General features: G+C 37.9%; 1 protein-coding gene across 1 annotated transcript; it reads right to left on the bottom strand.

Moving 5' to 3' along the window:
- Positions 1-42,801: 42,801 nt before the first annotated feature.
- Positions 42,802-71,668, bottom strand: LOC140152320 (E3 ubiquitin-protein ligase TRIM9-like). The gene is made up of 2 exons (XM_072174622.1): positions 70,883-71,668; positions 42,802-42,978 (listed from the first exon to the last, which is right to left on the bottom strand). Exons 1-2 carry the CDS (start codon positions 71,666-71,668, stop codon positions 42,802-42,804), a joined length of 963 nt encoding a protein of 320 aa, XP_072030723.1.
- Positions 71,669-72,089: the final 421 nt, after the last annotated feature.

Here is a 72,089-nt window from a genome sequence, read left to right as displayed (position 1 = left end):
TCTTCCCCAGGCCTAAAATATCATCAATTTGATTAAACTGGAGTTGATCAATATTAGTGGAGATAGTGAATACGTACTTCACATTCATGAGGGTATGTTTTTGTATGATTTCCCAAATGTCCTGAATAAATATGTAGAAATAAATAAACTGTGGCTTGTTGAACACAATCACATAACATATGTAAAAATAGTACATATACATTTCATATTTTATAATTTTAAAATTGTTTATTTCATGATTTGTCACTTTCATGATTAAATTAATGCAACAATCAAAAAGAATAAATCTCTTACAAGCCAAAATATATATTTTTAAATCGATTATAATAAACAAGTAATCATTAGAAAAAAAAAACATGCTTCTATAATAAAAGACATACGCAAGTCATGTTATATTGTCAAGCAGTTCACTCATTGACAACATATTATGAAATCGGCAAAAATACCCCATATAGAGATGCAATATTCCAATTTGAAGCTAATAGTCTGTAAAATCTATTTTTTCCTAAATCAATGTGGAGAATTCAAACCGGAATTCAACTACTCTATACTTACGATCCGTTGGCCCCAAAACCTACATAACAGCACATCGCCAGAAACCACTTTCATACTTTCAAACATTAATTTTTACCTAATTCTGCCCTAAATGGCAACACGAATCCTGAACATTTTTTTACTTCTTATAAGGGCATTGTACTATTTGCCTGTGGTTACGGAATAGAAACACTAAAATGTAATTAGTGAAAATTTAATATTTCAAACTGTTCCATATTGTTCAACATTTTTTTAGTGTAATTGCTTTGATCAATGAAATCATGAAACTACTTCCTGAATCAAAGTAAGTGAAAATTGTGTTAGAACATTAATTTATACGGGCATTATAAACACAATTGGAAGGCTATTCAACATTAAATTTAGTTAAAATATAGACTTGGTTGACTAAAAATAGAGTGCAAAAAATGGCTGTCTGAATAATGCTGCCCATCGTGAAAATTAGTATGACACAGATGGTCATGCCACAACATTTTATTTCAAATATGAAAGTAATAAATCTGGAGTTAGAAATGTAAAGAGTTAAGATACAACTATATATAGGGCCTCCATGTCAATTTGTGCCATATTGCCCACGGTTATATGTGCGTACATATTAAGATGGATTCTGTCGTGTATCAAAAGTAACGCTTTGTAAATGTTTAAAATAGCAGTTGGTTATTTTGCAGGTCATTCCGTAACCTTTCTCTGCCAATGTGTGCTCCTGTTAAAGCTGCAATTGTTTTTGAATACCTTTATGATACCAGAGGCCTACCGAGTATCAGTACTGTGTGTTTAGTTAGCTATAGCCGTGTAGTTTATGCTAGATGTTTAAAAAATTCAAATTTATTTTGAAGAAAAAAATTAAAGGTTAGCTGTCAACTTACCTAGTCTTGATAAATAAAAGTCTGATTAACTGATGAGTGATTAGTTTGTAATATCAGTGAAAAGATGTGTCAAAAGATATCAGAACAGGCCTCATTGCTTCCACTGGCCTATTCCAGTTGAAATCCATACACCCCCTATGGAAGACAAGACCTTAATCTCCTACACAGGGATTGTAAATGTCAAATGGAAACACCCATTCAGGTAACCCTATTTGAAATACACAAGGTCATGACTTCCATAGGGGTGTATAGATTTCATCTGAAAGAGCCCATTGGAATGGTGCTCTTATGTTGTTGATCAAAAAAATTCTGTCACAGGTATTTTGGTCACTTTGAATTTGGACTGCACAGTGCAAGAAATGGGTATTGCAATAGCAACCCACTTCTGGCACTTGGTTTCCTTCACCATGTTCACTAGGATCAAACATGCTCATCCGTCAGGCCACAGTTCCTTAACCCCAATATGTTTGTACATACTAGTATGTAGGATGACCTTTGTATGTATCAGGTACTGAACCTCATACTCACACAACTTGAAATCAAATTTTTGAGCTTATTGAAGTATGCCATTGGAGAAGAGGAAGTCACATGAGATGAAAAGATTTTTTTCACTTTGTACAAATGCTAGTCACACAAAAAAAATTCCATAAAAACTCAAGTATCCACACATTTTTTAATTAACGCTACCTTGAGCATCTAGATCAGTCTTCATTTTACCTTGAAAAATGTTTGTTTTTCTATCATTCCTAAACTATAATGATGAATTTCACCTACATATATACAGACAGGCAACTCCAAAATTGAAATTTTGCAGGTATATTATGACAACAAACCATCTGAAGAGTCTGTATAAAGTTTATGGCATAGAAATAACCAGCTCTTTTAGCGGTGGAAAAATACGACTTATTGTCATATGAAATAGCCCCAAGGTGAGAAAAAAAGGGGGGTTTTGCACAAGGGAGAGAGCGAAACTCTCTGGAGTGAAACAGAATTGATGCTTTTGAGAAATGAGGTCCCTTCTGGGCACATACATTTGTAGTAATGTTATGATGGGAGTAGATGGGTGTTTCTAGACTCTGAATGACTTATATTGCATATACCACTAGGATCCACAACATGCTCATCTATCAGGGGCACAGTTCTTTAACCCCAATACATTTGCACATTCATTGGATGACCTTTGAAAATGTGGGTATAAAAACTCATACTCTGCAACTTTAGGTCAAATTTTGCACTATGATTGTATAATATAGGTTATTGAACTACGCCATTGGGATGAGGCCACTGTGGTCCATAGTGTACTGGTATATACTTAGTGACATGATTGAAATAAAGAGCAATGTAATAAAAACCTGTTGTTAAAAAGAGCGTTTTTTTAAAAATCAGAAGCTTCTTTTATGTCTCGTAATGAAAACGGGTAGTTCAATCTTCTAATGCTTTAAAACTGTACGATCTATATGACTGTTTGCAATAATTTGTTTCCTTAAAATATCAAAGGCAATTTTGAGGGGACCTTACGATTATCAATATTTGAGAAATTGTGCATTCTTCATACTTCAATGTATTTTTTGAAGTGATTTCTGACAGCTATCGCAACTTTTTGAAAGAAATTAGCACTTGGCATCTGCAATTGACATTTTCAGCTGAAAAGTGCAAATGATGCGGTTGAATAAAACATCACTTGTGATGCATTTCACTTGAAATCATTGATTGACTTTTGAGATATAATTTGCAATAAAAGATGGTTCAATGCACTGAATCTGATATGTTATTTATCGCGATGGGCTATTCCATTTAATATCCACACTACCTCTGTGGAAGATTTTGGAAATATCTGCCACAGGGGGAGTATGAATTTCAAATGGAATGAGCACATTAGGTAGCTCCATTTGAATTCCATACACCCTCTGATAAAGATTCAACCTGAATCTTCCACTGAGGGAGGGTGAGTTTTAAATGGAGCTGCTAATGTGTTAATTCCATTTGAAATTCATACTCCCCCTGTGGAAGATATTTCCAATATCTTTCACAGGGTTAGTGTGGATTTTAAATGGAATAGCCCAATGCTTATAGAATCCCATAAGTAGGCCATGAAGCATTCATGAGGCATTCAACATAAATTCTCTCTTTCTCTCCACCAAATACCGATCAATACCTTGAACATCAGCAAGCAAATTGTTAAAACCATGTTTATGCTTTGTTAAGTGCACCGTACACTGGGAACATGTAATGAGCGCTGAGACTTCCATCTCGTTTTCGTAAGCAGTGAAAAGAAAAAGAGGCTGGCTGGCTTCTTCCTGGACACATTATGGTTGTAAAAATAGGCTGCTTTGATGTAGTGCATGTGATGAGGCCCTGGTTTTTAAACCTTCAAGGTATAATAATTGATCAAATTAAGCTTTCCTTTCTTTAAAGAAAAGTTAATCAAATGCTATGAAAATACTACTGGTTGTATGTATGTTGGGTGTTAAATTAGTAATTGTGAGCAAATTCTTTATCACAGTTACACTCATTTTAAGTTGAAAGGCACTGATTGCCTAATCTACAAATAAATTTAAAGGGCAGATTTTCATCATTAATGGGCACCCAAGCATTTGCAGAGATTTGGTACATTTTGCTATGTCTTACTCTTGCTCTTCATCCATGATGGATGAGCCTAAAGTACCCCTGCTATCTTCAAAGGTACTCCTCTACAACCCGCCCATATCCTATATACAAGCAAAACCCAACAATTACACCTCAAAATTAACATGATTGTTTCAACAGCTGTCAAATTATGGGTGCTAAAAATAAAATTAATTTCTTGTGAAAAGATTCACCCTGTGTTTGCTGCCAATTGGGTAGCTAAAGATATGATTAGAACAAGGCAAACTAAGGGAGCTTGTGTTTTTGTTTGAAAATTGTCCTTATTTGAGGACACCGCCAGCCAATTATCCATTAGGGGTTGCTGATAGGGAGACCAGATGTGTTGGAATGAAAACTTAACTCTGCAGGCTGTCATCAGACTCATAGTACATGTAACAGTTCATGTACTCCTATCCAGGTGTATGTACAACATGTTGGACAGGGCATCCTGGAGATACAATATCAACCCCATTGACAAGAGGTAGTGTTAACCCCCACATTAGAGTATGGTACTTGTGGGACTATGTCTGCAGAGTTGAGGTGATGATGACTGTGATGACAGGCTTCCCATATGGAGGATCAGGCACACTTCTACACAGCAGGTTTCACCACATAAAAGGGGAGATGCCTACATGATGCCTACTAGGTTTCCCAGCTGGAATCACTGGGTTTTAAATGACCAGGGTGGGTTAAAAATTATCTTCACTTATCATGCACAAAGAACAACTTAGTATTAAATCAAACCAGATTTCAATTTTTAAAAATATATTTCAATGGGAAACATGGAAATATCTTTAACAATGGTCAGAATTGGAAAGATGGTATTTTGAAAAAATATTGTTATCATCATTGTAAGCTATTATATGAATGAAAGAATTAACGAAACACCACTTTTCTAACAGTGCAAAATAGAATGAAGTCTAGTGTGCTAAAACAAGAAAAATTGATATACAAAATAAAATAGAAAACATTTAGAACAAAGGTTAATCTGCACAAACATGATAAAATACACAAGTATAGGGACCTCGTGCATCCATATCTTGCACAGCCATATGCTTTCTACCCACCCTGTACTAGAAACCCAAAGGTTTTAATTCATCATTGAATCCCCAACAACCCAATAGGACTCAACAATATAATACCACATCAAGAAAGTTAGCCCAGACTGGCGCTGGGAACAGATTACATTTTCATTGCTCTGAAATCCATCCCGATTCCAATCACCCCTATATGATACCTTGTTAATCTGCTTGTACCAGAAGACAATGAGGGTCATGACTGGTAGGTCACGCTTGATTTTCATACATAAACCCTGGTTAACATGGCTAATTTGTAGGCTGTCTACCAGTCATGAATCATACCAACTCGGACCTATTTTGGTTTACTATTGATGGGATGATTTATGGGTTTTCGTTGATTATTGATGAGCTGAGAGTTGCCTAACGAAGCTTTTTAGACAAGTCGGCATGATTCACACAACATCACGCTGGATGTGCACGTACATTTTTAATTGTGCTAATCTATCATTTTTTTGACTATTATCATGATGATGTATCATCGTATTCAGGTCAACTCTTTCATCTGCCCGACCATGTGATGGAATGAACCATTTAAAGCCTTTATTCACCTAAATCTAAATTGATTTTACTTTTTTTTTGTGCATCTGTAAAGTGACTGATACGTTATTGTCAAAAATGCTATTCTAAATGATATTTCTCATATATTTTCTAATGTTAATGCTTCAGTTTTATAAGCCTTGCATGGATATTCTATTTTGTGTCAAAAGTGGGAATTTTTGTGTGATTAATTTTTTGCATTTGACCAATTTTGAACTACTTCCCTTGTTTTTAAATTTTTGATTTTAAGTTTCCTTACATTGGCCTACACAAAAGGAATATATTTGCGCATTGTTATTTTCGTGGTAGCAGCTGGGAAGGCGAAACGCGCACAAATAAATGTACTTTTACAGCAGTTGATGCTATTCCAGTTGAAATCCACCCCCCTATGGAAGACATGACCTTAATCTCCCACACATGGAGTGAAGATTTCAAATGAAGTAACCCATTCAGGTAACCCCATTTGAAATTTACACTCCCTGTGTCGGAGATTAGGGTCACATTTTCCATAGGGGTGTGTGGACTTCAACTGGAAGAGCCAAAAGGCTCCATTAAGTATGATTCTAAATAAGCTGATGGTAAGTCTGTTGGTAAGCCTATAGACCCTTATATCCAACATATCCTTAAACCAGTCATCTGTACTATTTAGACTTTATCCCTAGCTTTAAAGCTACGAATGATTCATCCAAAAAATCTATAAACCCTACCATCTGGCCAAACTACTATAATCTCTATCTATATCAAGATAAAACGATAATGATCCCCCTTTTCACAACAATACCGTCCGAAACAGGAGTGAGCAAGCGAGTGAGTGCAAATTCCACAGGTCATATTGAACGCTAACTCACCTGTGATGCCGCAATGGCACTATACGCTATCTTCAGTGGCAAGCACCGTAATTACAGTGCATGTTTTAAATGAAGTTAATCACACGTGAGTGCCTGCTAGGCTAGCTGGCCGGCTGCTAGTGCTTTATAGAAAGATAGATGGAGTATTTTGTGAATCATCTTCTTCTATCTATATAGACCATTATCTGATACATCAATTCCCCTTCCCTAATAGGAAGTATGGTTTTAGCAAGAGGATGCTATGTCTTCTTGATCTGAAAACCACTCTAAGTCATTGCAATGGGTTTATTGCACAACTTATCCAAGTAAAATCTGTGATTATTTTTGAGAATCCTATTTTCTGAGATGAGGTTATGTGCTATGTTGCGCTTCAGATGTGTGAAGTCTTGTAGGCATATTATTTAAAAAATGTACACTGGGTGCTTGACATTTACAATGCATGTTCTTGAGACAATGCAAACGCTAAAGCCTACATTAGAGTCCTCTAAAAGCTAGCAATTTCAAAATAATTAAAATTAGGTTGGTTCTTGAACTTTTAGTCTTTTACCTCTTTGTGAAAGCAATAGTTAAAGAAACAGTTGTTGCTGCTAATGACTTTTAATTAAAAGAATACTTGAGCCATGGCTTGGCACAACATTTAGAAGTACATCCCACAATTTGATCAACTTTCCAAGGCAATTTGGAGAAGAGAAAAATGGTGATGATTTTGTGAAATTTGAAGAAGCTATGATAATTGTTTTTTTCCACACTGATACAAAATTATCTCATTTCCATGAAGTCATACATATTGGGTATATAAAATTGTGTAATAAAATCACAGATATTCATTTTCTTTTGTCCTTGAGACAAATGATGAGAGAGAGTCACAATAATTATGTCGATATATATCTTTCACAGGTATCGTATGTCATTGCTGAAACCTCACAATAAGAACGTACATTTTTTTCCACTTGAATTTGGTACAAAATAGATCAATAAATATACCACTCACCTAGGATGACAAATACAGATAGATATCAAGTCAGTAAGGCGCCACATGAAAGATAAAAAAGAAAAGAAATGAATTATCATTAGTATCAAATGAACAAATAGGGTATCAAATGTACTACATGCACTTAGGATCCACAACATACTCATCTATCGGGGCACAGTTTTTTTCTTAACCCCAATACATTTGTACATTCATTGAATGACCTTTGAAAATTTGGGTACACAAACTCACACTGCAATTTGGGGTCACATTTTGCACTTTGATTGTATAATATAGGTTATTGAACTACGCCATTGGGATGAGGCCATTGTGGTCCATAGTGATGTTAAAATCTGTGACATGATCTGTTCCAATAAGACCAAAGTCGGCAATGATGAAATTGAAATACATGCAAAAATAAGGAGCAAAAACTATAAAAAACATAAGAAAACGGACATGTTAAAGGTTCATAACTTTGCAACCAAGTATCCCATGAACTTGGGGATTTCAATATCATTAAGATTAGGTTTGATGCAAGTTAGAAATTGTAATAATTAAATGTTCAAAATTTTGGACTTTGGGCTGAGTGGATCAGCCATTCAACTCCTGTGCACTTATTTTACAAGGTTAAATTAATTTTCCTCTTCCAAACTGGTGAAAACTAATATTTCATCACATTGTCAAGAAGAACATCAGAACATTTTACCCAAAACAAAGTCAATTTGTGCTTAAATGAGACATTGATCAAAGGGAAGGAAGGCTTTAAGGACACTCGCATCAAGAGCTGGTGTTAAAAGGGTCAATGCCCTCGGCTTCTTGTAGTTTGCCAAAACGATAAAGGAGGTCTCGCGATATTTCATGCCATGATATGAGGATCTAACTGCATCTTTGCTCTAACGCTAATTGCAATTTTACTGGCAAAAAATAATGTAATTTAGTATAAATTCAAGATGCGGCTTTCTTTTGATGGGTGGCATGGATGAATCGCTTCAAGGGTTCCATTAATGCAAGGGTGAACTTCTCATTGCTAGTGCTATGACATGTTGATGTACATGAATGGTAATCATCTATCATACCGAAATAAAGGTGATAATTCTTTTTCTTTATAGAATATCAATATACACATTCTAGGATTCCAACTAAAACATTTGATCATACCATAGCTGTATCTTTAAGGTGTACAGTTCAAAACATTTTCTTCATTTGATGTCGAATACTTTAAAAAACATTTCTTATTGAATGGGTTGTTAGTCTGTGTTCTGCAATTGCAAGTTTACATGTAGGTGTATTCCTTTTTGAAGAGGAGTACAGCATAGCATTTTGGGGGGTTGGGGATTTTAAAAAAAATCTAGGGTCGGGCCCAATTTTAGGGTAGGGCAGGTTATTTAAATACAACAATTTTTGCCCCAAGGTACAGCCATGGATTGCCCATATAGTGCATGTACACTGTACTCATAGTTTTAAAATATTAAAATTAAAAACCAATTATCATCAATCAAATTCAGTAAAAAATGCTATGTTCTTTATTAAATGTAGGTAAATAGTTTATGATTTGTACAACCTAAAGGTATTTTAACTTTAATTCTGTTTGTGCTGATAAAATATAAACCAATGCAAATGGTAACATTAACAACAAGACACACGTTCATACACATTACAGAAACGACCAAGCTTCTAGCAAGGATTACATATGTAAAACACAACACGCTCCATGTACATGAAGTAAACAACATTAAATTTGCAGAAGTTCATGATACATGATTCATTACTTCTCGGTTTTACCATCTGTTTTAAAAATGCAATCCCGATCTTTATAGAATCATTAGGCTATTCCAGTTGAAATTCTTAACCCCCCTATGGAAGACAACCTTAACAGAGGGAGTATGAATTTCAAATGGGGTTACCTGAATGGGTGAATCAATTTGAAATTTACATACACCCCCTGTGTGAGAGATTAAGGTTATGTCTTCCATAGAGGATGTATGGATTTCAACGGGAACATCCCATTTCTTATAAAACATCATGTTGCATCAGTTTGAAAAGAATTTGAAGCACCATCTTACGTCAGAGGGTGTCAGACAAGGACCAATGCTCAAAGAGCGTAATAAACATGTATACCACTGCTCTGTGGATCACTTTATTCCCTAGAAATCAATCTGAAATTTTGACAAGCTTCTGGTAAGCAATATCTGGCCTACAGGAACAACCATCCACTCCTATTATTCCTGTGAAGAAGACGGACGACAGCCAAAGGAAATTAATATATCTTGAGAATTTTTATTTGCAGACATGGAGAAAACAAGAGTTATCATCAGGTGGTTGAATAACCTATATGAACTTTTCACAAGTTAACTAGGGCAACCCGGTATATCATCATGCTAGGCTCTATAAGCTCAGACTGGGGTTGGGCTACGGACTAATCCCTAACACTCCAGTAAGCTTACGCTGTTGTAAGATTCAGAATAAGGTGTGTTGCAGTACAAAAGGTCAACCAACCTGGGCGCTGAAAATGAACCCTATCTCAGCCAAACATCAAGTGTTGAAATTTTACCTCTTTTGTATGAAAATGAAGCGCAAAAAAAGGGTTAGAGGGGACGAAAATGAAGATGTGCTGACTGATTAGTAACTTGATGAGAGCAAATTGGGGTTTGTCACTGCAGCGATGATGCAGTGAGCTGTTATCACAGCCCGATCAATGTGCCTCCAAGACATGTTCTGGCTCATCAGTATCACAAATGGTGTGTATCGTCCCTTGGAGGTGGACTGGTGTGGGACCGGAGGGTCCGCAAGGTGGATTTTCTTGTGTATATAGCCTTTAGACTGGAGGGGGCAATCAAAATCTGCAAACCAAGGTGTGTTGAGTCTAGTGGTTCAGACACACAGGTGCGATTAACGGGCGAATGCAAGAAAGTTGTAAGTGTTTTGTAATTACTATGCACTTACTATCTTTTTGCGTTCAAACCGACGCTTTGAAGGTGTAATGCCCTTAAGAGATCAATTATTCTGCTTTGAAATAATCCTTAATAAAGAGTAGCTAAGAACTATCCGTCTTATGGAAATATGATTCAAAATATTGCTGGTGCTTAAAACAGGAGTGTCATTGATCATGGGTGTTCTTTGTTGTTGAATTTGAGGATTTAGGTCACATTTGGTCAGGAAAAATTTATAAGGTAGTTTGGCCTAGCAATAATGATAACATGGTAGGAAAGATATTTGATCAAATTACTATGCAAATTCTGTAAAGTTTTTACAGAACTTGACTCATTTAGATGCAACATTTACGCATACATTATGCATCCCTTGCCTTTCAAGTAAGTTTAAGGTGATAATGTCTGGCGAGTCAAGTTTTGAAAAGGTTTCAATTTCAAATATTTTTTTCCTTCAACATTCACATTGTAAAAAGTACTGACATGTGGTCCTTCCTGCACATACATGTAATTTATCAACATGATGAAGAATAAAAACATTGTAAAGCACAAGTTATTTATGACAGGAATTTAATTTCACTAATTTTGCATGATGAAAGTCCAATTTGTGATTGCAATTATATTTATTTATGTTGATCTATGTTTATTTATACATACGCAATAGTGTGGATCAACAAAAGTGCAACAAATTATAGTTGTGGAATAGTGAACTTTAGCCAATATTCAGGAAAGTGTTCTTGTGAAAGTCACTTTTTTCTGTATTGCTCTTTCAGCTCAACACAGCTTTTTTCATAAAAATCATAACACTAACAGCCAAAAACACATTTTGCTAAGTTTTGGGCCTGAACTCAAGAACCAGAATTTATTTTGTGTAATCAACACAATTCCAAGTGCATTATTTGAATTTCATGACATATTCCTTGATTCTTAAGTGCACTGTTAGTCAATTTTATTAAAAAAAACTTAACTTTTCTTAAAAGTTTCAAAAAAAAATCTGTCAAGATGGATCATACCCTTAACGGGGTGACAGCCTGACCTAAAAATAACAGAATTCCTTCAGTCTATATAGGTATCCTTTCTTTCATGATTGCTTTTTCATGCACCTTACTGAAATATTAGAAGAATCTTCACTATCTATATACTCTTAAGGCAATCTTCTATTTTTATTTGACTTTCAAATTAGACTAGAATGCAAATACATAACATATGGGAATTTTCTTATTTTGCCTTGCATTGGTGCAGTTAATTTACTGAATTTGCTTTCGGGCTGTATAGGAAGGAAGATTCGTGAAATATTTATACCATAATAGGTTCCCTAGATTAATCCCTGGGGGTCACCTTGACGAAACAATCATTATGAAGAGGTCGTTCGTGATAACATTGTTCAATTTTCCCTTGTTTCAATCCGTGATTGAAGTACCCACTACCGAGCCCCCATGTGCGCACTTCAAATCTAAACAAAATTATTCATAAATTCGAAATCTGAGATTTGGTAAAGTGCGCAGGCTACGAATTAATCAATGGGTTGTACTGTACTACTTTATCTGTCGGTTTGAAAAACAGTGTCTCCAACAAGACCGCGGCTTTCATTCATTCATGGGCAACACACACGTGGGGGTTGAAAACCAAAATAACAAACGGTCAATAATACTTGGCACATTTATGGATTTAGTACCATCTGTACCGGAGACTAAAGCATTTAATCTCTATGGTCAGCTGTGTGTTTATATAGTCTTCGCGCAGGGGTGCATCAATTGAAGTCTGTTGGATTCCAACATTTAGAAGGTTGACAGAACTGTTTTAGCCCTCTGGATATTTTGCCAGCAGTCTGTACCACAGAAATCATCATGATCTGGAGCTCAAATATTAAGATGTCAATCTCACATCTTTCTAGTCCTTTTTGTTGTTTTTTTCTCTGGTCCATACTAAATTTTTCAAAACAATACTATTTTCACATAAAAGAAGTGTAAAGCAATTCTAAATGTTGTCAATAATTTACACAATTAATGAAAATTTTAATATCTAAAGACTGATTTCTGAAAAGTATGCAAATTTCACACATCACAACATCAAATCACAAAATTCCTTAAGGCACCAAAATCATGCCCACCACATATCCTAGCTCCCATTTATTTGTGTGTGTCGCCAAGCCTGGTCGCCAAGCTGCTTGCAAGGGAAATTCCTCTACTTGATGTTGATGGGTCCTTATGTGTGCTCCATTTAACTCAATTTACAGATTTAATTGCAATTAGGTTTTAATGTTTATTTGATGAAGGGCTACCAAACACTGTATTGTACAAAAACAGCACTTCAAAACTTGCTGACATGCTGTAATTCTGTAATTTGAACATTGAATTACCGGGAAACTCGATGGATGTAAGGAAATACCACATCTGTATCGAAAACGAAAGGACTTCATGTATCTAACGAGAGAATGCCAAGAATAAGAATTAGACACTTAATCTCAAATAGCAAAATGACTCACACACACAAGCAAAGTAACATCAGACACCATTCATCATGTTCATGAAACAGGTGAGAAATATTTAGCCTAAAAAATATAAATTGGGGAAATATTTCACCTAGCAAAGTCTAAATGAAAATGTAAAGTTTCATTCAATGAAACGTATCTGTATCTGTAACTTACGTCTACATCTTATAATGTCAAAAAGCACACAAAAATTAGCAAATCATTGTCTCAAAGATATGTTTACAAACGGTGTTCAAACTATACTAAAATATTACAACAGAAGCATGTACAAAACAGTATAAAATGAGGTACCATTTCATCCATTACACATCTACTGCAGTCTTAATACTTCTAAAAATTCATTCTTCTAAAAGCAATTAAACTAGACACTAGAAAATTAGGCCTAATCCATTCACTTTCCAAATTTCCACTTTTTGTCTTCTAAATTAAAAAAAGACGAAATTGGAATCTAGTACCACAAGAGGTTTTGTTAATGTCAAATCGTATGTCTCTTTCAAATCCCAATTAAATCTGAAAAGCTTACAAAAGTCAAAACATGGTAATGCCATGCAATATTAATTAATTCTTGTCACGGTTGACACGGTTTCATGATCACAGGGAATATTGGCAGTGACATCTTTCTTGTCTATTATGAGTAGACGTATTAAAACTTGCTATCAAAACATAATTGAATCAAACATACACTATGGACCACAATAGCCTCATCCTAATGGCATAGTTCAATAACCTCAATTAAATAATCATAGTGCAAAATTTGACCTCAAGTTGCAGAGTATGAGTTTTTGTACTCAAAATTTCAAAGGTCATGCAATGAATGTGCAAATGTATTGGGGTTAAAGAACTATGCCCCTGATAGATGAGCATGTTGTGGATCCTAGTGATGGCTCATGTTCTACATATATTTATGTCATGTATGAACTTTTTTTTGCTATAAAACCTCACGTGTGATGAATATGATTTGATTGTTTAAAAAAATCAGAAAAACCGGAGAGGGTTTATGTAAGCGTGGATGTGTTCGGCATACAGGGAATCTCGCATGACTTTTAAAACAATGCAAGAAGTAGAGAATATGTGCAGTAGTCATACGTCTGGGATTAGTACACTTTGGGTTTGAAATAATTTTTTGTCTTGTGTTGTAATCAATTTTGTACTGCAGCATCGGTTTCACTATATAAATGATTTCCTATAGCCAATACATATGCATTGATATTGCAATAACTTCACCAGCGGAATTCATTTCCATTCCAAAGATGATCATGTTCCACCTGACTCCAGACTTCATCAGTAAATGGAATATTTGATGAAACATCAAACGATTTCATGAATTTTATTCAATGGATAACAAATTCTAGCTCTGAAAGTAATGAAAGAGATAGAGGTGACTGACATGGTTGTCTCAATTTGCATATTCCCATATTTGAAATTCAAACTCATTCATCGACTCTGGCGTGAGAGTTATATATACTTCCTTTATTAGACAATACCACTTATCCTGCGTAACCATAGCGATAAGCAGCCATGTTCCGTAAGAGATGAAAGTCATGCATGTGATGACATAATATGACCGGTATGACCCATCATACCCGTCAGCTATTATCCCAACAGGGTTGGTAAATCTCCGGTGTCACCGACACGTGCCGCTATGACCCAGGGAGGTGTCTTTCTTGCGGGGATGGCGAGAAGGATAATGGCGTCAAGCTGGTCTTAGTAGGCAATTTTTGATCCGGGCTGGACATTCCTGATGCGTGATGATGTATTGTAATAATGAGACATTATGACGACGGGAGATTTGAGCAATTTGTCGTTGAGGGTCAATTAAAATGATCAGACAATGTAACTATGGATGTAGAAGGGGCTGAAAACAGTGACTACATTAGTGCGTATTTCAACTATCTTTTACATCACCCCAAATACCCCGTAGCTATATATACAATTCTGATATCTTAGGAAACTTGAAATGTATGGTTTGATACATGTCCAACTGACCACTACATTTAAATTGGTAATTTTTCAAAGCCAGATGAACAAGTGGCTATAAGCTAGTGGATCGGCGGCAATTCTAAGCATTTCACCGATATGCGAGTTTTAATTAATACACCACGATAGCGCCATTTAGACGATTATGGTTAGCATTGGCTTTTACGGGGTGGTAGGGGATGTGCGACTTAGGAACATAAATCTGAACGATGAATATAATGAATAACACAAATCAGCTGGCTGTATCTGTGCACAGCAGACAACTCAAGGTATAGATAATAATTTTGATCTGTTAATTGGGTGCAAAACCATGTTTTTTTTGTTTTAAACATCTGCTAAATATGGTCGTTTAGACAATAATAATCTTTCTAATCAAATGTAATCAAACTTTTGCTGTTCTTTTCTTGGGATCAAATTACAAATTGCAGATGTTAAGAAGTACATTTGTCTATATGACCAATATAGCTCTTATAGCTTGTCATTTCTGTTTACTAAGCCAACTAGATTAGTATTTCAAAAGTATATCTTCAAATTGCCAAGAGCACACAAATGAAGAACTTGGTAAATACTGAAAACAGATTTGAAATAACATTCACTGTGAAATCATTTACAACTACATGATGAGAGCGTTAGTTCTAGAAAATAGCTAAAAAGTATCAACTACTAATATAATCAAGTTGGCAATTCTCTGATTATAATTTACACTTACATGAGATTTCAAAACATGACTTGGTGACAACAAATCTTAATGCAGATGGATGCAATCTGACGAATAGGAAAAAATTAGTTATTCCAGTTGAAATATACACACCCTATGGAAGACATGACCTTAATCTCCCACATACATGTAGGCAGTGGCGGATCCAAGATTTTTGAAAAGGGGGGGCACAAACTTAGATTCAGCGGCGTACGTCGCGCTTGCGCGACGCAGGGGGGTGTCTGAGGGGGGATGTACCCCCCCCCAGAAGTGAGAAACTTTTTTTAAAATGAAGACCTAATTGAAGCTATTTGGTGGACCATAATGGCACTATAATTGTGTAAAATTTTAATTTGAAAAAGCCGAAAAATTGCGAAATGACGGTCCAGTTGAAGTCATTTGTCGACAAGCTTTCACTATTATTGGGTAAATTATTGCTTTAAACATAAAGTGTCGGGTGTCCAAAACAGAAGCGAAAAGGTTAACTTCTTTATGCATACACAGGGGGTGTCTGAGGGGATGTGCCCCCCTCAGAATTAAGAGACTTTTGCAAAATGAAGAGTTGAAGACATAATTTAAGCCATTTGGTGGACCATTTTGGCACAATTATTGTGTAAAATTTTAATTTGAAAAAGCCAAAAATTTGCGAAATGACGGTCCAATTGAAGTCATTTGTCGACAAGTTTTAAATTATTGCTTTAAACATAAAGGGTCGGGTGTCCAAAACAGAAGCGACAAAGGTTAACTTCTTTATACATATGCAGGGGGTGCCTGAGGGGGATGTGCCCCCTCAGAAGTGAGAAACTTTTGCAAAATGAAGAACTAATTGAAGCCATTTGGTGGACCATTTTGGCACTATTATTGTGTAAAGTTTTAATTTGAAAAGCCGAAAATTTGTGAAATGAAGGCCCAATTGAAGTCATTCGTCGACAATTTTTCACTATTAATGTTTGCTTTAAACATAGAGGGTCTGGTGTCCAAAGCAGAAGTGAAAATGGCAACTTCTTTATGCATACGCAGAGGGGGGATGTTCCATCCTGAGAAGTTGAAAATTTTGCAAAATAAAGGTCCAATTGAAACCATTTGGTGGAAACTTTTAATACTGTTATTTGAAGTCATTCGTCGACAAATTTTCACTATTGTGTCAATTATTGCTTGAAACATAAAGGGTCTGGTGTCTAAAGCAGAAGTGAAAATGGCAACTTCTTTATGCATACGCAGTGTACGCACAGGGGTGTTTGAGGAGGATGCCCCCCGTGAAGTTAGAACATGTGTGAAAATGAAGGCACAATTGAAGCCACTCCTAGTCCTAGACCATTATTCAATATTACTGTAGGCCAAATTATATTGCTTAAACATGTTAAAACATACAGTGTACGGATGTCCAAAACAGAAGTGAAAACCGTCACCTGTTTATCTCCTCTCAGAAGTTGGAAAATTGTGCAAAATGAACTGAGGTCCCATTTAAGTCATTTGGTGCATCATTTTTACACTTTTATCATTGCTTAAAACAAAAAAGGCCCCGTACTCAATTTGCAAAATTTTAAATATTACACTTGTCCCGGGACTGGTCCCGACTGACACTTTATTAGGCCTAGCATGCACGGATTGGTGTTGAAGTCAACATTGAGTCCGTCGTAATACTGATGTTGGTGATAAAATGTGACGGGCCCTGCGTATGGGCCCGCAGTAATTTCACAGGCTTTTGGGCAGAGGACTCGCCTTCAAGCAATGCCTAAAATAATCACAGACAAGTATAGGCTTGGGCCCACTCAATTACGTGCAAATATTTTCCCCCTTCTTCTCACCCGGTCTTCTCCATTTCCTCTTCTTTTTCTTTTTCTCATTTTCGCCCTTTCTCTTCTCCTCATTTCTTTAAGCGTGAAGGGGGCGGGCATGGGCACGGGCCAGTGTGCCGTTCCACCTGGATCCGCGCCTGGTCCAAAAAAAAGAAGCCCATTGACTTTTTTTATCCATACGCGGAGGGAGGGTGTCTGAGGAAGGATGCGCCCCTCATAATATCAAGTGGAAAAAATTAAAGATAAAGGCCGAATTAAAGCCAATTCATGGACCATGAAAGGGGTGCCGTCCGGGTGTGCCCCTGCATGGATCCGCCACTGGCAGGAGGCCGTTGATGGAAAAGTAAAACAAAGGGGTTTTATTTATTTTTTCCAACAAAATTGTAAAAAAAAAAAAAAATTAGGACTCTCGAAAAGGGGGGGCACGGGCCCGGTGTGCCCATGCCTGGATCCGCGCCTGTGTAGGGTGTGTAGATTTCAAATAGAATGACCCATCAGGTAGTCCCATTTGAAATTCCCACTCCCTGTGTTGGAGATTAAGGTCATGTCTTCTGTAGGGGGTGTACTATGTAAGAATTTTAACTTGCATAGCCCAATGCTCTTAATCCTAAAAGACAGTTATGAACACCCAACAATAAGCTCATTTAATGAATCATTTACTTAGTATGTGTGACCAAACATTTCAAATTACAACTAAATTGCCAGGCAAAATTGCAAGTCTTCTATTTTCTACCCTCTCAATGTACACACAAAAAGCTACATACATAATAGTCCCCACATACTCGCAGTACAGGATATTAAATCGCTTTGTTCCCTCGAATAATCGTACAGGAAACGTTTAATATTCTGAACACGATCAAAATTCAGCGCAGGTATGATAGCTAGAATTCCAACAAGCCGGTCATTGCCCCAACGGCCCACCTTGCTAATTTACCAATTAAATTTCAACTAATTATTGATGGGGAAGAAACCAGGCCCGGGTTCTCAGCTTCTTATTAAGTTACCCCTTTTGAAATTACACAAACTGGAGGAGCTTATATGCTGAGGCGAAGAAGGAAAAAAACTGTGTGAAAATCATGAGACTTGCATGTATAATAATGTGATTTCGTTTAACAAGACGATCCCGGGATTTGTATAATCCGTTAACTTAGCTTTTAAGTAATTATTCCCCTGGGGACATTTTGAGGAAGAAGAGAATAGATTATGCTTGTTTGATTGTTTTAAGTCTGCACCTGGTTTGTGGTAAATAATGAGAATGATGATAGGATTAAGTTAGCATATGCTTACATTTATGCTTAGAGCGAGAGATTTTCTTTAGAATTCAGAACCTTAAATAATATCGCACTCGAAAGTTCAGATCAAATATATCTTGCATAATGTACTTTTATGTTATTGGGATACTGTATTGTTGCTATTTGAATAATTCGTGTTAATGTGTTAAGGACTGGGATTTGAATTTATAAGGGTTAAGGAAGAGTAAGGGTTAATGTTTAGGGTAAGAATTAAGTAAGATTCTGAGCAAGAGTATAAAGAGTAAGAGTAAGGGTAAGGGTAAGGGTAAGGGTAAGGGTAAGGGTAAGGGTAAGGGTAAGGGTAAGGGTAAGGGTAAGGGCAAGAGCAAGAGTAAGAGTAAGAGTAAGAGTAAGAGTAAGAGTAAGAGTAAGAGTAGAGTAAGAGTAAAGGATAAATGTAAAAGCAATATAAAGTTAAAGTCAGGGTTAAGGTTAGGTTACGATTTATATACAACAGTTGTGTTAAGGGTTAAAGTAATTAAGGGTAAAAGTAAGGGGTAGGGTCATGGTAATTGCCTAAGGGTAAAATTAAATTTGGATGTTAGAGTATGATTAAGGTTAGAGTTATAAGATAGGAGTTATATTAGGTTTAGGGTTATTTTATGTACACTGAACTACTTGCGATGTCAATCTATAATACCAGTGATAACATTTGTTGTGTTGTTTCGCTGGCAATAGTTTGTATCAAAGGTATGCAACATAAATCTACAGCTATAGGTCAGAGAGCTCTTTCACTAAGCCTGTACAAAAATATTTACAAACTTTTGTATTTTACAGCATTCCACAGAATTGTCAAAAATTAACTTCTTGTTATTGACATAAACCTACAGCCTAAGGTAATATTTATCTGGGTTACCCATTCAGTGGATCCTCTGTTCTTCCATGAGGCCCAGAATCAACTGCATCCAGCAGTAAACAGAGCAAAACATCATTTATGGAAAAAGGATACTGCTTGATAATATCACAACAGGGCACATACGTCTTGTCTTGTCTTGTAAGAGAGTTCATGTTTACACATAATTATGTTCCAGGCATGACGAATTTTACGCGCTCATAAATAACGCCAGACGCTGAATCCTTGCGTCACAGATACGCTACTGAACCGTGGATTCATCATGGATTAACAACGGTTGGCTCCTGTACAAAGGTATAGGAAGAGTTGTTGAATACACCATCATTATGATATCATTTGACCAAGTGTGGTTAAGATGCAAAATTATTTCCAAAAACAAGAAAAGAGATCTTAGAATAGGCCCTACTAAATAAATAGATGTAACACTTCTGACAAGCAAATAAAACTCTGTTAAATTCAACAAAATACATAAGCACAACAGCACATTAATCCAAAAAGATGAAGATTAAGCCCAGTAAACCATTTCTTAAACATTTCACCTTTTAAAAGTAGCCCCAAGAACTTATCTCTTATAACCTCAATCATACAAGTAACAGAAGATCTAGCAACTTTTTATCACACTCTCTACAACCATCATTTTACTTGGATACCAAACCTAGGTTTTAAATCCTCATACATAAAAAGTATCTCACCAGAATCTGTACGTTTGTTTGTCTGTCTGTCCGCCTCTTTTCTCGGAGACCGGGGGTCGCACGTTCCTCAAACTTGGTGGGTGGGTGCAGCTTGGTATGAGGAAGAACGAGTTTATATTTTTTAAGGTCAAAGGTCAACGACCGGGTTAAGTCCAATTGAAGTCTAATTTCAAATTGCTCCTATGGAGCTCAAACTTGGTGGGTATGTTGACCTTGGACTAACAAATAAAAGTTTCCACGGTGACCTTTTCGTCAGGCCTACGGTTAAGAGGTCATAGGTTAAAAAAGGTAGACATTTAAAATTGCCCTTTGGAGCTCAAACTTGGTGGGTGGGTGGATCTTGGACTAACAAACAAAAGTTTCCACAGTGACCTTTTCGTCAGACCTACGGTTAAGAGGTCATAGGTCAAAAAGTTAGAAATTTCAAATTGCCTCTATGGAGCTCAAACTTGGTGGGTTGGATAAACAGGGTAAGTGGACATTGCACTAACAAACAAAAGTTTCCACGGTGACCTTTTCGTCAGATCTATGGTTAAGAGGTCATAGGTCAAAAAAGATAGAAATTTCAAATTGCCCCTATGGAGCTCAAACTTGGTGGGTGGGTGGATCTTGGACTAACAAACAAAAGTTTCCACGTTGACCTTTTTGTCAGACCTACGGTTAAGAGGTCAAAGGTCAAAAAAGGTAGAAATTTCAAATTGCCTCTATGGAGCTCAAACTTTGTGGGTGAGTGGACCTTGGATAAACAAACAAAAGTTTCCATGGTGACCTTTTAGTCAGACCTACGGTTAAGAGGTCATAGGTCAAAAAACGTAAAAATTTCAAATTGCTCATATAATGGAGCTCAAACTTTGTGGGTGGGTACCGATATATCTTTGGCCAAGAAAGCTCAGGTTTGCGTTGTTAGGTCATCCAGGTCAGAGGTCAGGTCAAATTTCAAATTGGGGGCGAAAGTCAGGTCAAATTGCACAAAGCTGCAATTGAGCTCAGCTGTTAGGACACACCCTCATTTTGAGATCTGCAAAAGCCAATAACCATGATAGCCGAAAACCGCGAAATACGGGTAACCGCCTAGTCTATATAATAATACTGGTAGTCTGTGACTCTGTCTGTGCCTCTGTGACTCTGTCTGTCTGTCCGCCTATTTTCTCGGAGACTAGGGGTCGCACGTTCCTCAAACTTGGTGGGTGGGTGCAGCTTGACCCCACACAGAACAAGTTTGTATTGGTTAGTGGGTCAAGGTCACCAGAGGTCATCCAGGGGTCAAATTAGTAAAAACTGTTTTTCTCAGAGACTGGGGGTCGCACGGTCCTCAAACTTGACGGGTGGGTGCGTCTTGACCCGGGACAGAACAAGTTTGTATTGGTTAGTGGGTCAAGGTCACCAGAGGTCATCTAGGGGTCAAATTTGTAAAAACTGTCATATGGGCATGCAACTTGGTGGGTAGGTGCATCTTGACCTAAGACGGAACAAGTTTGTATTGGTTAGTGGGTCAAGGTCAACCAGGGGTCATCTGAGGTCAAATTAGTAAAAACTGTTTTCCGCCTATTTTCTGGGAGACTAGGGGTCGCACGCTCCTCAAACTTGGTGGGTGGGTGCATCTGGACCTCAGACAGAACAAGTTTGTTTCGGTAAGGGCCAAGATCACCTGAGGTCATCCAGGGGTCATCTGAGGTCAAATTAGTAAAAATTGTCGTATGGGCGCGGGCTTGAAACTTGGTGGGTACAGTGAACTTTTAGAGTCAAATTTTTGGACGGTCATTTTGGGGTCATCCAAGGTCAAATTACTAAAAACTGTCGAAACGTGGTGGGTACAGTCAACATTTAGAGCCAAATTTTGGAAGGTCATTTCGAGGTCACAAGTGGTCATCTGAGGTCAAATTAGTAAAAACTGTCCTATGGGCATAAAACTTGGTGGGTACAGTCACCATCAGCCAGGTAATCGCGACAGCCGAGAACCGCCAAATACGGGTAACCGCCTAGTATAATCTTAATCCTGGTACAACGGTTCTTGAGACTCCATATAATTTCCCCAAGAATAACTTGAGTCTTACAATTATTTTGATATTAACTCTCTTTACGCGGGTGTCGACTGCAGACGACATGTTTAAAAAAAAAAAAATTTAATTCAAAAATTTAAGAAATGTAAATTTTCATGACCATATTTGGAATCAGCATTAAAAATGCATTAAAATGAGTACAAACAAGCCTAGTATTGGTTCAGTAGTTCTTAAGATAGCTCTTGATATTTTGAGAAAATATTTCAAAACTTGAACTTTTTTCCGTTGAAGCGCATGGCTAGCATGCAGAGCATTAAATCTAGCAGCCTCAAGCAGACCATGGATTAAAAGACATGTCCAGTCCATCCATGTATCAAATATCCCCTTCAGTTCAATTCATTAGAGTATAGGTTTGTCCATCTTATAGACGGTCTCAAAAGGTTGTGTATCGGTTTATTTGCACTCCGACTTCAACAAGAGGTTATTGTAGATTTAAGGACGCACTATAAGACATCTCCCCCGCTGAGATATTAATAGTTTACGCTCACGCTGCTGTTCCCTTATATTTGTACTTTCGCTTGAACAAGTCACATTGGATGGACAAAGCTGCTTGTCATCAACAAGGATATTTTTGTTCATGATCATGCTTGCCATTTAAAGGTAAAAACACAAGCTTATATAAAAAATATATGTCCAGGCCATAGCAATCGGGGTAGCCATAGCCTCCCCAATATTTGAGCAATTTCTTAGGTATTTCTTTACAACATCATATCAATTGGGACCCGAAAGCTAATTTTGGCTGCCACAACTTCGTGATGGTGGCTGCCTCAACTTCTTTATGACTGCCCCAATATTTTCCACCTAACTAAATATGTCTCTAAATTTCCTTCCCCAATTGAATCAACTTATTTTTAGCATAAAATTATCTCATAACTTTTATTGGAGTCTTATAATTTTTCTGACAAGCGTGAATGATTTCTGCCAATAGCTATATAAATATTTCCCCTTCTGACGCCCTAAGAGGTTTCCTGACAGGTATGATGGTGTCATTGCTATTATTGCCCCAATTTCAAATGTCGCATTTCATATTACGGTAAGATCTTATGCATAATTTAGTAATTCATACCCCTTCTCTTTTCGATATCAAGGCCGTCAACAACAAAAAACATGAAGGGGCCTTTTTATTCAAGGACACCTATTATAAAAGTACAACATATTTATGGTTAAATAAATTTCACAAATTATCAGGCTGGTAAAATTAAAATATTTTGGGTTGTTTTTACTAGCTTATAGTAAATTTGACCTACGTGGTGGAAAATGGCTTTTTTTATATTAGATATATTCTTAAGTTTACTTATTTAAATTTGTAGAAATAGTCATCGCGTGAAAATTATGTACTTTTTAGCCGACAGCTGTTGCTCGCCTTATTGATTCAGCCATTGAATGGTCTATGATTTTAGTACCATGGCACGAGAGCTGATGACTTGTTGTTCAAAAAAACTAATCAATATTATTGAAATTTGTTACTTTTGAATAATAGAAAAAATTGTGATCTAATCCGATATCGATATTTTCCATTTTGTGGTCGCTACGGTTTGGAGATTTAAATTTCTGAATCACAACAACGAGGGTGGCACAATTATGAATAAGTTGATTTGAGTATTAAGTGACATTTTGATATAAGTCCACTTTACAATATATAATACAAATCAAAGCATTTTCCCCACAAAATGAGGACTGTTATAGCATGTATACACTTCATGTACTACTATCTTCAGAAGACAATATAATTACACCTTGACACAAATATGTTAACAACTGATTGCAAATTAACTGGTTGACTAAATTTGGCTCATTTTTGGTAATATAACCTGAGCATAGTAACCGTATAGAATTTCCTATCTCATAAACAACTCCATTGTTCTAATACAGAAATTAAACATTTTGAACATGATGAAACTAATGTACTGAAAATATATGACAAAATGTACAGTTCAACTGAAATGTTGAAATAACTAGAACTATATGCCTAATAGTAAGTGTATAAATAATAACATTGAACCAAAAGTCATACTTTTGATGCACACTTAATAAATCTTGGGAAAGCAGTATAGATAATCAGTCTAATATGATACTATCTTCTGAAGATAGCTCAACTAATACATGTATTCAACACCCAATGTGAGAAGCACAGATATGTGACATCGAACCCCAAATGTAGCAAAACAACTTCAACTATGCATAATGTGATTAGCATGCAACATACAATGTTCTCCTCGCTACCTCAGGTAGACAGCACATACAAATGCTCGGTTCAATCTTGAGGCGAGTAGGGCGGCAGGAGCCATATTTTCCCAGTTTGTTTGCCATTTTAAACAAAAAATCTGCAGAATACTTTTTAATATATAATACATTGTGTACATTCATCTTATAGGATATGAATTATGGAACTTGAAGGAAGCCAATAATTGCATTTATATTTTCATATAGGTTTGTGGTTCTTGAGTTAAGGCTAATAATATGAAAATGTTGCATGTTTTTCACTCCCGGCAAGAAATATCATGCACATGGGATGGAAATGACACCCCGTACTGTATATATATAAATCATTGGGATCTCCTTTATAGAACCAATACTATTCCGCTGTGTGTCAGGTTTATTTACGCAATATTTGTGTATCAAACACCGCTAATCATGCTCCCCTCCTACCCGCCTTATTTCCATGTAATTTCAACAGCCAAGATTGAGTCGAGACCTGAGAATTTTATCTGAAAGGCTTATACAACTTGCTAATTCGTGGGTAAGCTAATACTGTAATACAGATAAAAGGTGCGATTCTCAAGTTACACCAAAATTAAACAAAGTCTTTGATGAATAGATGAAAATTACCTGAAATTGGAGTAATTTAGAGGAACGCATTAAATTTGCAAGTTTCACATTGCGGCAATGTTTTAGCTTTTTCCTGCATGCTCCAAGTCACTGCTCAAAAGAAGTGCTTTCAATTTTTTTTATATATATATACATTGCCTGCTTCATGCAATAGTCATTATCAATGACAAAAATACCAAACCAGGTGAGGTGAGCTTATTTTGTTTGTTATAAAACACATTGAAAACAAAATACATATAAATGTAGACAAAATCAACCATAAAATTGGTAATTATCGTGTAAATATCAGCAGACAATGAAACACATACAACGATATGGTACTGACTTTACGTGTTCCCCAACGGATAATGAATAACATAAAATATTAACCAAGACCTTCGTTGTTTTTTATATTGCACGTGGTGAAGCTTCTCTTACCTAGCTCTTTTAATATTTAAAAAATTCCAATTACTATCACACAGGTACACCTACAGTGATAATAGCATGCAACCGCTCTAGGAGGCTAATTTGGGGTCATGGCAAATTAAAACAATTCAATATAATAATTGTTTATTTTATCTACTGCAATCATATTGTATTTCATATGCGCGGGTCTGTTCTACTGACCCGACATAGAAATTTCTTTTTTGCGTTAACTTGACTGCTCAAAGGATTGCTTTAAAATTTCCATAATTGCAAATCCCCTTATCTTAAGCGCACATATATTGACATGAAACAAAAGATGAGGAAAGAGTGTCCAAAGGCCAATTAGACAATCCATCTGGAGAAATACTGACTCGGGAGATGTACTTCAGTGCATTTGAAATGGGTCAAAACATGTTGAGTGTTGAGTCTGTACATCATGAGATGGTTTTCGATAAACATGTTTATAGTCTTTAAACAGTCATAAAGGCAGTGCTCTAGGTTGTTCGGCTTATAATTGGCCAAAAAAGTGAGACTCATTTATGTATGATATAAAGTGATGTGCACACAGTTGAACTGAGCACTTAATGTAGCGTAATGTGTGACTAGCGCACACTTAATGTGAATTTACGCAGACTTATCTGTATACATGTGACTATTCATGCCATAAAAGAGCTGTATGTTTTTGTGTTTTAAAAGTACATATGATTATATCATTTATTATTACTTAAATATTATTCTCTCGGGCCGGTATCCCTGGCGTTACCGGCGGTATCATTAATTCAAGAATTATAGTTTGCTCGGATTATAATTGGTGAAAATTATGTGGTTTTTGTTGTACTGCACACATCAATAAAGTCTTTAAATTAACTTACACGTTCGCATAATTTCACATAAACCCAAACAACCTATAGAGCACTGCCTTTATGACTGTTTAAAGACTCTTTACATGTTTATTGAAAACCATCTCATGATGTACAGACTCAACACTCAACATGTTTTGACCCATTTCAAATACACTGAAGTGTCTAGTCTATGTTTCTCCACATGCAATTGTCTAATTGGCCTTTGGACAGTCCTTCATCTTTTGTTTCATGTAAATACATGTGTGATTGTAAGACTAAAGGGATTTGCAATTATTGCAATTTTAAAGCAATCCTTTCCCGATATGAAACATACTGTTCCATACCAAAAATAGCCTAAAATATAGATAAACGGGGTAAAGCTTTCAAAATATTTGAATCGGATTAAAATGTATACCATATCGATGAGTCCACTCAATTTTTAGCTGGGCTCGATTCTGGAAAATGGGTGTGCTGGAATGAGCTATACATTAATTTCACAAAGTTTAGACTTTCGGTCTTCTATGTCACATTAGAGCCTATTATTATACACATTGCTTGTTATTTCTGATTTCAATTTCATGATGTTTCTAAAAAATATTTACCTTTTCTTTTAACAAATTGTGGGATAGGCTTTTACGAAGGGAATTCATAACATTGAGTGGGTTTTTAGCGGGTTCGCCGTCGGACAAGTTTAGAACTGTCAAGCTTTCGTCAGGAGTAGCTCTGACTTCGTCAGGACAAAGTACCTAAGAATGAGACATGTAGACCGCCCCTTGCCTACTGATGGCTCTGAAAAGAGCCGTTCACGTGAAGACTGCCACTTGTCAACAGAGAACAAGCAGATCGCGACTATCTGCTAATATAAAAGGTTTTGGTGGCTCTGAAAAGAGCCGTTCAATGAAGACTGCCCCTTGTCTCCTGTCCTCTTATTTGTTTAAAAATCTGTTCAGTAATTTACTAAGCCTATCGTCAAGTGCTAATTTTCTAACTTACCTATCTTGTTCATCCTAATTGGCTACTTTTATTTCTACAGTCCATGCTTTAAACTAGTAATTAAGTTATGTTTTCCTAACCTGGCAAACCTAGATGTCTTGTCCATCTGTAATGTTGCTGCAGCTGGGACTATATCAAGGGAGTAAGTACTAAGAGGAGGTTCTTCTCATTTCATAATGAAAACAACAATGGGCTATTTAATTTAAAATCCACACTACCCCCTGTGGAAGATTTTGGAAATACCTTTCACAGGAGGAGTATGAATTTCAAATGGAATTATAGCAGCAACATTTGAAACTTGCCCTCCCTCAGTGGAAGATTCAGGTTGCATCTTTCTCAGAGGGTGTGTGCGAATTCAAATGGAGCTATCTAATGTGTCCATTCCATTTGAAATTCATACTCCCCCTGCGGAAGATATTTCCACAATCTTCCACAAAGTTGTTGTAGTGTTTTCATACAGAAACATTTTCAAATGTTTTCATGACTTATATGAAACCTGGCATTTAATGTTATTTAAAGTGTTTTAAAAATGTTTTGTGTTTGCAGAGCTCCTATAAATGTATTTTCCAAGCCTTTCACCACCAAATAAATTTATATTGATTTACACAAGTTGCACTGAACATTAACCTTTAATGAGAGAAACTAAACTGTCCTTTTCACATCCATTAGACCATAAACCATGTTTCGATGGTCTGTAATTAGACCGAAATTACATGTATGAACATACCTAAATTTGAAAGCAAACTAACATGAGAACCAACATTCCAATGTTATCAGAATCCACTCATATTGGCTAGTTACCTGACCATCCATGAGCTTAAGAAAGCAACTATTCGCTATAAATAGTTAAACATTCACTCCAATACCTTCTAAATTGGAAACCTAAATCCTCAAGCCACACTCCAAATACATCCAACCTAAACTAATTCCACTTCCAAGAATAAAAGAAGAAATAAGAAAAAGTAGACCCCTCAAAACTTGATTTTTTTTTTCCTGTCTCGCTCTCTCTTCAGACTGCTTAATAAACCTCTTTATGATGAAATTGAACAGGAATATAAGCTGCTTTGTCGGAATGCTAACAGTTATGGACCCGGGTTATGGACCACAATGGCCTCATCCCAATGGCGTAGTTCAGTAACCTATATTATACAATCATAGTGCAAAATTTGACCTCAAGTTGCAGAGTATATATGTACTCAAAATTTCAAAGGTCATTCAATGAATGTACAAATGTATTGGGGTTAAAAACTGTGCCCCTGATAGATGAGCATGTTGTGGATCCTAGTGTAAGCATCTCTTGTATCTTAACCTTTTGCATTTGGAAATCTATAGCAGATGATTTTCAAAATGTTATAAAAATTTACTAAAAACTTCAGAATCGGGATTTTTCACAACCATGCTAGGAATCTTGTTAAAAATGCATTGAAATGAGTACAAACATGCTTAGTAGTAGGCCAGCAGTTTGCAGTAGCCATGAAGATATATCAAGTGACATCAAGAGAAAACTAGCCTAGCGAGGCTACAGCTCGTCCGGGCCTTTCACACTTTTGTCACCGGGGTTTGAATGACATTGACGTGTTTTGTTACATTGTAATTTGCTTGTCTTGTCGGTCCATCCATTGCCTAAGATATAGGATTATATATATGAAGGAATCTAAGTTGCCCCAAGGTTTTCATCATCTTTCTCTGTTTTCTTCATTTGTACCTAGTTCCATTTCTTAACTCTATACAATGTCCGGGTCAAAATCAGCAAGTGTTGTTACATTTTTGTCATCTCAGCCATACTTTAACTAGCCTGTAGGATTTCATTATCTTGTTATATTATTCCCTTTGCGACATTTTACCTGCATCAGTCTATACTTTGTCCTGATCCAAATTGGCTAGAATTGTTACACTGTAGTTTACAGAGTACAGACATCTTATCAGATCTTCTTATATGCTACTATTTTATCAAGTAATGTTATTCCATCATATTTTTCACACTTTCTCCCTCAATATATTACACAATGGTTGTTCCAAATAAACATTAGGCCTAATTGGTTCACAAGAGAAAGTAACAAACTCCAAATCGGGCTCCAAATGTATATCTTTCAATGTATAAAATTGTGTACCTCACAAAGTATCATGTACAGTAGCACATATCACTTGAAGCAAAAGTCATCTTAGTACTGAACAAACTATAGATATTCTCTGGCTTCATTTTAATTAACTACAGGCACACATGTCGACTGCTCAGTGCCAGAAGTGGGTAAGTGCAATAGCTGCCCTGTGAACATTTGGAAATTTACACACAATATTATTGTACTCATCTACACATGGCAGCTATTGCTCTTACCCACTTCTGGCACCAAGCAGTTGATGTACGTACAATGCTATAAAATAGAGAGTTGTACCTTGCTTAGTATATTATCACCAACGCATCAGTCCTATTTCCAGTTACATCTCTACTATTTTGTTAACATTTCTTTGAGCTGTGAATAAGTCTACAAAGTGTTATTTGCACATCTGAAGAGTGATATTAGACAATATCGGCAGGATTCTGTGTCAATATGTTTAGTTGAAATGCTTCAAATGAGAAACAAACATAGCGGGCTGGCCATTTTGACATGGGCATCGCAATATAGAAGAGTTAACACTATGAGAACTACCTGCCTGTTGGTCAAAAAGGAGTTTTCATTGTCAATTGGACCAATCAGCAACATTGTTAGAATAATTTCACCATGCAAAAAATGGGGGTGAATTATTTGCTAAACTCCATTCTGATTGGTGATTAAAATGAAGATATCATGTAATTGACCATTCAGGTAGTGCTCAGGGGGTTAACACGCTATGTGCAATAACTGCAATTAATTTGAGAGTTTTATTCTACGGACAGATTGCAACATAAAATATTCAGAAATTGATTGATACAAAATTAAAATTACTGACTAAAACCAGAAGCAACATTGCAAATTTGTTTTAAATTTTGAGTTCAACTGATTTTATCACCATATTTCATTAACACATTACAAATTATAAAATAATAATACACATTACAGTTTACCTTTAAAACTAAATCCTCACAGTGCGATAAACCGATCTATTATTCATAAATACCATGCATGTACAAGAACACCGGCTTTAAATATTAACCGAGTTTAATAATTGTTTTACTACATTTTGACGCTTTCTAACACATAACCCTCTTTTCCGATTGTGCCTCGAGTAGATCAGACGCTGACAAAACATGAAAACAAACAAGTAATGCGAAGACGTAATTTACTGTCATATTGGGTTAATCTCAGTCGCTTTTTTATCCTGCGATACACTATGGAGGACCATAATAGCCTCATTCCAATGGCATAGTCCAATAAACTCAATTAAACAATCATAGTGCAAAATTTGACCTCAAGTTGCAGAGTATGAGTTTTTGTACCCAAATTTTCTAAGGTCATTCAATGAATATGCAACTGTATTGGGGTTAAAGAACTGTGCCCTGATAGATGAGCATGTTGTGGATCCTAGCGATAGTTCATTTATTAACCTCTGAAAATTAGCTGAAGTCTGGGTTTATAGTCTGGGGAACATGTAATTATGGAGGCCCCCTTTTTCGTTAATCTGATGGTGGCCTAATAAAGCATGCATACATTGGGATGCCATGAAAATGGCAGAGACAAATCAGTGTCATTCATAGAGGAATGATTCATCCAAATTAATTTTTACTTAATTAATCATACGAAATGTCTAATTTACAGTCATTATTATGTCTTATTTATCACTTCATACTGATGGAGAAAAGCGAGGAGTTAATGAGATTTCGCGAGGAGTTGATGAGCGAGAAAGAAAATTTTAATTTCTCATTAATTTTGTGTAAAATTTGTCTCTATTTGATGTCTGATGACACATAAAATCTGCCCTAGGCTATGCTCTGATGGTCTACATCAGCAAAATAGGTTGTACAAGAGATTTAATGGTAGTAAGCTTCAATTTGCACTGTATCATTGATTAGCCATTAAGAATAAATATATATATTTCTTCATTTGCTTTTTTCAATGGACCACATACATACATGAATGTCTGAACCATGGTTAAAGCGATCATACATTGGGTAGCGATCATACATTGGGTGTATTAAAGTTTAGGATTTTAGTTTGAGGTTAGTATTGTTAGGTTTAAAGGTAGGGTTAGTATAGTAGTGCATGTGACATGCGCAGTAATGAGTGAAGTCTACTTTAAAAGTTATTCCACCAATAACATTATTAATATGGTATACATTTCAATCTGGAATAAAAACATGCTTCAAAAACCCAGTTTTTCTTTAATTAGTGTGCCTTTTACTCAATCAACAATTAATGCTTCCCTAAGTTTCATCATAGGCCTTCAAATGTTTGAAAGCCTATGGTTTCATCAATCTAACATCATAACAAGTTCAAGGTGAAGCCCTGTCTACCATCATTACATGATTGATATGTCAAATCAAGATTATGATATCAATTAATATATAATCATGATTTAATACCACCATCCTAATAGTCATGAACTTCTCGTCTGACATACGTAACCCTCTGGGGTGCAACAAACAAGAGATACTAACCCATCAATACTATGAGGCAAAATGCTCTCACTTCCAAAGACACAGTTCATTCTCCTTTATACCTCATAAGGTGATCTCAAGTTACAGGGTATGAGGTTGGGTTCCCAACAAATTCAAATGTCATTCTATGTGTGTACAAGCATATTGGGGTTATAGAACTGTGCCCTAATCAATGAGCATGTTTTAGATCATAGTACAAGATTTGGATGGATAGAAACAACAGTTAGATGATGACATCATTCACCCATGTATTATTACGGATTGGTTTCAAATCATTGCAGACCTACTATTTTTCATCAATTTTGCGCATAAATTTAATGAGATCACTTCCGAGCCAATGCTTTATGGAGTGTCTAATTGCTTGTGCACTTCCTAGACATTCTGTCGACAAGAATGATTCATTGATTGAAGAAGATATGATGATTTCAAGTTTAAACTGATCGTAGTTTGATCTTCTCCTCGGAGAATCAGTAATACCCAGTCGGACCCAGTCCATCCTCAATTTGCAACTTGTGTGCAGTCATCTGGGCTACAAATGAGTTTCAGCAGTCTATTGCTTTTAATATCCAGAAAATATCACTCTATAGCTTATAGGCATGTATGTTTGTTACAGATATTACTGGACTTTGTACCCTGAGAATGAGATATAAGATTGCTATGGTTTATTACACCCTATAATTTCTTTGGGCAATTTTCAAATCTAAAGAGTTACATAATCTAGTTCGTATTATTTTTAAATGCAATGTATAATTAACACATATCTTACGGTTATACTAAACTCTCTTTTATAAACCATCATCAACCTAAAGAAATATATTTTCCTTATCCACTGGTACAAAAACATGACTTAAGATTCGTGACCAGCCAGCAGGGTTAGCGTGACTCTTAGGCCAAGCTGATAAGCGAGGGCACATACAATTGCAGTGCAGGGTAATTTTGTTTCTTCAATACTATATTGGCTGGTACAGAGATTGCTACACGGAATTACGCCTTCCAGCGAATCCAGCGACTATTGTAGCACTTGTAACACTAGCTACCACACTCCCTGAAGTCAGAAAGAAGATCGCCGATTGAGCGCACTAGTTTAGCTGAAATTAAAGTATGTCAACCTAAGCAACCTTTTTAGAACCAAAAAGAAAACAGTTATTTTTAGAAAGACAACACATGAATAGGTATTCATTGATATTATTAGAAGTTTAATTAATGTTGTAATGTTGTCTCCTAAATGGTATGTAGGCTTGGGAATGTAAGGTATGTCAGTTGAAATTTGGAAAGTTCTAGTCAAAACGCCATTGAGCATGTTGTCGAGAATGAATGTCTTATACAACCATGCACAATTGTGTTCTTGTTTTTTTTTTGTGTGTGCGCAATATTTATTATGGTGCAAGGGTTAAGTGTTAGATTATAGGGATATGATTAGGATTGTAGGGTTTAAGATTAGGATTAGAATATGGGTATACAATTAAGGTGGTATTGGATGCATTTTCTAGAAATTAGGAAATGCTTTGAGCATGTTTTTGGCGCCCTCTACGGAGGCGCCAAAATATAGGCATGACTTTGTGATTCTTTGTGAAAAGCTTCTAATTTCACTCTTGCTAGATTGACTTCGCAATTGTTTTGCTAAAATTATGCCCAGCTCAGAAATAAAACCACAATTTGCTTGGATTTTATTTTATTATTGTTTTCTGATATGCACAGGATAAAATGGTGAGCGTATATTCTTTGTTTAAAATACAAAATTAGGATTTATAAAAACACCAAATAAATCCTGACCTTTGTATGGGCTCAACCAGTTTACCGTGTGCCTTAGAAACCCGATAGACGGTGACATTTGACCATACACTAGGATCCACAACATGCTCATCTATCATGGGAACAGTTCTTAAGCCCTAATACATTTGTAGGCCTACTTTCATCCTTTGGGTACACAAACTCATACTCTGCAACTTGAGGTCAAATTTTGCACTATGATTATGTAATTGAGGTTATTGGACTATGCCATTGGGATGAGACTATTGTGGTCCATAGTGATAAGGTCAATTAACGAGGACTCTACTGATGGCTTTTGTTTGCTAATTACCATAGAATCTATATAGCGGTTATTGCCAAAGTTGCAATATGGTGGCACAATTGGGTGGAAAACTGTATGCAAACAACACGGCATATTAATTATACATGTTCTACATTGTTGTATTTTAAAACACTGAAGACCAAAATTGACATTATTGCCATGATTGGATCATGGAGGTAGTAAGCCTACTACAACTCTGGCGGAAATTCGTTGCCACACCAGCACGTTCTGGTGTTAAAAGCACGCAATCGAAGCTAAATATGGGATAGTTCCGTACTATTTTTTGTATAATAGTTGCAAATGCACATTCAGATTACACTTGCCCTTCCCTACCCCCGCCCCCCCATTTTCCAATGTTGGGAGACTGTAATGTAGAAATGATGACGATTTTGTCCAAATCAACATTGCAATAGGGGAGCGGGAAGGATGTTGGCCAATTAACGCTCAGGTGTGGCAACATTTTTTGCCAAGGTTGTAGCTATACTACCTCCATGATTGGATTAAATAAATAACTAAATCCTGTTATATACCCAGCAATGTTTGCTTATCATAATAATTGTAACAAACTGTAGACAGAAAAGGCAAACAGACAGAAATTTAGAGTTTTAAATTAGAGAGTTGACAGGAAGTTGTAAGAGTTAAATTGTTATGGATATGATTGGTGTAAGAACGAAAAAGTTGAATGTCAGATCAAAGTCATCCGAGGTGAATTAAGTAATGTCAATCACAAATTGTTACAGGTCATTTGAGGTGGACTAAGTTTATATTTGGATTGTCAGAACACCTTCCCCAATCAGACACATTTCTCTTGTTTGGCTTGACTTTGCAAAGAGCGTCTAATTTCGGTCTTGCTAGATTTACTTCGCAACTGTTTTGCTTAAAAGTATGCCCAGCTTAGAAATAAAACCACAATTTGCTTGGATTTTATTTTATTATTGTTTTCTGATATGTTCGGGATAAAATGTTGGGCGCCCATTCCTTTTTTAAAGGAATTTTTATTTACAGATTAATTGAGTAGGGTAAAAGTACACTGATCAATATGCCTTTTGTTTGAACAAATCGGACATACGCTTTCCATAATACATCAATTTATATGTTCTTTGTATCCTATTGTTTTTCTCAATAATCAATACAGTTAATGAGCTAAAAGGACTGCAAAGGCTCATTAATATGTAATTTTGCCAATATTTTGCTAAAATCAATGCATAAATGTTCAGGGTACTTTTATTTTGCATACTTTTGCCCTGAAACTTGGTCAAAGTGTTTCTAATATGTTCTAATGTATTATATAGTGAAGCAGCCTCTAATTTGCATATTTGCATAATTAATGAGCTAATTTGCATAAATGCTAATTAATTATGCAAATATGCAAATTAGGGGGCGGCTTCATTATATAATACATTAGAACACATTAGGAACACTTTGACCAAGTTTCAGGGCAAAAGTATGCAAAATAAAAGTACCCTGAACATTTATGCATGGATTTTAGCAAAATATTACAATGATATGTTAATGAGCTTCTCAGTCATTTTAGCTCATTAACTATATTGATTATTGATAAAAACAATAAGATATAAAGAAAATATAAATTGATATATTTGGAAAACCGTATGTCCGATCTGCTTCAAACAAAAGGCATATTGATAGATGTGCTTTGCTCTACTCAATTAATCTGTTTAAAACATGTTTAGAGCACTTTTATAATGCCTCCAATACCACCTTAAAGGGTCAGGGTTAGAGTAAGTGTCAGTGGTAAGGTTAGGTTTAGGTTTAAGGTGCAGGAAATAATTAAAGTGCAAGATGACATGGGAGGAGTGGGCTATGTGACTTCAAAGATAGGGAAAGGCTCCCCGGAAAGCAAGAGAAGGAAAACCTGAAAAGATTGTAACTATCATATAACCTACATCTGCATGTAATGACCATCCAGTCCATCCTGCAAACCAACATTATGTTGAAGCAGTATACTGCTTGGTGAGTTCATGCATTCAGTGGTGGAATCAAGGGGGAGCATGGAGCATGCCCCTCAACCCCCCTCCCCAGTACGAACAAAAATATTACAGGAAACCCACTATTTTCGCAAAATATGCTCCCACCCCACCCCCCTGGTACCGACTACATACATCATTACCTTCGATGTAGGGGTTGATGTATAGCTATGCATTGTTTATTAACAAGATAGAAAATATCCTGTATCAAATATTGATTCAATTTTAGCTGACTCATCTAAAGTATTTCCCAAGGGATAGATGTTGAATTTGATGTATAAATTGTTAATCAAAGTGTATAAATTTATTCTCACTACTATGGCAATTTTTCCAGAAAAAATGTTGCTGTTTTAGCATATACCAGCATATTTATGAAGAATGTAGTTCTGAGAAAGTCGCATTTGAAATTTTTCAACAGTTAAAAAGGTTCCTGACAAAAATGGGTATGGGAAATTCATTTTTACTTTTAAAGCAATGTTATGTGATTATGATTTAAAGCCTAATTTTAAATGTATTGCATGTACTAAATAGGGCTTAAAGTTATACAGCAAGGAAATAATGTATGATTGAAACTACTGCTGGCTACTGATTTGTTTCCAATATTATCTTTAGTTATTGCATCATAGTTGGGTGGTGTGGTTTTTTTTGTGTGTTCTTTCTTGTCACATAAAGCATGATCTGTAGTATATTTATCTGATGTTTAACAAACAACCAAACACACAAGCAAACAAGTTGGCTGATACGAAAGTATTAATTATTTTATATGATGTGTTTGGGGCTCGAGTAAACTGACATATATGAACATTTTGAGAGAGACAAAATCAGGACTCAGCAGGGATTGAACCCCGGTCGCTGGATTACAGGTCCAGAGTCCAGCGACCAGGGTTCAGTCCCCTCTGAGTCTTGATTTTTTTCTCTCTCAAAAGTTTCATATGTCAGTAATCATAATTTCTCAGGCTTGCATTGTTTATTTCTGATCCTCGCATATATTAATTTGTGTGTCACATTGTCTTTCACCCTGCTAGGGGTGAAGCATATAGGCCGCCTCCTTCTTCATTATTTAATTATTTTATATAATTCAATCCATCTAACATGGAAATTATAACATTAAGATTCAAGTAATGTGCTACTTGTTCAAACTTCCAAATTTTTAATTTAAGAATCAGAAGTCACATTATTTTTTCACAAGATATCATATAAGATATCATATATTGTTATGGCTACATATAAGTATGGCAAGCAGGGTCGGATCCAGGAATTTTTGATAAAGGGGCGCTTTTGGTCGATTTACGAAAAAATGTGTTAAAGGGGTCACCCCTCGAAAACTCAACGGTTTTGGCCCATTGTTTGCTGTTCATGGCAATTTGTTCCTTTTAAAAAAATTTCTTACAATTTTTGTATTTTTAAGTTACCGCGCCCTTTGCTAGTAAAAAAAAGGGGGGCGTGCTGGCTGTGCCCCCCCAAATCCACCCTGGCAATAATTACATGCAGCATGTATCCTATTCAAATAAACAAGATATACCCAAGCTACTGACTGCATAGTCTCTAGTCTCATCTACATGTACCATACATTGTAATTTCATTATATTACATCAAAGATATATAGTGTTATCTTTGATAGCAAAATAGATTTGCCAAAGACGGTCATGTCCTGTACATTACCCTGAAGTTATACAGTACCCGGTAGTTGCAGCGCAAACACAATCAAAAAACGAAATATAGAATTCATGTTTGTTTTCCCTCCCCCACGCCTGGAGGGAGTAATGAGAGGACGATGGGTGGAAATCGGAACATAGACGACCTTAAAGATTTCAATTCCACCCGGTAAGTGAACGAAACAAAATGGCATGGTAAATATTTTAGTAAGCAAGGAGAAGCTAGACCTAGGGGAAAGAGGACTCCACGATGGCTACTGACTCGTCTAACCTCCTGACAGGAAAAATATTGGCAATCGTTACAACTAAAATAAAGCCAAGGATAACAATGTATACACACAACTTGGGTTTGAATAAATTGACACAAATTGCGATTTGTATAAAGACGAGGCCGGCCGGAATCCCTACTGCACAGTAATCGACCACGAATCCACTCCTGAGCACAGAAGTAATATATGGTAGCCCTGGTATGCCTCTAGGCCTATGGTACGAGATATATCTGGTTATCAGAGCCATGTGATATGCAGTTAAATTGTATAAAATATATGTTGCAGTGATACTACCAGCTAGCACTCATACAATTACAACATGCATAACATGATATTTCTTTCAGTAGATGCTGTTCAATATGTGCATAATTGTAACCCAGCTACAGTAAATATTTTTTAAGTATAAATAGAAATATCCATAATATATACGCTTTATTTATTAATAATTATATAAATTACATAGTATGAAAAAAGGATACCTACATTCCAATACTCAAAGACACAGTTCATTTTAACCCTTGCATGTGTAAACAAATTTAAAGAACTGTGTACAGTTTTGAGTATCATCATACCCTACCATAAGGGTCAACTTCAAAAATTATAATTTATCTTTGGATACTACTGAACTTTGTCACCAAAAGTAGGACTTTACTAATAGCTACAGGATGAGGAAGATTTTGTTTAATCAAACAGAGAACTCCCTAAGCACACCTCACCAAATCTTAACTGTCATGATGATGTTAATCAACTTTTCAATGAAGCAAAAACCCGATAAGAGAAACCATCCTCATCATCATCATCACCATAGCGGCAACTGAATCCCTGACTAGAATCCTAATCATTGTTTTTTATATCAGCTATATTAATCCCAAATCATCTGCCTCAATATAAAATATTGTTTTTTCGCTTATTAATATTGTTTTTCCGTTTTGTTTTCACTATAGCGCCGTTGTCGCCAGCAAGACTGGAGGGATTCTCCAGTGTATCCTTGTCCAACATATGCTTCAATCCGTTTCCATTCTGAATAGGAATTGCCAATGGTGTTACCAGGCTTTTCTTTAATACCTGTCGTATCTTTTAGTCTCTGGCCTGTACATACATTTTACTAAACATAACAGTAGCTAATACATGCTAGAAGTAGGTTAAATTAAAACACGTTGATTGTTAAGAAGATATACAACAAATTACACACAAGTGTGTGATGAACTCAATGAATAGATGTAGGTTGGTAATAGTTACACTATGGACCACAATAGCCTCATCCCAATGGCAGAGTCCAATAACCTCAATTACAGAATCATGGTGCAAAATTTGACCTCAAGTTGCAGAGTATGAGTTTTTGTACCCAAATTTTCAAAGGTCATTCAATGAATGTACAAATGTATTGGGGTTTAAGAACTGTGCCCTTGATAGATGAGCATGTTGTGGATCCTAGTGTTACTTCATCCACTCCTGTGGATGAAGTATAAATTTATTTTACTTCAATAAATTGACTAAACACTTGAAAGAAAATGAAGAACAACATTATTACAATACTAAAATTGGGTCACTCTGTTTTGATAACATTATGGCTGCTGATATGAATTCTGTATCACTTTATTACATATTTTAATAAGTTAACAATATAGTGACTGACAGAACCTATCCATAAGATCAAATGATTTGTGACAAATCCCAATTTTATTAATGCTCTGCATGCTAGCTATATAGGCTTTAACATGTAAGTCCCAAGTTTTGAGATATTTTCTCAAAATATCAAGAGCTATCTTAAGAACCACTGAACCAATACTAGGCTTGTTTGTACTCATTTTAATGCATTTTTCATGCTGATTCCAATTATGGTCATGACAATTTACAATTCTGAAATATTTGAATTTTTGAATTTTTTAAAAACTTTGTCTGCAGTCGAAACCTGCGTGGAGACTAGAGGGTTAAGCCAAAGTTACCTATATACCAGAATTTCGGTATATATTCAATATATCTAAATTAATCTCTACTTTAACAAGCTGCAATCACTTCCAAAAGTGTAATTTTTTAACCAGAATACTTCTTTCAACAAATGTGAACATTCGAAATCACTTTAAACGTAAAGAAGCCACTGAATCCACAATGGAATAACATCACGAAAAAAAGATGTTAAAATCCAGGACAAAATGTCAAATCTAAGACAACATCATAGCATCCAGCCTGTCAACACATATGTGCCACACTTGCTTTTAATAACAACCTCCTCATGGGGTTTTTTTCCTCGTATCTTTTCACTGTTGACAAAGATTTGATGGATTTCACAACCAAAATAATACATCAGCCAAGTATTATGCTAAATTGCTTTTGGAGTAGATCATTAAAGAGAAGAAGATGCATCTTGGTAATTTTTTTCATCATTTTTTTAAATCCAGTTTCAACTGTATAAGTATGGCACTAAAGTCAATTCAACTAGATCACTTGTTTTTTTCCTCAAAAAACTTCTCAAAAATCCTCAAATCCTTAAAAAAAATGAGTTAAAACAAATAACACCAGTTAGGTTTGAATAAATTTCATAATGGGCTATTCCAGAAAATACGTGCATGCCCCCTGAATAGAGGTGTAACTTTTCAAAAATTTCTGGATTTCCATGATTGCTTTCTGAAAACGACTGGAATTCCAGTCGCCAATGGTACTGGGAAAAGGTTGAAAATGCAATAAAATGAAAGATAAATTATAGAATTGTCAAAATGAAAACATACAATATTCTTGAAACTTGATGAACTCAATTTTCTCAAAAGGGTGCGGTTCCTGTCTGTTTTTCATAGTTGCATACAAATTAATGTGTAACATGAAGATGGCCTACAATGTGCAAGCTTCACACTAGCAGGGCAACAGCATCATGCCAGCCATATGCAAGGATTGCAGCGATATATTATGCACCAAGCCCACCAACAAATACCTATATGAAAGAGGAAACAGGAGGCAGACTGACAGGTCTTATAAAACTCATTTTTTCAACAAAAAAGTTTCAAGTGAGACATTTGAGATGAAAAATACATCTATCTTTTTAATACTCCCACGTAACAAAATGATAAAACTGGTGACAAATTTGGAAACCTTGTCATCAATCTTGGCATACAATTCTGACACCTATTATCCTGTCAATTTTCCTAATAATTTTCAGGAAACGCTAGCACTCTCGGCATTCGCACCACTTGAACTGGCTGAACCGTCGACCTCCATGATCACTGGGCGTCTTGATGTTCATGAATGTGACTGGGAGAAGACAATTTCCTGCTGCAGCTGTGTTCCAAAGGCCGGGATGAACGCCATGGTATTCAACCTACTAAACGATTATCACTGAATGCGAGAAATTCACAGCTAGCTAAGGATAGCTGCCACTAAGCATTTCCTAAATGCTGGGTGGTGACATGTAACCTAGGAGCTGGAATAGCTGCCATTTAATATTTCCTGAATGTGGTGTTAGAAAGAAGGAGGTAACATCTTGGATAAATGCAAGAGATTCACATCTTCGATATAGCTGCCATTTAACATTTCTTAAAGCAAGGGTTACTGGATGAACATGATGGTATTCAACCTGACAGACTGTTGTTGGCTTGGCTAAATGCGAGATTTACAGCTAGAAAAGCTGCCTTTTAACATTTCTTGAAGAAGTGGTTGGGTTGAACTTGATGCCGTTCAACCTGAGAACCATTGCCAAATACCCACATTTAAAAGCTCCTGTTTGATACATACTATAATGCAATGGAAGCTGTCTCATCATGTTCCTTTCAAGTATTTTTGCTCTGTTGAAGATCTGAAACCTTCTACTTCAAGTATGCTTTTTAGAATTGCAAAACTTTTGCAAAATAGTACCAAAATGAAAAATGTGTCGAAGTTGCCTGCTCTTTGTAACATTTAAAAGGTAGTAATCTGGCTAAAGAAATTTAAATAAAATCTCATTTCATTAACTCTACTGCAGGTGTCCACAACATCTCATAGCAGCTTTAGCGCCACATATATCCCTATCTTTTTAAACTTGACACTATTATCAGTCTTGAATTGTCCGCAAATGTGGGGTATGACCTTTAGGAGAAGAAGAATACGGCTACAAATTCATGATTTGTCCGCAAAGTCAATAACACCAATGTTGCAACGGAAAGGTGGTGTGTGATGTATTTCATTGCCATAGCAACATATTAGCAAGGCCTTTGAACCTTTATCACCATGTTCCATCTCAGGGGTTTATAGTTGGGCATTTAAAGAAGGGGGTTGAGCGACTTGTCACGTCTTCAAAGCCCTGCTTTTCACTCTTTCTATAAGCTTAACTATTGAGGCAATATCACTGAGTGTAATACTTGACAACTACAATCAGGCGAGAGAGTCTTTAACCTTCTTTTTCAACCACTGATCACTTATAAAGTGCCGAATAGCAGATTTATAATGATTAAAGTAAAGTCGTAAGGAAACTGGATGATAATAAAGATGTCCAGTAGATGAATAGAATGTTTTCATACCTTTTATACTGGTAGGCAATTAAAGAACCCATCACCTCGCTTACAAACGAGTTTACTCCAGGTTAATTTGCCGACTCGCAAGAGCTAACGGCTGGCATTCGGTCACCAACCTTTACATCCATTTATGTAATTATTATTTTTTTACCAATATTTTCATGAAATATTAAAAGACATTGACCCTTGGGAGATCAGACAATCAATAGGCCCTTGTAATCTGGTGAAGTTGTGTCTGTCCTTGTGCCGATGTTGGTTGATTATTCTCAACTTAGCAGGTGATACCGATTTCAAATAGATAATGTCAGCTGGTTGTTCTCCCATCTTCCTATCTAAAGATGCATCTTGATGTATAGATCCTTACTGTCAAATACCGTTTGACCTTTTTATTACGGCGCCTGCTGTGAATATGATTTTTTTTCTCGATCAGATCATGTCAATAAGATGGTAGCTTTTTATCATCTGGTTTACCAGTTCTCATTATTTCTCCTTTAATATAAATAATATCATCTTCATCAATGTATTCACCATTGCCCTCGTCCTGCTCGTCCTCATCTCTCTCTCCCTTTCCCTCTTTTTTTCGCTGTGATGCTCCATCTCCTCCTCCCTCTCTCTCTTTCAAAACAAATGGAAAAAAAAATCAGACAGAAAAACAACTAGACTAAGCTGTGGTCTAACCCACGAACACAGCCGTGTTGTTACCCTTAATGACCTTTGACCCCAAAATATATGAAAACGCCATAGACATTGGCTAATGTCAATGCATGGGTGCATGTGGCACCACTTTGCTATGTTACATCGTGAGCAGAAGGGGCATTTTGAAGGTTTTTCGTCTCAGACCGGAAGTGACCCCTTAATGACATTTGACCCCAAATAAAAAAATACCACATATGAATTGGGTACCCACAATTCATGTGTGAACATACCGTTACTGTCCTATGTTTTTCTTAGCAAATAAAAATTTTTGACGGTTTTTCGTTTTATACCGGAAGTGACCCCTTAATGACCTTTGACCCCAAATCTGTGAGGACCCCATAGACACTGGATAATAACAATGCATGTATGCAAGTGGTGTTACTGTCCGGAGTAATTTGTGGGAGAAAAAGCATTTTAAAGGTATTTCGTTTTGTACCGGAAGTGGCCCCTTAATGACCTTTGACCCTAAATAAAAAAAATACCACATATACACAGGGTAATTACAATTTATGTGTGAACATACCGTTACTGTCCTATGTTTTTCTTAGCAAATAAAAATTTTTGAAGGTTTTTCGTTTTATACCGGAAGTGACCCCTTAATGACCTTTGACCCCAAATCTGTGAGGACCCCATAGACACGGGATAATAACAATTCATGTGTGCAAGTGGTGTCACTGTCCCACGTAATCTGTGAGAGAAGAAGCATTTTGAGTTGAAATCACGTTTTTGACCCCTATGACCCCTCGTGACCTTTGACCCCACGAGTTTCATATGACATGTAGGGGCATGGTCAATGAAGGTTATGACCAAGTTAGGTCAAAATCGGTGTAAGCATGTAAGTGCTAGAGCAAATGAAGTGGTCGGCAGAAAGAAGAAAGAAGAAAGAAGAAAGAAGAAAGAACCAAAAAGAAAAAAAGACACAGCCGTGACTAACGTCACGGCTGTGTAAAAAACCTCAAACAGTCCTGAAACAACTTGGAAATTTGGAAAATCCCCAAGAAAGCCTTCCCTTCTTGTTATTCTACATGTACTGCTTCAAAATATCAGAGGTTATACATAGTACAATAATGTTATCAGATTGGACAACAAATCTAGTCCCGTTCTAGTATGAAATTTGGGCTATTCCATTTAAAATCCGCACTACCCCTGTGGAAGATTTTGGAAATGCCTTCCACAGGGGGAGTATGAATTTCAAATAGAGCTCCATTTGAAACTCACCCTCCCTCAGTGGAAGATTTGAGTTGAATCTTTCTCAGAGGATGTAAGAAATTCAAATGGAGCTGCCTAAATGTGTTCATTCCATTTGAAATTCAGAGTCCCCCTGTGGAAGATATTCCCAAAATCGTCCACAGGGGGAGGGGGGATTTTAACTGGAATAGCCCAATGCTTGTCTCGCTCGCATCAACTTGCATCAGGACGACATTATGGATTTCTTAAACAAACTATTGGAAATTTGATCACACCTTGAGTTTGATTTAATCAAAAAGAATTGATTTATATCTTAATATTTTCTTTTCTGTGTTTTTTTCCTACAGGTCTTGGAAAATGGCATCTTATCAAGGTTAAAATGATTAAAAAAAAGAAGCTGGAAATGTTCCCTGTTTTATTGATTGACAAATTTACATATTCTTATTATTACATCCATGCATGCATGCATATTCAGAAATAAATAAATTGGTTGATCTACTTGTATCTCCAACAAAATTGAACCTGAAATTGCTGCCTTAATGTATTTATGACAAAAAAAACCCAGTTTTTCAAAACTGAAAACTCTTCCTTGTAGAATGTAAGATAGCATTTTCACGGGCATTTTCATTGCTAGTGGTTCTTGGAATAGGATCTTCTAATTGAAATCCTTACACCCCCTATGGAATACATAACCTTAATCTTGAACACAACACAGGGAGTGTGATTTTCTTAATGGGGTTACCTGAATGGGTGGCTCAATTTGAAATTTACACACCTTTTGTGGGAGATAAAAGTCATGTCTTCCAAAGGGGGTCTATGAATTTCATCTGGAATAGTCCAATAGTCTTGTGGAAGGATTGCTCCAAACACTGTGGATCTGCATGATTGGGAGCAATTTCCTGGATCTTACAAGACTTTACATTTTGTGATACAAATGCAAATGTCAAAAGCTGTCAAAAGGCAGCTACTTGGAACTGTATGTTCCTGTACTCCCAAGACAATAGACACCTTGCCAAATACGAAATGTGTAAGGATCAAGGAGGGCACCATTTTGAAATTAACAGAAACATAAAGATGACACCTTAGAAATATTCCCCATTATAACCTTGGCTTCTATTGTCTTTCATACAGACATGCAGACACCTGAGCAGGCGGTCATTGCCCTAAACACACCGCCTACAGTTGAACATCATTTTCTCTCAAAACAATTTCACAAACATTGAACCTGGCCGGCATTTTCTTTAGCCTACCCACTTGGCATGCAGGTCTCTGCATTCAAAATCACGCATTTTTAATGAAAAAGGAGGTAAAATAGAAGGCCTAAATTATGCTAACATCTCACACCGTCCCATCATCACATTGAGGGTTAACAAACAACAACACACATTTTCAAGACAAAGATGATGCATACGATTAGTTGACAGACAAGATTTATCCATCACTATCAATGGTATGGACAGTCACTATCATCAGTATAAGGCAGGTGGTGTTTTAATGTAATGAAATCAACAACAGCTTCATAAAAAAAACCTGCAAGAATTCACAAACACATCTAAGCCATGTTCTACCTGAACATGGTTGAATGGCTCTGTTTGGCTCATAAAGATAATGTCGAAGGCCTAGCCTAGAAGTCCTAGAAAGAAATATTCAACACTAAAAAGTGCAAGTATATTAGCTAAAAAGACCTTTATATACCAAGTACATGTGCAAAACATGTACATAAAGACCTGTATTTTCAAAAACAAAATGTAAATTTTATCAACTGAGCTTTGACAATGAACTAATAAATGCATACTTTCCAGCAAAAGTCAATTATCAGTGGCTTTGTTTTTTAAGTCCAATATTTACAACACTATGCTCATCATACATTATGATAGTCCCCTCCACAAGTACTGAATGGTTCATGGTAATACTGTTTTGCAACAGCTTGAGTACATGAAAATCATTTATATTGTTTCATCTTTTTGACAGAATAGTGCTGCTGCATCAATTAGGCTTTCAAAAACATGACTAATCGTGCCTTTTAATGTGTGTGCCTGTACGTACAACATGTGTGCTTCACATAATAATGATTGAAGCAAATGTGAAAATTACTGTTTGAGAAAATTTGCCACATGAGAACATGCGCAGGTGCCATTGTCTGTTAATTTTTTTTTATCACACTTATTCTTTGATTTTTGACAGTGGCATACAAAAAGAGGGGGGAGGGGAGCAAGGGGCCATGCCACCCACTTTTGTCAGTCAGCCTTGAGAAATGCACCCAGTCTGGGAAAAAATTTTGGCGTTTTACCTATTATAGCGAGCGAAGCGATCTGAAAATATTTTAACAATCTGGGGAATCGAGATCCTTGCCAACCGACCATTGAACACCACTGAATACAGATGTAACAGTTTATTTGTCAGTAATGAATGAATGAATGTAACCTTAGTTCGAGGCGGTAGGGCACTGGGATAGCAATTTTTGTTTTGCTTCTTGATATTTATTTATTTACTTTTTTATTTTTATTATAACTATTATTTTTTTTGCTTCTCAATTTATTTTTATTCTGATCTCTGTCAGTCTTGTCCACCTACCTCTGCTCTAAGTATATCAAATCGCTAGCGGCCCTGCTCAATTGGTTGTTATGTTATGGTTTAAAAAACAGGGATATGACAATCAGAGAAAACTACTGATCCAAATTAGAGCAGAGGTTGGTGGACAAGACAAGTGATCAGAATAAAAATAAATCAACAAGCAAAAAAAAAAAAAGTAAGAAAAATAAAAAAATAAAAAAATAAAATAAAATAAAAATAAAATCGAAAAGCAAAAAAAAAAAACTATCCCAGCTCACTGATGCCTCAAAGCGAGGCTATGATGAATGTAGCAGAATGTATTGATGACACAACCTTTGATTACTACTGCTTCAATTCCTTAAAAACACTCACTCTCATCGGAGTTAATTCCAGAATATTTTCAGAGTAAACACTCCAACATCATCATCACCACTTCTTCGCTGATTTACTGACAGGACGAGAACTGCAAAAAGTGCAACGCTACCTGTTCTTAACAACATGACTAATTCCATCAATTAATATGTATTTTGTACCAGGTATCATCATCACCCGCATCGCTACCAAGATGACCATTATTAATTAACATGAGTCATGTTTGAATTATAAGCCTACGCTAATGAAACATCGATGCCGTAACCGGATTATGATTGCTCGCTTATTGACCGCTACGTGCTCGGCGTATGTGAATGAAAAATAAACAAAACCGATGTTGGTACAAAAATATAACGTGGGGATTGTTTGACCTGCACTTTGTCCAGTGACTGGTTGTGTATGGTCAATTAAGCTGCCCATTCACAATCACGGGGCTATCTGTTTGATTTTTGTTTCATAGTGATATTGATTAAGCAATTATGGTGGTATTGTTTTGGTGATCAGAGTAATGAGGCAAATATAATCCGCAAGCTGCTCAGATACAGAAATTCACTTTTGCCTTTTTGGTTTCATTATGTGTGTCTGTTAAATTAATAAACTGATTGTATTGTAACCAGGCCCATATACGCAGGGGTTGCAGCCCCCCCCTCAAATTTGCCAAAGTGTAAAAAAGTCCCAAAATTCCAGCATTTGAGAGCGTAGAGAGAAAAAAAAAGAAGAAGTTTTTTACGGGTTTTTCGTCAAAAAGGTCCAAATTTTGGAAAGAAAGTCCACTTTTCACAAAATCACCCTCCCCCCTGGGGGAAAAAGTCCACTTTTTCAAAATCAGCACCCCCCCCAAAAAAAATTCCTGCGTACGGGCCCGATTGTAACATCCAGTTTGTGTAATTTATTGAGTGATCAGGTCAATGTTATAGCATATTTCTCTCAATATTTTGGTTTGACATTTTCCAAAATTGTGTTTTGATGAATGAGTTGTAGATAATGCCAATTCCAATTCCAACCTCCTACTTTAGTACATTTTAAATTATGATACTAGAAAAAATGGTATTGATAATGCAGAGTTGGCAAGCTCTAAAAAATTTCAGTACTAAAAACACAGGGACAAACAATCTATATTAAGAACAAACGATTTGGATCTTCTCTAGTATTTGAATGCAACCATCAGTTTCTACCTGTCCTTGTCTTCACCTGCAGAAAATCCAATTTACACTCAAACATAAAAGTTTCAAATCATTTTGATGCATAAAAGCTAAATATTTTACACTGTCCTTGATAGAAATGTCATAATAAAACACCTTGACATAAACACAATACACAATGCCCCTGATTTATTGTTCTATTTTCATACACAGGTGCAGAGCCAAGCATTAAGTTTGCCATTGTTAAAATTTGATCAAAAGCATGAACATGGAGAGACATTCTGTACAAAAGAGTTTGTCTGCATGCACTGATCAATAAGTAGAAATAGATCAAATTGATCATATTAACTTAATCATTTTATTAAATAGCTTAACTCTCTCCACGCTGGTGTCGACTGCAGACGACAAGTTTCAAAAAAATTCAAAAAATTCAAAAATTCCAGAATTGTACATTTTCATAACCATATTTGGAATCAGCATGAAAAATGCATTCAAATGAGTACAAACAAGCCTAGTATTGGTTCAGTAGTTCTCAAAATAGTTCTTGATATTTTGAGAAAATATCTCAAAAGTTGGACTTTTTATTAATATGATATGGCTAGCACGAAGAGCATTAAGCAATTTCTTTGTTAAGTCCCCATTAGCAAGGCAATGGGTGTGAAGTATGGACCATATATAGGCCTATTGATAAGTGAATGTCCCTTTAAACAGGGCACCACATGTGCTGTTTCACATTAACCAGCTAAAATCCTTCATTCCAATTAACATTATTAATGCTATCTACTGAAGACAGCCAATATACATGTATATAGTTCAGTGAACTGTATTTAATTATGTCTGGCTCTATCTTGTAATACACATCAATGCCTAAATGATTGCTGCATTGTGATAGATCTACATAAAAGAAGTCTGTATTTTCAAACTGAATTTTTGTGCTATCTACTGAAGATGCATTAACTCACTAACACACAAATAAATTGCCAAAAATCACCTGCACACAGAAAAATCAGAACAGTTTAAACACACACACAAAAGTATTTTCTTGCCTACAGTCTATCTTTTAACATTTTGATCTTTAATGTGATCCAGCAGGTGCTGTATACCTCAATCCATCAATAAAGTTGAAAAATAGTCCCAATGATCAATACCAAAACTTTGTGCAAAAACATTGATCTTTCTTTGTCCCCCTTGGTCTCAACAGGTTACTATCAACCCCTCTCCAAAATGTGTCTAGTGTTGACATAACTGCCCATGTTTGCTTTCTGATATTTCAATCATTTTCTATGATGGATTTCTCCTGGGCAACATTAAGAAAATAAGATGCTCTCTTTGCAGTCACTTGAGGCTTGGTTATCTTTTCCTTATACTTCCAGAACATCTTCTGGGTGTATTTTATTTTTCAAGGCCATGGTCTACATATGAATGTCAAAGATGAAGGTAAATCGTTAAAACCCATCACAGTTTGCAAGTATGTTTCCATCAGACAAGTTGGCTTCTACACAGATATTGGAAATGTAGTTTTCTGTGATGAAAGCATTTTGTCTCAGGTGGTTTCTGCTTCCATTTTTGATACAAGAATAAGCTTTATGTGAAAAATAAAATTTTGCTTCTCTTTTGAATCAGGGCAAGCTATGATTTCCTCATTTTTTATGGCTATGTTGCACCTTAAAAGATCTTGTTATCAATGTTTCTATCGTCATTACTGTCATCATCATTTTTTTAAAGAAAGTACTACAAAAGAGATAACTATTCCAATTACGGAACACCACTATACCCACCCATACACATGGAATTACGCCAATTGTCTTCAAAATGACCAAAATCATGATGAAGTATTGAAGATAATTTTTATTCATAGAGCATAAGCATCTCAACTCAGACAAAAATACTTGTACATTTTTCCATAGCTCAACATTTTTGGTTAACCATGAATATTTAATCAAAATGACCTTTCACACTTTCTGATCAAATTTAATCCCTCACGCCAAAATACTATAAAATCATTATCATGATTATAGTCACTCATTCATACAAACATAAAAAATATCCAACAAAAGAAGTTAAATACAACAAATTATATATCTTTTTGAAAGAGGCAGGTGGTCTCGTTGACTAGCACGGGCCAAAGTCACACAACCACATCTTGATACAGGATCTATCCCCTATGGTAAACCGCAGACAGACGACTAAAATAAATTCTAAACCACGGCTTTGTTCTCCTATTCGCTTAGTCGTTAAATAATTAATGAAGCAAAAGTAGGATGCAATGCAATGGACTTTTGTGTATTTGTTGGCCAGTGTGAATATTTTTGTGGGAGATTATTTTCATATTTTGTGAAACCTCAAATGAAACATCAAAAATAGGTCAAAATAGTATGAAATACTATATATCAATTAAAGACTATTGGCTATAGTATAGTAGACACGAAAAAGGCAATAAATTGTTTGAAATGGAATAATGTGAAAAACAAACTCATGTAAAAATTAATGCTTCTACAGTGTTTCATGAAAAGAATCCATATCCCATTATACCAACACTTGTGGCATAACGTTACCAAATATGAAGGCACATTTCATATGTAGCGTGCAATTCAACTGAAGACTGTTCCTTTGTTTGGCCTTTTAAGACCCCAGTCCAGCCCACATCAAAAAGCTAAACCATGGTCTAAGCAAAGTCCTCCAAACCCATTCTGATTTGAAATATTCCAATTAGATAACAAAACATGGCTAGTATTTGTGTTTACCAGTGTAGGTGTAAGGTGTATTGGGTGCTTTAATTGGTACTACCCTAAGCAAATACAAGATATTGGTGATTTTTATTTGTTTTGTAAACTAGATGGTTCTGAAGTGACCAGTGACAGTTTCAGAATGCTAGCTCCCCAGCTGCCTCCAGAATAGTTTCAAAATATTTTGGTTCTTGAATTAAATAGTAAGCTTGGCATCTACAAATTTTCCACTATTGATTATATATAAATTTTAATTTAATTTTTTTTTTTTTTTAATTTTTAGAATCCAAAACTGCAAGCATGTCACCAGTTTCACACCAATTTGTTTATAACCATTTAAGGTCCATTTTCTTATTTCAAAGGAAATGTTGTGTAATTCTAACCAGAATTTTTTTTTTTTTTAAAAATAATTCCCAGAGGGCATGAAGGCCACAATAACTGTTCATATACTCTCGAGCACAATAATAATATACTCAATGCCTTACAGCGAGTAATTAACACACATCAGGCCATTCTGTGAATGCCTGATCCTCAATGTTTTTTGTTCGCCTGTCTCAGTCTTTTATTATTTCACATTGTTAAGCTTACACGTCTTAATTGAAGAAACCGCTTGTGTTTAGCGTGCACGCGTCCAAATAAGGATCCCAATTTGGGCATTCTGGACCAGGACAAAGAAGAGCGGAAGTTTTTACTTAATTAACACAAACATTGCGTAGATTTTCACTATCTCCATTGTCGAGAAAGTTGTACTGCAAACAGTGAAAATTTTTATAACTAATTTTCCATGTTTTATGCTAAAAAAAGCCTATGGTTATCTATTAATATTTTTTTAGCTGATTTATCCTCATAATCTAATTTATTTTACATGTATTGATTACTGGATTTAGTAAAAGCATCTTATGAATAATTAAGTTACTCAACCTTCATTTTAAATGATTGAATATTAAAATAAACCTTCATTTTTAATGATTGAACATCATATCTATAAGTACATATGAAACATCATTATGAAACAATTCAATTTGGCTTGTAGCTAAAATAATTTGAAATACACGACATTCAAAATGAAATTAGGATTTAATATACATGTACGAATCCAAGTTCAAAATCAGTCAATACTCGCTGGCACACGGCTGTCCTGCGTGCTAGAGACAGAAATATGATCCAGTGGTATCATTAATCATTTAAGCTGTAAAAATGAGACACTTCTCAAAAATGACAAAAACACCACCTGAACAAATATAATGGTCATAGACAAATCTTGTCAATTCAGACGGATCCATCATTTCTATAAATGACCCTACATTCATTGTATTTTTAACATCTCATTTTCAACATCATATTTTGCGTAATTTTGATTGAATTCATTCAGGTTACTATGTGTAGATATGCAATACCAGGAGGGTTCTCAACTTTGGTGTGGGTGGGAATGTGCAGCAGCAGCTGGGACTCCAAAAAACTACAAATAACTCAAACAAAATTAGACGAAAAAGAGACACGAAATTATACTAATTTTTAGAAAATGTTCGCAAATTTTGCTACATAACGATGGAAAATTGATTTTTCTGTGAAAGTTTGAAAAACATCCTTTATCAAATTGTCATGAAATTGAGGACCATCATCAAACCAAGATGGCTAAAAATGAACCCTAAATCTAAACTAAATGGCTAAAAATGCACCCTGAATCTGCCGCATTATTACTCGGTATAAACATAACATATACTGCTAAACTAAATTTTAACCATTCTTTAAGAAATTCTGAGCATAAAATAGACCAAAATATATTTCTGTTGTCATTTACCTAGATACACAAAATCTAAGATGTCATAAATCTTTGCAAACATCATTGGCTTACAAATAAAATACATAACGATATCAAATTCATCCGTCTAGACCAAACAGGCGATTACAATTACGGTCTCAGCTGTGAGAAAACAGTGAATTAATGAAGGAATATTTGGAAGACGACGTTGGATTTACAATGTATTTCCTGAGGCAGGATTTGCGCGTCCATCGTGTCTTTCTCTAGTTGTATTCCACGTCTACATTTTAAAGGGATTTCATAGTTTAGAGTGGAATGTTTTGCAGTGACATTTTCAATGCTTTCACATCTACTCCCACTTCAATGGACATTGGACGCAGGTAAGTCCTGGCGTAAGTCTCTTTAGTTTTACCAAGCCATATACATACACTCTAAGGGATGTTGTTGTATATAAAATCCCACTGAAATTGGGCTATTCCATTTAAAATCCACACTACCCCTGTGGAAGATTTTGGAAATATCTTCCACAAGGGGAGTATGAATTTCAAATGGAATGAACACATTAGTACCTGCATTTGAAACTCACCCTCCCTCAGTAGAAGATTCAGGTTGAATCTTTCTCAGAGGGTGTATGAAAGTCAAATGGAGCTGCCTAATGTGTTAATTCCATTTGAAATTCATACATGTGGAAGATTTTTCCAAAATCTTCCACAGGGGCAGCGGTGGATTTTTTAAAAATAGAATAGCCCATTGCAACTGTTTTCATTATTCATTTTGACTGTCTACTTATTTCAAAACTTTAATCAGATAAAAAACATGAAAGTTAAGATTTTCTTTGAAGCTATAAACTCCTATCTATTGCAAATTTACCCACTCCCCACAAATATAAGCAAGTAATAGCATTACCTTGTGAGCCTTGATTATAAATTCACCATCAGAAGTTTTTTCCTGTTTACAAGGAATTGCCATGGGCTTCTTGCACACAAAATGGTCACTTTGGTCAGTTATTTCATCCTGTCCTAAATCGTTTAAACATCCCTGATTAAAGCCAAAGCATGCAAAGAGGAGTGAGAAGGGATCAAGTTTTCAACATCATATTCCCCTATGAAATTCAACACCCATTTAAGGCCAGAGTAATGGAAGACACATTCGTCCACGACCGAATTTGAGATTTTTTGATATTTATCAACACTAAGATGTATTCTTTCACTTGAAACTGATAAAATACAACTTGCTAATATTTATTCGTATTTTTGCTTGATTTATTTCACTCTTTTCAACTCTAAAAAGTCACATGGCTCAAGACAGCTTAGTAAATTGGCGGAAATAATGAGTCAGAAATGCGCGAATCACGAAAATATTGTGATTACTGCAGCGATTCGCGTCACGTGTGCTGCTCAACTCTGCGCGCGTATATCCAACGCAGTCAAGGCGCATTCGGTATGTTGTTAACGCCAGCAAATGTGGTGTAAACAAAACAAAAATTTGCAGTCAAAATGCCACTTAGATTTTTTAATTATTTTGAATTTTGGCGCACTGAAAGCAGAGATTATAGATTCATTGGTGCAAAAAGATGCATATTTAGACCATGCACCAGATACAGCTTTTACAAGTGTGAAAGTCTTACCGTTTTAAAATTTAAGGACGTTTTGTGCATAATTTTGACATTTTTTACTAAAACGCCGATTTCTCAGAGTTCACTTTTGACAATATTATGCGATTTTTGTGACAAGATAACTCGAAAATATGCAAGCAAAGGGTAAACTTTTTGCACTATCCGTTAGAGTACATCAAGGTCTAGGGAAGGTTTTTTCATTTTTTCAAAATATTTGTTTTAAACAAAAATATACACCATTATGTGCAATTTTTAGCTTAATAGAGTGACAAAATAGTCCCAAACAGAAATGTTTGGTAGACTCATAACCGGTGCGATCTTACCTTTCCGATGTTGATTAAGATACTTCTTGCATCGATCCCGAGATGCGGAAAAACCAATAGTCATTTTGTCCCACATAAATGAATAAATAACAAAACCCCCGATCCCCGGTGGACTCACCCAAAAGGTGACGTCACACCATATGATCGCCCTTATCCGACTTGGGATCCCCTACCGGACCAAACTTGTAGGGGGTGGCGGGGTCGGGATAATCAACATCGGAAAGGTAAGATCGCACCGGTTATGAGTCTACCAAACATTTCTGTTTGGGACTAGACTCAGTACACCGGTCGATCTTACCGGTTCCGATGTTGATTAAGATACTTCTTGCACCAACATCTGACAGCCCGATCTAGCAAGTAACCGACGGATGGAGGTACAAGATTGGTCAGCATCTGATCAGGGATCGGGAGCGGGTAACGATGGTTTTCGCGAGGTCAGAAAATATTTTCCCCAACGGTCGGGAAACAAAAAGACCACGCGATCACAGACATAAACCTCCTTACTTAATAAGTTTGGTGGTTAAGAATAGCGACACTGGTTCTTACCATGCTGAGTATTCTGTATAGTCTGAAAACCTGGTACCCGTACACCACCGTATTATGATCGCCCGAACAATGTCCCGTAAACATCCCGCCCGTCTCTGATTACTAACGTAAACGGAAGTATCGTAGAGAAGGGCGAAGGTGGCTTCCGGGACACCGCCTACTAGATCTCCTCAAGGGACAACCGAGCGGTATACCCAAGATGATGAGATAGCTCGTGTCGAGTGGGTCGTGGGACGCGAAACCTTCGCGATCCCGGACCCCACCAACACCTGGACCAGCCATTGCGACAGCGGCTGGACCGAAAACTCTGTAAGGGTGATGAATGCGGTCGTGAGTCCCTCGCAAGGCTTGTGTTCGGAAGAAATAGTGCTGCAGCGCCTTATCGGACACCCCAGCCTATCTTTGGCTTCAGCCGAACCTTGCCCAACCCTGGGGATTGGAGAGGGACGAATGTTGGTAGTCGGTATGCACCGCGCCCGTTCGTAGTCACGAGAACAGAGCGCCGAAACAGCGTCGCTCCAGTGTTTGTGAACACGGAAGCTAACCTCGAGACCGTGTGCAACTCAGCACCGCCGTCCCGAAGCCAACGCCAAACCGGAAAGCCATCTTGAGAGTTACGTATTTAAGCGTCGCTTTTGACGGAAGGTCAAAAGGGTGACCCTTAAAGTAATCTAAGACTGTGTTGGGATCCCTTAGGAGGATCACTTTCCTTTTGGTAGACACTGTTGAACATACCGTCGAGGCGTAGACTAATAAGGTAACCATCGGCTATGATAGTCGACCCGCCTCGAAACCTCGGTGAATGGAGAGGACAGCTGACTTATAGCTGGCCCCAGTGGCCCGCTGCAGTCTTGCTTGGAACTTTTCTGTCAGAAACTCCGGAACTAGCAGCACAGAGGCTCTAGCGGGAGAGCTATTTGTCTCATTGCACCAAGCGTAGTATGGAGCCAGACTCTGGCTATACGTACGGAGGGTAGACTTCTGTCTAGCCCCGGCGATGAGAAAAACAGCTTCTGATGAAAAGTATCCCTCCGCTGCGTGTTCCCTGGTAAGGGCCATGCAGCTAACTGCAGGTGCTCTAGTGATAGACTGGGTACCTCCGCTCCGGGCATCCGGAGTAGACCTGGTACCTCGGGGAGTGCCAGCGGCCTTGCCGCTAGCAGAATGACAATGCAGTCTTCCCACCCGATCTTGGCCACCACCCTCATGAGTAGTGAGATCGGAGGGACTGCATAAGCTGTCATCCTCCCCAGTCTATGGACAGAGCGTCCACGGTGAATGCTTGGGGTCCGCGACCCTTGAGCAGTACACCGGCAGTGGATGATTGCGATGAGATGCGAACAGATCTTTCGAGGGGTGGTACATCCCTTGAAGATCGCTCTGAGCGACCTGCGAGCAAGGGACCATTCTGCTGGTCCCGACACCCTTCCTCGTGACAGATTGTGCGCGAGGATGCTGGTGACGCCCGCGATGTGTATCGCTCTCATCGTAATCTGCCTGAACTTGCACCACCCTATCAGGTGTCGTGCATGCAGGCTCAATCGTGGTGGCCCGGAGTCCCCTTGTCTGTTGGGGTAGGCTACCACGGTTGTGTTATCCGTCAGGACAACGGTATGTGATTCCACGATCACCTCCTCGTGGCGAGGGAGGTTGATGTGAAACTCTGTCTCTATGGCCCCCATAGGCCCGAGGCGGAGTCTCCGTGGATGTGGACCCCCAGCCCCGTTTTGACGCTATGGTCGCCACTACGTGACATACCGGGGGTGCAGGAAACCTGACACCCTGGGTCAAATTGGGCTGATGGGTCCACCACCAGAGTTCTCTCGCGCGATCTCCGACAACGGAACCGCGAGGGATATTGGGTGACGACTGGGCCTGCAAGCAGGCTAGAAGGTGTAGTTGGGTAAGCCTAACGTAGAAACGGCAGTACAGTACGAGGTCTACCATACTGGCCATTAGGCCTACCACCTTCATCCATGCCACAGCGGGTTTTGCCCGAGACTCGGCCAAGAGTCAGGCACACCGCACCATGTTCGCACCCGCTCGGGTGAGAGCACCGCCAACCCCTCCGTGAGGGTGATCTGGGCCCCTACAAATAGTGGTGTCTGCGTCGGGACCACGCTGGACTTTTTGAGCTGATCAAAAATCCAGGGTCCCGCACCCCACGGACTATCAACCCCATGAGACCCGTAGTCTTCAGTGGAGTGCGTCCGTATATGAGCCAAACGTCCAGGTAGCAACTGATGTTGACACCCCTGTGCTTCAGGTACGCTGCCACCGCTCTGACCAAGAGTGTTAAACACCCTGGGAGAGATGGACAGGCCGGAGGGCCGGTATCAAAACTGGTAATTTTGATCCTGTACCTAGAAGCGCAGATGCCTCCGATCTTGAGAGGCGATTGGCATATGCAGATAGGCGTCCGAGAGATCTAGCGATGCTGTTCCCATGCCCCTGATGGGGCAGGCTAGCACCGAGGCGAGAGTCCCCATTCTGAACCTCTTGGGCCTGAAGAACGTGTTCAACAGCCTGCGGTTCCGGTGGGGTTCCGTCGCCGTCTTCCTTGGAGCCAATGGCTCCAAGATCACCAGTAGAACGGGGGTAGACCGGGACAATCGCCCGCTTCGTGAGAAGCTGTGTGATCCCTGTCAGTAGTGCCCGACGCTGGGGGCCGTCTGACGGCACTACTGTGGACCTCTTAAATGTGCAGACGAATGTGGGGAGACTGGGTTGCCAGTCTGTAACCCCCACTCACCACTGACCATACCCAGGCGCTCAAAGAGATGGTTTCCCACCTCTGGGTGAAAGCCATAAGCGGTCGCCCACTGGGAGATCCCCTGTGGAAAAAACCGCTGAGTCCCCCGGGAATGCTCTGCCTAGCTTCCCTTGGAAGAGCGCTTGCTCTTCTTCGGGCTTGCCAGCTGTTCCTGTGCTACCCTTGCGCGCCTCCCAGAAATGGGTGCTGCAGAGGTAGTGGGCTCGGGTACTGTTGGTGGTGCACGGCCTGCTGAAGTCGGAGCTCCTACCCATGGTAAGGGCAGTTTCCGACCTCTTCAGAGTGCTCCGTTGGTAGCTTCTTTGCACGGTCCTCCACCGTGGCGCAGAAGCATCCAAAGAGAAAAGGACCCTGCCTTTCCATCGCGTTGAGCGATTGGAGTGGCAGGCCCCTCCCCGGCGCTGAGTGGACACCCTATGGGCTAGGCCCATGGAGCTCTCGTTGAGGCTAGCTGTTAGCACCGCTAATAGGCTCACCTCATGGAAGAGCTCAGATGTTGTCTGAGCGTGATACGCTTGACGACATCTGGGTCCCTCTCGGATCCCCTCAGGTAGGTCCCGTGGTCCTCCCGCGTTACACGCAGAGGAAGCGTGCAAGCACGCGGCGTCATAGCTCTACTGAGCTCGACAGCCTTACGATATCTACCCGCGAGGTTTGCCGGGAATGAGAGTGCAGGCGTCCCCTGTGAGGAAGCAGCAGCTGAGCATCCTACTGAAAGGATCCCTGGTCCTCCTCCATGGACTCCCCTTAGGGGTGTCCGGAGGAAGATCAGTGCTGCTGCTCCCCTCGCGGGGCAGCGGGGGAAGGAGATTGGAGTGATGTCACTACCGGACTCATCTTCCGACTCCTTTCCCTCGCCCCCAGTATCCGTATCATGCTCCGATGATGACGGTAACTGAGGACGGGCATCTGAAAGCGGTAAGAAGGCATAACCACTGTGTGGCTCGCCGACTACCTGCCAGCAGAAGAGGGAGTACTCCCGCAAGACCCTGAGGTATCCGCCATGGCACCACTGGGTCCGCACGCTCTCGCAGCCGTCGTCCTAGCGCTAGCAGCACAGGGCCTACCCTGATCAAGATCTGGGTTAGCCCCATGCCGGCTGGCCTGGTCAACAGCTGATGTTGGTACTGCGTGGCCATCGCTAGGCGACACTTGCCACGGTGCTAGGCCGTGGAAGAAACACCCTGCGGCGGGTACCACGGGCATACCCAGCCGGCAGCTGACCCTGAAAGGATCCGCCACCAGGGTAACCCCATGGTACTGCAGTACCAGCACCGCCTCCCCCCCTTGTTGCCACAGAGACTGTGGTGACTAAGGCGGGTGCTGTGGTACCGGTGCGGTATCAGCGTGGGTACCCGTGAGGGTTCCCAACTGTGGACCGCTGTACCCTCGCCACACTGCGTTCCCTGTATGGGAAAACAAGCTGTGTGCTGGCGTGGTACCGGCGCTGGTACTAGCATGGGTACCCGTGAGGGTTCCCGGTTGTGTACCGCTGTATGCGTGGTTCCAGCGTAGGTGCCCGTGAGGGCTCCGGCTGTGTACCACTGTACCCATGCCTCACTGCGTTCCCCGCAAGGGGAATCAAGCCCGTGTGTATGGGTACCCGCTATACCGCTGTCCCTTGGCTAGAGGGAGCTTGCCTAGTACCACGGGTAGCTGAGCGTGCATACCCCGATCAATCACCTCGCCACCTGAATAGGCAGCGTCAATCAATGGAGCTATGCCCTGTTGATTTGACAGTGATCGATCAAGAGAGGTAATTGACCCATTGACGGTAATGGATCACCCACGCTCCGCTGGCTCTCGAGGACATAAGTGGGTTGTTGATCAGCTAGGCTGTTCAAGCTACTTACTGTACCCTCTAGAGCTTCGCCCAAGGTCGCTGTGTGTGGCGGACCACTCACGGCAGCTATGGGCGGGTGCATAGCGGCTACCACTGAAGTCAAGCCGTAGCTCGTCTTTGTAGCTGCCACCGAATGCACCTGGGTCGCTGTCCCGTGAGAGACTGCGAGCCCAACCCCTGAATAATCGCCAGCCAGTCCCTGTGGACAGCCAGCAGCTATTCTAGGGCCCAGGGCCGTGTGACAACCCCAGTTGGTTCTGCTAAGACTACACCCACAGCGTTAGCCGCGGTATCGTCTCTGCTGAACCCATGCATGCTAGGGTTCAACCCAGGCAAGCCCGGGTACCCTTGCATGCTGCCCGTCGCTGGCTACTACTGTGGCTGTTTGAGCCCGTAGATATGCCTGCAACAGACGGTGTCCTCCTGCTAAAAACCCGTGAGGATTTTCGCTAGAGGACTGGTATCCTCCTGCTACAAAACCCGCTAGGGTTTTCGCTGGTGGTTACCGCTCTGCTGCCTGCTACTTTGCTCCGACGTATAGTCAGTGCTTTCGCTGGCTGCTGAGCCTTTGGGCGCTTAGCAGTCCCGAAGGAACCGCCTGCTTGTCCGGGGACCGGAGCCCCCTTAGGCAGACCTGCCATGACCCATAGGGGCTGTCACAGCAGAATCTACCGTAGCGACTGGTATCCTCCTGCTGCAAAACCCGCTAGGGTTTTCGCTGGTGGTTACCGCTCTGCTGCCTGCTACTTTGCTCCGGCGTATAGTCAGTGCTTTCGCTGGCTGCTGAGCCTTTGGACGCTTAGCAGTCCCGAAGGAACCGCCTGCTTGTCCGGGACCGGAGCCCCTTAAGCAGACCTGCCATGACCCATAGGGGCTGTCACAGCAGAATCCACCGTGTCGACCTTACCAGTGCCCTTGGTAGATTTCTTCTTCGTCTTATGGCGATGGCGGAGCCTATCCCAATCGTCAAGCTGGAACTCGGAGAGTCCTAAGCAAAAGAAAGACATCTAGAAGATCGTGAGCACTCCCTGTGGGTGAAACAGAGCGGGTGTGGGTCCCGCTCCGTCTCCAGGGAAGGGCAAGCCCGACAGGGCCGAGGCGAAGCGAGGAGAAAAGGGAGGGGGGCACTCCCCCCCCCCCCAACACGCGACTCAAGCCCAGTAAGCAAACCTGAGCACGGAGGCTGGTCGCTAACGTTAGTGGTAAAGTAAGGACTGGCTAACTTTATTACTAAAATGTCAGACGGGTCCCTACCAATCCCCACCGTATGAATATCTGATTAACTCGTCTTTATTGGACGGTAATGAAGACATAACGATAGAGTAATCACCCTAACATAGCAACAATAACCTACCGTACATGAAATACAATGTGTATGTACAAACATCTATTGTAACTTACAGGCTGCAATGGTTGTTTTACGTGGGAAACAAAATGAATGGCGTCAACGAGCGGCCATTTTGAATTGCTCGTGTGTCCCGTATACAAACGGAGGCACGATATGTAGCTAAGTTTTGGATCGTTTTTTGTCACTTTTTCGCCAGAAAATGCCGTCAAAACTATCCTCAGCCGAACAATACCGGTTTGGTTTTACCTAAGGTGTGAAACTACAACCGTATATCTCGCTTTTTAATCGAGAAATTGATACACAGTGCTATGAACAATCGATAGGCACGCGTCTGTGTCAGTCGGAGACCAAGGAGGATAAGGACGATCATATGGTGTGACGTCACCTTTTGGGTGAGTCCACCGGGGATCGGGGTTTTGTTATTTATTCATTTATGTGGGACAAAATGACTATTGGTTTTTCCGCATCTCGGGATCGATGCAAGAAGTATCTTAATCAACATCGGAAGCGGTAAGATCGACCGGTGTACTGAGTCTGGCTTTTTTCAAATGTTTTTTAAAAAATTAAGAAAAAAGGAGACGAATTTCAAAAAAATAAAAAAACCATCCCTAAGTTCATGTCTCTTCTTCATGAAAAGCTAACTGAATTTGTTTTACTCGAACGGATTTTTTCTAAGTTGTCACAAAAAAATGGGGGTAAAAAAGTGAATTTCTGTGATTTTTTCAAAAACTTGAGATTTTTGAACAAATCTGGCGTCACCATGGGATTCCTTGACTCATTTCCTTTCCAAAAATGTATAGTTTTATATACTTTGGACATACAATTCAGAAATAATGAAGCCCGAAAAGGTCCATGTTCTCTCCCATTACTCTGCCCTTAAGAAGCCCTATTCTAAACCAACCTCTTTGCTGCTGACATGATTTTCTAACCGTAAACAGTTAACATGAATAACACTGCATGCACGTGGAAACAAATTTTAATCAGCTGCACGTTGAAACAAATTTTAATCAGCTCTGTCAAAAAACAGGCCTATGAACCCATCTTTTTCCTCCCCCTTGCATTGTTTTTTCTGTTTAAAAAAAACGCTTTATAAATCTGTGCAGTAGACCATCAAAACATGTTTTGATGGTCCATAGTTGTAGTAGTATAGTAACCATGGTAAGTTAACTAGAAAAGTCTGGATAAAAAAAAAATTAACATATAAATGCACTTTTTTTAGAATTTATGTTAATATTTGCTCCATCCCTACTACATTGGGCTATTCCAGTTGAAATCCATACACCCCCTATGGAAGACATGACCTTAATCTCCCACACAACGAGTGCAGATTTCACCCATTATGCTACCTTTTGAAATCCACACTACCTGTATTGGAGATTAAGCTCATGTCTTCCACAGGGGGTGTATGGATTTCAACTGGAATAGCCCATTTAATATAGCAATAGGTGACAGAGCAGACTACCGGGTGCGAAATACTAACCACCCCCACCGACCAGATTCTGAGATTGACTATCAATATCATCCTATGCATGCACATGTCCACTACATCCTCATGTCTGCTGCGATCTTTGTGCTACCAAGTCTTTTATTTATAGACTTTATAGGATCAAAAGATTCAATTTGTTCGACTGGCCTTTGGTGCCCTTTGTAAATTACGTAAAATTGAGTTTGATGTTGTTCACTAAAAGAAAGCCTTATGAAATTGAAGTAGTGATTTGATAAAAGTATCAATTTAACCTTTTGTGATGAACTTAAATATAAAAAGGACCACTGGACATGATCAACAATTATTATATCTTTGTGAATGAAACATTTTGGTTGTTTAGGTAAATTTGGCTCTTTTCAAATGGGTCTTTTGGTGAATTTGTAAAGAAAAAAAAAGTAGAACAGTTTGCTGAGTTGTGTTTCTATAACCTTAATACCTGTTCTAAGAAATAATATCTATTTCCAAGTACACAATCTATTTTGATTCAGAAACACACTAGCTGTAAACTGTACAGTATAGGGTCCGCATATTGCCCTTTTGGAACCAACGCATATTGAAATTCTAGCACCAAACTTAATATTCAGGTGCTATCCACAATTTACAGGAAGAAGCCTCTTGGAATACTAACAAGCTCTAATTGGACGCTGTGTGCCATAACTAACCCATCATTATAATGGGTGCGGTACAAGTAAGCAAGCTGTCCAAGCTAACAGGCCAGTATGGCAAGCCAAAAACCCGACAAATTGTGCTTATGGCAAGCCCTATAACCCATCTCAGCTTTCAAGTGTGCATGGCTTCCTAACAAGGTCAACTGTTTGCGAACAACATCGCAGGTCAAATCAATTCCGTCAAAGTGAAGATTCCACAGCTCCCGCTCTATCTCAACATGTTTATAGCTAGCTGTATAAACACTAAATCCATGAATATCAAACAGTTGTATATCTCAATGGTTAGTCAGTTCAAGTGAAGTTCAAAGAATGTTTTTTCAATCAGAGAGGATGGGTCAAGAGATGGAGGATTTGCAAACATTCATTCTTAAAATTGGTTCCATTTAATATATGCATTTTACTCCAGTGTCTTAATATTCAACAACAAATTCCGACTACTGACCACTTGACCATGAGCATTTTCTTAGTAGCCAAAGGCTTCTTTTGGGAGTGGCCTCAAAAACTTGACCAAAAAATGACCAATGACTAGGTTGAGATTCCAAACTTGTCAATAATTACATTTATGTAGGAGGTCATCATAGGATTCACCCTTCCTGATCTAATAATAGCCTACCCCAACTCATCCACATCAGATTTGCAGGAACTGAAAAACAAGAACTGAAATCTCTAAATGTTTTTGGTGATCTGATTTGTAATATGTACTACACTATGCTACACTAGATGCGAGTCAGTTGTAGTTATGAACTTGGTCACCTAGTAAGAAGTCACAAGATAAGCATGTTTGTCTATCAAGATGGTACAATAGCCCAAGGCTATCTGGCATAACATATATTTATGACTTTAACATGCCCATCGTTGTCCACCAAGAGGACGTTAACCCTTTAACCAATACCCATCGTGAAAAATCTAGTCAATATCGCTGATCGGCTATCTCCATGCGTTGACGTTTATGGGCTCTCTCCAGAGATCCATTTCCACTTTCTCGTAATGATGTACAGCACAGTACGCTAAATTCAAACGAGCAAAGCTCGACGTTACGTCGTTCTGACATTTGCAATCGAAATTGCGGCTTCGGGCACGCGAGGCCTTTACATCTCTCTCGCTGGTCTCAAAAGGATTTTCACTCTGTAAAAAACGAAGTCTGCTGACACTTTACAAACACGATTCTGCACCATTAGTGTGGGTCCCAAACAAGGTTGTTTCAGATTTCAATGGAATAGATTTAGACTAGCAATACAAATATCACAGACACAAATCCAGTATGAGTTACAAGCCTGCGTGTTGCAACCTTGCATGTTACCTCATTTGAGGTTCATCTTGAAGCCATCCTTCGAATGTTCAATATGCCATTTGCATGCACTCTAATCAAATCTCTTCCTTGCCCGATGTATGTGTATTGGGACACATTCTAATGTTTCACCTTCTTTAGCTATTTCTAGACTTGACCCATGGATTTCCTATGCTTGACTGTGGTGTTTGTGACTGATCCTGCATATTATTTTCTTTTTGTCAATTTGCGAGTTGCAACCGACTTGTTTTGTACTGATCCGGTATGCAGTGCAGCAAAACATTCAGAGTCTAGAGGACAGATGTTCATCCTGACCAGATATAGGAGTATACAGGTATACAATGTATCGTTAAATATAAATTCTTACTACCATGGTACTATTATTATTTGTTGTTGGTTTGGGTTTTATTTTTAGGGGGGGTGAATTAGCAACCAACTTTATAGTCCAAGGTCTACCTGTCCTACATGTATAGTACAACAAAAACTTTGGAGACATTTTCTACAGTACAAATAACACAAACATTGGCTACAATTATGAAATAACTGAACATTGTAATCTCAATTACATCAATAATTCTACATATTTTTCCAGCCCATAGTCATCTGTCTTTTCTGCATATGTACAAACCAAGTTTTAAACTTGATAAAACGCCTTATCAAAATAATACATGCATTAGCACAGATCTGAATGAGCCAAAGCTGTGGCCAGGGGGGTGCATGGATGTGAATGTGATGCACCCCCAATGCCAATCTGGGAAGGAGTCCACTTTTCTCTGTTAAAAACATTGAAAATCAGCTATTTTTTAAAGGAAAAATTCACAAAAGTTCTATTTTTTTTAAAAACATTAAAATCAGCCCTTCTTTGAAGGAAACATTCAAGGAAATATTCACAAATGTATCAACCACCGACTGAATTTCACTGAAATTATGTTTTGTCAAATCAAAAGAAGCACATGTGGCAAACATTATCCAAGTGATTTTCTTTGGAATGATTAAATCTTAAGCTATCCTAAAGGCAGACAGACAAACCAGGAGCCAAACCCATTAGAAGCCAAGTCCAGAGACACTCGGTCAACAAAATCCTCAATCACTCTGCCTATGGCAGGCTACAAGCCATGCTCTGTAGAGATTTCACCCACATAGCATACGTGCCCTACAAAATGCTTTTTGATCATGGATGTAAAGGTCTTTTATTAGCATTTTTGCACATTAATTTTGTACTATACTATGATCAGCTCATAATAGGCCAGAATTATTTGGTTTTTCTTACAGAGCGTGTCAATAAAATCCTGACTTACGCCCTCGTACATTCACAAAGCGTGTGTCAGTCACGCAATATGCAAAGCGCAGTTCGCATAGAAGCCGCGCCCAGCTGTGTGTACGCCATTCTATATCAATACACAATGTTATGAGTCCCACCTATTACGAGCTTCCTTTTAATTTTTCTTTATCCTCCCAGCCCACAAACAGCCCCCCCTGTATGTACACTGCACATACAGTGTGTGGGGGTGTGTACAATTTATATATTGGCATGCTTCATGTACCTGCCAATATGGTGTTTTTTACTGCAAATTTGCCACCCAATGACCCTGTTTTTTCAAAAGCTTAAACCAATGCCATTAAAATGCATGGAAGCTACAAATGTACACCCAATGGCCCCCTTTTATATTTCAATATGACTGTAAAATTAATACTTCGGCATAGCCTCAACTCAGAAATTATCACCTTGTAGGCCACCATTCCATTTTAAAGGGAATTCTTATTTAGTTTAGTTCGCTTTGGCTAGCCTTATTATGGGCCGTTGAATTGTTTTTTATTGTAGTGTCTGCCACCCAATGATCTCAAGTTTTAGCATTCCATATCAAATGACCCAGGATAAAGTGGGAAAAACAAATGCCTCAAACAAACAAATAAATACACACTATATCCTCCAACATGCATAAAATATCACATTAAAACATTGCACCTAAAATATGTATGTGTACACTCATAACCATTCCTATACCTGTGCTTTTCTAACAGGAATTATGTTAAAAACAATTTGACATTTGACATTTTCACTTGTTTTGGATTAGAATCTGCTGGTATGATTCTTGACTGTAATCATGGTGAGATGGCAATGAAAAAAATTACCAAATTTCACTTTTTTCCCTCAAAATTAAACTAAAACATAGAAATGTAAATTTTAATTATACCTCAAATCCAAAAATTACCAGCGCAAACATATACGTGTATAACTCTGGTTGGAAATTTAGGAAAAAAACATGCCATGGGCCATTATGAGTGAAATGCTAAAATTGGATTTTGAATGGTTCACTGGTATTGATTGAATGAAAAATATGAATTCAAATCCACCATTTTCTTTTTTTTATCCTTCAATCCCATTCATGAATACATTTGACTTATTTAACAATGTTTCACTCAGATGAAAATCCCATTTTGTGTTGGTGTAATTTGCCAAATGATTACATTCAAAATCCAAATGCTATTGCATTATACAAACTATTAGATGCTGATTCTCTATACAGATTTCATAATGAATTTTTGTAGATACTACAATGCCACCTGAACTTGAAATCTAAACAAAACTGATACCATCTCACCTACAAATGATAAAATTTACAAATCTACCATCACTAGTAGTATTGTATTCCTTTATTTTCCCTACATTGAAATTCATCTCTGTGCTTTTTCCATAATTTGCACCCTGATATCAGGGCCTGGAGGGTCTTCCACACAAACTAAACCCAATCCTATTTCTCCTGCTAGAAGACACCATGATCAGATTTACATATGAGAATCACATGCTTTCTTTAAAAAGCATTCCTCTTGTTACGACACATTCATCACTATGCTGAGACAAAGGACTTGCACTCTCGGACATCCATACTGGAACCGTACTCTTGGCTGTGAATTCATACAGCCTACAGGTTCTTTATAGATGGAACTATGAGCAGAACAAAATTGCCAGAAATTACAACTCCGTGTTTTTACTAACCCCGACTTCATATAAGCCTCTGGGTTTGTTGTGAGTCACAAATACAGAGTCTTGGCGATGGATGGTGGTAGTTCTTTTTTTAAGCTGTACAGGTAATGTGATCAAATGGGATATTCCAGTTGAAATCCAAACACCCCCTGTGGAAGATATGACCTTAATCTCCCACACAAGGGGTGTAGACTTCAAATGGAATCACCCATACATGTGTCTCAATTTTAAATACATACACCCTGTGTAAAAGATTAAAGTCATTAACGTCTTCCATAGGGGGTAGGGATTTCAACTGGAACAGCCTAATTGATAGCATTCTTGGATGCCTAGGTTTTTATCTCCAAAGGGCTGCTAAGGGGTCATGGAGAAGGTTCTATTGGTAAGACAAGAGTTCACCTTATTGATGTGTCTAGCATTAGCTAAAAATTATAGGCCTGGAGACATTTAAACAATAGCGAGATACTTTGTGTGCATACAAATGGAGGAGAGGAAATGAAGGCTTGATTAGAATCCCCTCAATCTGTGGACCAGTCAGTCAGTCAGTCAAATGCCTTGATTCACAGGTTATATCACTGCCTTGGTTGCAGTAATGATTGATCATGTTGATAGGGACTTTGGGATAATGTGTGATTCTCCTCTCTCTTTTTAATTCAAATGGCAACACCTTGATTGTGTGTTTAACCAAGGGCAACGATGAGGTGTTCATTTTTAAATGAAATCCCCTCTAAAGGTAAAGTCATTTGGCTTGTTGAACTCCATTTTTCTCCTGGTGCCATTCTTCAATGATAAATGCTCTCACACATTTACTAAATTAAAAGTTACAAATGAGGAACCTTGTTGTTGTTGATGCTTATTTTTTTCTTTGTTGGGGTGGGTTTGGTAGAATTACAATTTTAGGAAAAGCAATATTTTTGTTAAGTTTTTCAGTTAAAATAAATTTGCAATCCTACATTTTATCATAGATCTTCAAATAGGAATATATCTGCACCAGAGAGGAATTTCCCTGGTTGTACAAAATGTATAAGGGGATGTGACATGGTTTTGGAGTACCTTTTCAGCAATTTTGGTATATCGATGGGTGGGTTTCATATCTACTAATTAGTTTGATTTCAGAGAGTAACCATTGTACAATACCTGCAGTACAATCACAACATATAAAAGGTTTCACAATCACAAAATCTCAGTTTCACTTGTTTTTAGTCTTTCAGACCTAGACAGATCAAATGTCAGTTATCTTCATGTGATCAGCAATCAGCAGCATGTATACACACATGTCAATTTTCTGTCAAGTGGAAAATGCTGTGTTTATTTTTCTAACCTGCGACTGTGTACAGATCAATTGGAAAAGGCACAATTTTTTATCAGATGAGTTAGATTGTACAAATGTACATGACTATGAGTATGGTGCAAACAATATGCCTGGATTACAAAAGTTTGTTTTGAACTATGTGTAAATTCTTGAAAATTGATATCAAAAAATCAGACAAACATGATTCTGCACCATTAGTGTGGGTCCCAAACAAGGTTGTTTCTCCTTTTGAGGAGAGTGAGAGCAATCACTCTCTACTGATCTCCTTAAATCTGATATGAGAGTGATTTTTAGCTCCCCTTAGTTGACCATTCTCTCCTTTATACATTCTAATGTAATTACTCTTTACACAGCTCTCCTTGAAGGCTCCAAAAGAGCTAATTATTTAAATTAATGCTCTCCTGAAATTCCAAAAAAACAGTCCCTGGACAGTGTATAAATTTTCATTATTCAATGGTTCAAACAGGACCATGTGCCAGTTTCCAACTTCATGCAATACTCACAAACACCAGGCGCAAGTTACATTAAAGGAGCAATTGTATGCCATAACTTGGACAAGTTCATGTGAAAATTGATATTTTGAAATTTACTTGTGCAATTCCATTGGTTTTTATGCAATATTGAGCAATTCAGCACTAAATGTCACAGAGAGAGAGTCCTATGCCATCTGGAAATCTCATAAATCTTTGAAGTCCTCAATTCACAGAATAGACCTATGCTGTACATTTCAGTTCATAGGTCACATCAGAAGAATAGAAACAGCGCACTTTCTTATCTTTTTGAGCCAAGAATATATCATCAAGTCATAAGGTAGACTCATCATGCATATAATATTCCTGGTACAGTGGTAGTTCCATGCAGTATTGAGTGGCATTTTATACATGAAGTTGTCACCAGGTTAATAATGAAATCTGAAAAGACGTAATAAGCCTACCTACTGATGTATTAGTCTTTTCCAGCAAGACTTCAGTCTTTATCATAAACATAATGACATCTACGGACCCGAATCAGTAATCAGATAATGTCATAATGTTAAATAAAGATTACTGAGTTACAGTTACTGGAACTAACTGATGTATAGCCTACAAATTATCTGCTATTAAATCTGAATTTAAGTTCCCCTTCCTCCTTTTTGGATTTCACAATAACGCCATTTGAGAACAAAATTGTTTGCTTGTCCTCATACTCTCTGTGGAAAACAGGGTCAGTCGGTCAGACTTTTTACAAAATAATAATAAAATATGCTTTTAACAAAGGTCATAACCAAAACATGTAAGCCTATCAATTTCTGAAATTTCTTCTTGTTTTTACCTGAACTAATCGGAGGTCAATTTGTAAAAATGAGAAATGAAATGCTGATTCAGATACAAAATTCTGGGAGCGATTGCGGATTTAGGGTGCAACTCGACTACATTGTAGTCTTTAATTCAAAAAGTGTGATGGGTCAAAACTCAAAATGGAATCAAAAATTAACAAAAAAAGATAAGGTCAGCATTTAACTACCTTGGTGCCCTTCTGTCCCCTTATGATGAAAACTTGTTGATGCTCAAATTTGAATGTCTGGAATAGTAAGGGGTCAGTTAATTTATTTTGTTTACTTGCAATATCAAAATTAAGTTGATGAAACAAGTAAATCAAAATCATAGCAGCAGCAACACAAAGTTAACAATTCAAATACAAATAACTAAAATCAAGTCAAGTGATCGCAACAAGAATGACATTTTTAACTCTACTAGTTTGACTGGCATGCAATACAATGGGCACGTAAAGCCACACCAGTAGAGCATTTGGAACTATAGCTTTAAGCTTTTATATGTTTAAAAATTTCATTTCGCAAATTATGTTTTAAATTTGTAGGCCCATCTTTCTTCAATGGCCTTACAAACTTACCTTCTGGCATTTTGCCATCGCTCCAAGTGCCTTGACTTCGTGATTCATATGTTTTCCTTCATTGAGGCACAAGTAACATACAGGTAGCTTGCAAAGCTGACAATACATGCTAAGCCCTTCCTCAGTATGATCCTCACAGTTCGACGGTTTCGGGGTCCCTCTGGACATGGTCTTGATCTTTCCTCTTGCAGGAGCGATCAGATTATGCTTCGCCAACGGGCCTCTTGCAGGATGGCAGCTTTCTCGACAAGCTCCGCAGTAGAAGACGTCACACTGCTCACAATAAGAAGTAGCTTCTGCAGCAGCTCCTACACAAAGTTGACACTTAACGATTTCGCTCTTGGCTTGCCCGTAACGTGTCACGATCCCTTCGACAACCTTATTTCGAGGAAAGCTAGCAATTCCCTTTTCGTCAAGATAAATAGATCTGTGGCATTGTGGACATGTGATCCGCAAGGCGTCTATGGATGGAAAATGGTGTCCACTACCGCCGCTACTCACACCACTGCTACTAGTTGTAGATCCACTTGAGCTAGAGCTAGCCTGACTAGCAGCATATCCAGCAAAGCTTACTCCGCTGTCAGTCTCACAAGCACTCAACCGATCAGATTCGGGATAGTCGTATTCGCTTTGTACGTGGGTTTGATCGCAGTATCGTTGCCCAGCCGCAAGTCCTGAAGCCTGGAGATTATGAGCGCAGTTAGCACAGATACTGTGACTGCAAGGTAGGATCACCGGACAGTTGTAGAGACCCCGACAAGCAGGACAACGAAGCTCTTCTTCCATCATTGTAATGAGCTTTTTTGGATGATTCACAGTAGACAACATAAGAAAAGCGTCTGCTCTGTAGCAACAACTTGCGTGCATGTATTTTTAATGTTTATAGTTGGGTTGCCAGCTCAAAATTTACCGGCTTTTGACAGATCACTTTCACTGGCTTCACTTAATTCCCTAAAGAGTAAACTGTCAAATGCCACTGGCAAAATTTGGTATATATTAACACTTTTAAGTATTAAGATATGTATTTTTGGATAAAATAAGGCGTAAAAGAGGTGTGCAGTTTCTTATAGTAAAATAAAAACCTAAAGATTTGATTATGATCAGGGTCAATGATGCAAATTATAGTTTATTGCGAATTTGTGATCGGATCATGGTCCAGTGCTCATAGGACATCTGATTTCTCAATTTACAGGTTGCTAATGTTTTT

The sequence above is a fragment of the Amphiura filiformis genome, chromosome 5, assembly GCF_039555335.1.
Source record: "Amphiura filiformis chromosome 5, Afil_fr2py, whole genome shotgun sequence".
Classification (NCBI taxonomy): Eukaryota; Metazoa; Echinodermata; class Ophiuroidea; order Amphilepidida; family Amphiuridae; genus Amphiura; species Amphiura filiformis.
This window is presented reverse-complemented; position numbering and strand designations above follow the sequence as displayed.

Bases quoted from the DNA above. Each gene is read 5' to 3' on its own strand.
- LOC140152320 (XM_072174622.1), bottom strand. From the start codon at position 71,668: ATGGAAGAAGAGCTTCGTTGTCCTGCTTGTCGGGGTCTCTACAACTGT. The intron at 42,979-70,882 runs GTAAGTTTGTAA...GTTTTGAAAGAG, and splicing joins CGATGGCAAAATGCCAGAAG to AGAGAGGGAGGAGGAGATGG.